We start from the raw sequence: 72,089 nt of genomic DNA, 5'->3' as shown, positions 1-72,089 counted from the left end.
GTAAAACTGAATATTCCACGATAAAAACTAGAAGCAAACACTCAGTGAAATTGCTTTGCTATGGGTGAATTCATCTTACTTAGTTGAACGTTTATTTTGATTCAGCAGGTTGGAAACTCTGCTTTTGGAGAATTTACAAAGGGACATTTCAAAGCCAATAGAGGCCTATAGTGAAAAACCAAATATTCCACGATAAAAACTACAAATGAACTCTCAGTGAAAATGCTTTGTGATCTGGGAATTCAACTTACAAAGTTAAACTTATTTTTCTATTCAGCTGGTTGGAAACGCTGTTTGTAGAATCTACAAAAGGACATTTCAGAGCCCATTGAGGCGTGTAGTGAAAAACTGAATATCTTGCAATAAAAACTAGGAGCAATCTGTCAGTAAAAATTATTTGTGATGTGTGGATTCATCTTACAGAGTTAAACCTTTGTTTTGGTTCAGCAGGTTGGAAACTCTTTTTGTAGAACCTACAAAGGGACATTTCAGAGCTTATTGAGGCCTATAGTGAGAAACTGAATATCCCATGATAAAAGACTAGAAGCAATCTCTTAGTGAAAATGCTTTGCGATATGTCTATTCAAATCACAGAGTTAAATGTTAGTTTTGATTTAGCTATTTTTGTAGTATCCACAAAGGGACATTTAAGTGCCCTTTGAGACCTATAGTGAAAAACAGAAAATCCCATGATAAAAACTAGAAACAGGCTCTTAGGGAAAATGCTTTCTGATGTGTAGATTCATCTAAGAGAGTTAAATCTTTGTTTTGATTCAGCAGGTTGGAAACATCTATTTTTAGAATCTACAAACGGACATTTCAAAGCCCATTGAGGCCAATAGTAAAATTCCTACTATCCTGTGATAAAAACTAGAAACAAGGTATCAGTGAAAATACTTTGTGATGTGAAGATTTATCTCAAAAAGTTTAACCTTTGTTTTGATTGAGCAAGTTGTAAATACTGTTTTTGTAGAACCTATGATGGGATATTTCAAAGCCCATTTATTCCTATGTGGAAAAAATGAATATCCCACCATAAAAACTAGAAACAAGCTGTCAGTCAAAATGTGCTGCTATTTGTAGATTTATCTCACAAAGGTAAACATTTGTTGTTATTCAGCAGGTAGCAAATACTCATTTTGTAGAATCCATGAAGGGACATTTTGGATCCCTTTGAGGCTTATAGTGAAAAACAGAATAACTAGCAATAAAAACTAGATACAAGCTCTCAGTGAAAATGTTTTGCAATGCATGGATTCATCTCACAGAGATAAATCCTTGTTTTGATTCAGCAGGTTGGAAACACTCTTTTTGTAGAATCTACTGGGAAACATTTTGGAGCCCATTGAGAACTATAGTGAAAAACAGAATATCCCTCAGAGAAAACTATAAACAAGTTATCAATGAAAATGCTTTGCAATGGGTGGATTCGTCTCACTGAGTAAAATCTTTTCTTGATTCAGCAGTTTGGAAACACTCTTTTTTTAGAATCTATGAAGGGACAATTCAGAGCTCATTGAGGTCTATGGTGAAAAAACAAATATCATACGATGAAAACTAGAAACAAGAGCTCAGTGAAAATGCTTTGTGATGTGTGGATTCATCTCACCAATTTAAACCTTTGTTTTGATTCTGCACATTGGAAACACACTTTTTGTAGAATATACAATGAGACATTTCAGAGTCCATTGATGCCTGTTGTGAAAAACAAAATATCCAGGGGTAAAAACTGGAAACAAGCTATCAGCTAAAATGCTTTGTAATAAGTGGATTCATTTCACAGAGGTAAAGCTTCGTTTTGATTCACCAGGATGCAAACACTCTTTTTTGTAATATCTAAGAAAGGTAATTTCGGAGCCAATTGGCCTACATTGAAAAGCCGAATATCCCAAGATAAAACTAGAAACAAGCTATCTTTGAAAATGCTTTGCAATGTGTAAATTCATCTCACAGAGTTTAACCTTTGTTTTCGATTCAGCATGTTGTGAACACAATTTTTGTAGAATCTATGAGGGGACATTTCAGTACCTATTGAAGCCTAGACTAAAAGACAAAATATGTTGCAATAAAAACTAGAAACAAGCTCTCAGTGAAAAGGTTACGTGATATGTGGATTAATCTAACAGCGTTTAACCTTTTTTTGATTCAGCAGGTTGGAAACACTTTTTTTGTAGAATCTACAAAGGGATATTTTGGAGCCCATTGATGCGTATTGCAAAAAAACAACTGTCCCTTGATGAAAACTAGAAGCAAGTTTTTAGGAAAATGCGTTGTGATATGTGGATTCACCTAACAGACTTAAATCTCTGATTTGATTCAGCTAATTGGAAACACTCATTTTGAGTCATCTACATAGGGGCATCTCTGAGCCCATTGAGGTCTATACTGTAAACCCGAATATCCCACGATAAAAACTAGAAACAAGATCTCAGTGAAAATGCTTTTCAATGTGTAGATGCATCTCAGTGAGTTAAATCTTTGTTTGAATTCAGCAGGTTGGAAACACTCTTTGTAGAATCTATGAAGAGACATTGTGGAGCTCCTTGATGTCTAAAGTGAAAAACGGAATATTCCACAATAAAAACTAGAAACAAGCTCTCAGTGAAAATGCTTTGTGATGTGTGGATTCATCTCACAGAGTTAAACCTTTATTTTGATGAGGCAGCTTGGAAGAACTCTTTTTGTAGAATCTATGAAGGGACACTTTGGAGCCCATTGAGGTCTATAGTGAAAATCCAAATATTCCATGACAAAAGCTAGAAACAAGCTATATCTTAAAATGCTTTGTGACATATGGATTCATCTCACAGAGCTAAACTTTTGTTTTGATTCAGCACGTTTTAAACACTTGTTTTGTAGAATCTATGAAGGGACATTTCAGAGCCCACTGAGGCCTAATAGTGAAAAGCAGAATATACCGTGATAAAAAATAGAATCAAGCTATCTGTGAAAATGCTTTGCAATATGTGGAATCCTCTGACAGAGTTAAACTTTTGTCTTGATTTATCAGGTTGTATACAGTCTTTTTGCAATATCTATGAGGGGACATTTCAAAGCCCATTGAGGTCTATAGTGAAAACCCAAATATTCCATGATAAAAACTAGAACGATGCTCTAAGTGAATGTGCTATATGACGTGTGGATTCATCTTACAGAGTTAAACCTTCATTTTGATTCAGCAGGTTGGAAACACTCTTTTTGTAAAATCTACAAGGGGACATTTTGGAGCACATTGAGGCCTACAGTGAAAAACTGAACATCTTGCATTAAAAAGTAGAAAAAAGCTCTCAGTGAAAATACATTATAATGTGTGTATTCATCTCACAGAGTTAAATCTTTCTTTTGATTCATCAGGTTGAAAACACTATTTTTTGTAGAAATTATGAAGGGACATTTCAAAGCCCACTGAGGCTTACTGTGAAAAACTGAATATCTGTGATAAAAACTAGAAGGAAGCTCTCAGTGAAAATGCTTTGTGATGTGTGGATTCATCTAACAGATTTAAACCTTTGATTTTACTCAGCAGTTTGGAAACACTCTTCTTATAAAATCTATGAAGGGCCATTTCAGAGCCCACTGATGCCTGTATTGAAAAACAGAATATCCCATGAGAAAAACTAGGAACAAGCACTCAGTGAAAAGGCTGTGCAATGTGTGGATACATCTCACAGAGTTAAACATTTCTTTTGATTCAGCAGGTTGGAAACTCTGTTTTTGTAGATCTACAAGAGGACATTTCAGAGTCCATTGAGGCCTATTGTGATAAATCAAATATCCCATCATAAAAATTAGAAACAAAGTATCAGTGAAAATGCTTTGCTATGGTTGGATTCATCCAACAGAGTTAAACCTTTTTTTGATTCAGCAGGTTGGACACACATTTTTGGAGAATCTAGAAAGGAACATTTCAGAGACCATTGAGGCCTATAGTATGCAGCTTAACATCCCACAATAAAAACTAGAAAAAAGCTTTCTGTGAAAATGCTTTGAAATGTGTGGATTCATCTCACAGAGTTAAAACTTCGTTTTAATTTAGCAGGTTGTAAACACTATTTTTGTAGGAATTACAAGTGGACATGTCAGAGCCCATTGAGGCCTATAGTGAAAAAACTGAATATCTCATGATGAAAACTAGAAACAAGCTGGCCAGGCATGGTGGCTCATGCCTGTAATCCCAGCACTTTGGGAGGCTGAGGTGGGTGGATCACGAGGTCAGGAGATTGAGATCATCCTGGCTAACACAGTGAAACCCCATCTCTACTGAAAATACAAAAAAAATTATCTGGGCGTAGTGGTGGGTGCCTGTAGTCTCAGCTACTCGGGAGGCTGAGGAAGGAGAATGGCGTGAACCCTGGAGGCCAGGCTTGCAGTGAGCTGAGATGGCACCACTGCACTCCAGCCTGGGCAACTGAGCAAGACTCTGTCTCCAAAAACAAACAAACTAGAAACAAGCTAACTATGAAAATGCTTTGCAATGTGTGGATTAATCTAATTGAGTCAATCTTTTGACTTGATTCAGCAGTTTGAGAACACTCTTTTTCAAAATGTATGAGGGGTCATTTTGGAGCCCATTGAGGACTATAGTAAAAAACAGAATGCCCCACGATTAAAAACTAGAAACAAGCCTGAAGTGAAAATGCTATATGACGTGTGGATTCATATCACAGATTTAAACCTTTGTTTTGATACAGCATGTTAGAAACACTCTTTTTGTAGAATGTACAAGGGGAATATTTCAGAGCCCATTGAGGCCTATTGTGATAAACCAAATATTTCATGATAAAAATTAGAAGCAAGGTATCAGTAAAAATGCTTCACAATGGTTGGGTTTATCCAACAGAGATAAACTTTTCTTTTGATTCAACCGGTTGGAAACACTTTTATTGTAGTATCTAGGAGGAAATATTTCACAGACGATTGAGGCCTACAGTAAAAAACTGAATATAACATGATAAAAACTACAAACGAGCTATGTGTAATAATGCTTTTCAATGTGTAGATTCATCTAATAGAGTTAATCCTTGATTTGATTCAGCAGGTTTTAAACTCTCTTTCTGTAGAATTTAAAAGGGATCATTTTGGAGCCCTTTGAGGCCAATAGTGAATATCCCATGATAAAAAATAAGAAACAAGCTCTCTGTGAAAGTGCTATGTGATATGTCATTCATCTCAAGAGTTAAACCACTGTTTTGCTTCAGCAGGTTGGAAACACTTCTTTTGGAGAATCTGCAAGGGGACATTTCACGGCCCATTGAGACCAAATGTGCTAAACTGAATATTCCATGATAAAAATTAGAAACAAGATATCAATGAAAATGCTTTGCAATGTTTGGATTCATCTAACAGAGTTATATATTTTTTTTTCATTTGGCAGGTTGGAAACACTTTTTTTGTAGAATGTAGGAGGGAATATTCAAGAACCATATAGACCTATAATGAACAACAAAATATCCCATCATAAAAACAAGAAAAAAGCTCTCAGTGAAAATGTTATGTGTGGTGTGAATTCATCTCACAGGGTTAAACCTTGGTTTTGTTTCTGAAGGTTGGAAACACTCTCTTTGCAGAATCTTAGATGTGACATTTTAGAGCCCATTGAGGCCTATAATGAAAAAACAAACATCCTGTGATTAAAAACTGGACAGAAGATCTCAGTGAAAATGCTTTGCAATGCATGGATTCATCTCAATGAGTTAAAATTTTGTTTTTGATTCAGTAGATTTGAAGCATTCTTTCTGTACAATCTACAAAGAAATCTTTCTGAGCCCATTGAGGCCTATTGTGAAAAACAAAATACCTTGAGATAAAAACTACAAACAAGCTCTGATTGAAAGTTCTTTCCATGTGTGCATTCATCTCACAAAGTTAAATGTTTGTTCTCATTCAGCAGGTTGGAAACTCTCTTTTTGCAGAATCTATGAGATGACATTTTGAAGCCCATTGAGGCCTATAGTGAAAACTTGAATATCCTGTGATAAAAATGAGAAACAAACTCTCAGTGTAAATGCTATGGGATGTGCAGATTGATCTCACAGTGTTAAAGCATGGTTTTGATTCAGCAAGTTCAAAACACTTTTTTTGTAGTATCTACAAAGGGACTTTCCAGAGCCCATTAATGCTTATTGTGAAAAAACAAGAATTCTGTGATAAAACCTAGAAACAAGCTCTCAGTGAAAATGTTTTGTGAGTGTGGATTCATCTAACAGAGTTAAACATTTATTTTGATTCAGTCAGTTGAAAACACTTTTTTTGTACCATCTATGAGGGGAGATTTTGGAGACCATTGAGCCTATATTGAAAAACAGAATATCCCACGATAAAAAATAGAAACAAGCTATCTGTGAAAATGCTTTGCAATGTGTGAATTCATTAACAGAGTTAAAACTTTGGTTTGATTCAGTAGGTTAGAAACACTCTATTTGTAGAACCCATGAGGGGATATTTCAGAGCCCATTGGTGCCTACAGTGCAAACCTAAATATCTCACAATAAAAAGTAGAAAGAAGCTCTCAGTGAAAATGCATTCTGATGTGTGGATTCACATCAGTGAGATAAACCTTTGTTTTGATTAAGCAAACACGCTTTTGGTTGGAAACATGCTTTTTTTAGAATCTACAAAGGGACATTGTAGAGTTAATGGAGGACTATAGTGAAAAACTGAATATCCTGTTTTTAAAAACTAGAAAAGGGCTATATGTGAAAATGATTTGTGATTTGTGATTTGTGGATTCATCTAACAGAGTTTAACTTTTGTTTTGATTCAGCAAGTTGGAAACCTTTTATGGACTCAATGAGGGAACATTTCAGATCCCATTTAGGCCTATACTGAAAACCCAAATATCCCATGATAAAAACTAGAAACAACCTATCTGTGAAAATATTTGTGAGGTTTGGATTCATCTCAGTGAGTGAAACATTTGTATTGATGCAGCCAGTTGGAAAAAATGCTTTTGGTAGAATCTAAGAAGGGACACTGTAAGGCCCATTGAGGCCTATATTGAAAAACAGAATATCCCATGATAAGAACTAAAAACAAGCTATCAGTGAAAATGCTTTGTGATGTGTGGATTCATCTCACAGAAATAAACCCTTGTTTTGATTCAGCAAGTTGGAAACAATCTTTTTGTAGAATCTACATAGGGACACTCTAGAGCCCATCGAGGCCTATAGTGAAACACCAAATATCTTGTGATAGAAACTATGAAAAATCTCTCAGTGAAATGGTTTGCAATATGTGGATTCATCTCACAGAGTTCAACCTTTGTTCTGCTTCCAAAGGTTGACAATACATTTTTTTTTTAGAATCTACAATCGGACATTTCAGAGCTTATTGCAGCCTATAGTGAAAAAACAAATATCCCACGATAAAAACTTGAAACAAGTTATCTGTGAAAATTATTTGTGGTGTGTGGATTCATCTCACAGATTTAAACCATTGTTTTGATTTAGCATGTTGGAAACATTCTTTTTTGTAGAATCTACAAGGGGACATTTTGCAGCCCATTGAGATCTACAGTGAAAACCTAAATATCCCACAATAACTACAAACAAGCTGTCTGTGAAAATTCATTGTGATGTGTGGCTTCATCTCAGTGAGTTAAACCTTTGAATTGATTCAGCAGTTTGGAAACACTCTTTTTGTAGAATCTATGAAAAGACATTTCAGAGACCATTGAGGCCTATTGTGAAAAACCAAATATCCTGTGATAACTGGTCACAAGCTATCAGTGAAAATGCTTTGTGATGTTTGGATTCTTCTTATAGAGTTAAACCTTCTTTTTGATTTTGCAGGTTGGAAACACTTTTTTTTGTAGAATCTATGAGGAGACATTTCAAAGACAATTGAGCACTAAAGAAAAAACTGAATATCCCGTGATACAAACTAGAAACAGGCTTTCAGTGAAAATGCTTTGCAATGTGTGGATTCATCTCACTGAGTTAAACATTGATTTTGATTCAGGAGATTGGAAACACTCTTTTTGTAGAATCTATGAGGGGCATTGCAGAGCCCATTGAGTCCTATAGTGAAAAACAGAATATCTTGCAATAAAAACTGGAAAAAAGATTTCAGTGAAAATAGTTTGTGATTTGTAGATTCATCTCAATGAGTTAAAACTCAGCTTTTGATTCAGCAAGTAGGAATAACTTTTTGTAGAATCTACAAAGAAACCTTTATGAGCCCACTGTGGCCTATTTTGAAAACCAAATATCCCATGCTAAAAACTAGAAACAAGCAATCTGTGAAAATGCTATGCCATATTGGACTCAGGTCAAAGAGCTAAATTTTGTTTTGATTTAGCAGGTTAGAAACACTCTTTTTTTTTGGAACCTATGAGAGGACATTTCAGAGCACATTGAGGCCTTTTGTGGAACACCAAATGCCCCATGATAAAACCAGAAAGAAGTTATCAGTGAAAATGCTTTGCAATGTTTGGATTCATCTTACAGAGTTAAAACTTTATTTTGATTCAGCAGGTTGGAAAATCTTTTCTTGTAGAATCTACAAGGGGATGTTTGGAGGCCACTGAGGCTTATGGTAAAGAAAGGAATATCCCATGATAAAAACTAGACACAAGCCATCAGTGAAAATGCTTTGTGATATGTGGATTCCTCTCACAGAGCCAAACCTCTGTTTTGATTTAGCAGGATGTCATCACTCTTTTTGTAGAATCTATGAGGGGACACTTCAGAACCCATTTAGGCCTATAAAGAAGAACCAAATAACCTGAGATAAAAACTAGAAACAAGCTCTCCATGAAAATGCTTTGTGATCTGTGTATCATCTACAGATTTAAACTTTCATTTTCATTCATGAGGTTGGAAGCACTCTTTATATAGAATCTAAAAGAGGACATTTCAGAGTCCATTGATGGCTATAGTGAAAAACTGAATATTCTGCTATAAAAACTGGAAACAAGATCTCTGAGAAAATGCTTTGTTATGTGTGGGTTCATCTCAATGATTTAAAGCTTTGTTTCTGATTCAGCAGGTTGGAAGCACTCTTTTTGTAGATTCTATGAAGAAATATTTCAGAGCCATTGAGGCCTATTGTAAAAAAAACAAATATCCTGACATAAAAACTGGAAACATGCTCTCAGTGAAAATTCTTGATGTGTGCATTCATCTCACAAAGGTAAACCTTTGTTTTGATTCAGCAGGTTGGAAACACTTTTTGTAGAATCTAAGAATGGACATTTTGATGCCTATTGAGGCCTATAGTGAAAAACAGAATATCCTGTGATAAAAACTAGAAACAAGCTCTCAGTGGAAATGATTTGTGATGTGTGTATTCATCTAAAAGAGTTAAACCTTTGTTTTGATTCAGGAGGTTGGAAACTCTCTTTTTGCAGAAGCTAGAAGTGGACATTTTAAATCCCATTGAGGCCTATAGTGAAATCCAGAATATCTCGCAATAAAAACTAGAAACAAACTGTCAGTGTAAATGCTCTGTGATGTGTGGATTCATCTCAATAAGGTAAACCTTTGTTTTGATTCAGCAGGTTGGAAATGGAATTTTTTTTTATTATACTTTAAGTTTTAGGGTACATGTGCACAAGGTGCAGGTTTGTTACATATGTATCCATGTGCTATGTTGGTGTGCTGCACCCATTAACTCGTCATTTAGCATTAGGTATATCTCCTAATGCTATCCCTCCCCCCTCCCCCCACCCCTCAATAGTCCCTGGAGTATGATTTTCCCCTTCCTGTGTCTATGTGTTCTCATTGTTCAATTCCCACAGAAACGGAATTTTTGTAGAATCTATGAGGGGATATTTTGAGACCATTGAGGCTTGTAGTGAAAAACCAAGTATCTCATGATAAAAAATGTGCATTCATCTCACAGAGATTTACCTTGGTTTTGATTTAGCAGGTTGGAAACACTCTTTTCATACTCTACAAAAGAACATTTTGGAGCCCCTTGAGGTGTGTTTTGCAAACTAGAATATCATGTGATAAAAACTAGAAACAAGCTATCTGTGAGAACGCTTTGTGATGTGTAAATTCATCTCACAGATTTCAAGATTTCTTTTGATGCAGCATGTAACAAACACTTTTTGAAGAATCTACGAGGGGACATTTCATAATCCATTTGGGCCTATAGTGAAAAACTGAATGTCTCACAATGAAAACTAGAAAGAAGCAATCAGTGAAAATGCATCCTTATGTTTGGATTCATCTCACATTGATGGCTATAGTGAAAAACTGAATATTCTGCTATAAAAACTGGAAACAGTTTTTTTTTTCAGAGCCTATTGTGGTCTACTGTGAAAACTTGAATATCCCACAATAAAAATTAAAAACAAGCTATCTGTGAAAATGCTTTGTGATGTGTGGATTCATGTCACAAAGTTAAACCTTTGTTTTGATTCAGCAGGTGGGAAAAACTTATTTTTTGAATATACAAGCAACATTTTGGAGCCCAAAGTGGCCTATTGAGAAAAAGCAAATATTCTGTGATGAAAAATAGAAACAACAACTCAGTGAAAATCCATTGCAATGTGTGCATTTATCTCACAGAGTTAAACCTTTGTTTAGCTTCAGTAGGTTGGAAACCCTCTTTTTGTAAAATCTGCGGAGGGACAATTGGGCACCCATTGAGGCCTATAGTGAAAACCCAAATATCATCCAATATAAACTAGGAAGAAGCTACCTGTGAAACTGCTTTGCAATGTGACTATTCATCTCACAGAGTTAAACCTTTGTTTTGATTCAGCAAATTGGCAACACTGTTTCTGTAGAATCTATGAGGTGATATTTCAAAGACCATTGAGGCCCATAGTTAAAACAGAATATCCCATGATAAAAACTATAAACAAGCTCTCAGAGAAAATGCTTAGCATTGTGTGGTTCCATCTCAATATGTTTACCCTGTGTTTTGATTCAGAAGGTTAGAAACACTTGGAGAATCTACAAGAGAAAATTTCAGAAACCATTGAGGCCTATAGTAAAAAAAAAAAAAAATCTCATGATAAAAACTAGAAACAAGCTATCTGTGAAGATGCTTTGTGATTTGTGGATTCAACTACAGAGTTAAAGCTTTGTTTTGATTCAGCACGTTGGAAAGGCTCTTTTTGTGGAAGCTACAAGAGAATATTTCAGAGCCCATTGAGGCCTATAGTGAAATCCTAAATATCCTGCAATAAAAACAAGAAACACGCCATCAGCAAAAATGCTTTGTGATGTATGGATTAATCTCAGTGAGATAAACGTTTATTTTGATTCAGCAAGTTGGGAACATTCTTTTCTTAGGCTCTATGAAGGGACATTTTGAAGCACATTGAGGGCTATATGAAAAAACCAAATATCCTGCAATAAAAACTATAAAACAAGCAAATCAGTGAAAATACTTTGCAATGTGCAAATTCATCTTACAGAATTAAAATTTTGTTTCGATTCTGCAAGTTGGAAACAATTTTTTGTAGATTCTACAAAGGGACATTTCAGAGCCCATTAAGCCTTGTAGTGAAAAACTAAATATCCCATGATAAAAACTGAAAAAAAAGTTTTCAGTTAAAATGTTTTGCTATGTGTGGATCCATATCACAGAGTTATGCCTTTGTTTTGCTTCAGCACGTTGAAAACACTCTTTTATAGAATCTATGAAGGGACTTGGTGGAGCCCATAAATGTCTACAGTTAAAAACCTGAATATCCCGCAATAAAAACTAGAAACCAGCTCTCAGTAAAAACGCTTTCTGATGTGTGGATTCATCTCATAGAGTTAAACCTTTGTTTTGACAGTGCAAGTTGGAAATTCTTCTTTGGGAGAATCTATAAAGGGATATTTCAGTGTGCATTGAGGACTATAGTGAAAAACTGAATATCTTGAAATAAAAACTAGAAACAAGCACTTGGTAAAAATATTATGTGATGTGTACATTCATCTCACAGAGTTAAATCTTTGTTTGGTTTCAGCAGGTTGGAAACACTCTTTTTGAAGAATCTACAAAGGAACATTTTGAAGCCCATTGATGCCTAGAATGAAAAACCGAATATCCTGCGATAAAAACTAGAAACTGTCTCCCAGTGAAAATACTATGCAATGTGCAGATTAAACTCACAGAGTTAAACCTTTGTTTTGATTCAGTAGGTTGGAAACACTCTTTTTGTAGAATCTACGATGGGACATTTGAGAGCGCAAAGCTGCCTGGAGTGAAAAACTGAATATTCTGTGATAAAAACTAGAAAAAAGATGTCAGTGAAATTTCTTTGTGATGTGTGGATTCATCTCACATAATTAAATATTTGTTTTGATTCAGCAGGTTGGGAACTCTGTTTTTGTAGATTCTACAAAGAACTATTATGGAGTCCATTGATGCCTATATTGAAAAACCGAATATCCCAGAATAAAAAACAAGAAACAAGCTATCGGTGAAAATTCTTTGCAGTGTGTGTTCACCTAACAGAGTTAAAACTTTGTTTTGATTCAGAAAGTGGAAAACACTCTTTGTAAAATCTATGAAGAGACAATTTGGAGCCCCTTGAGGCCTATATTTAAAACACGAATATCCCACAATAAAAACTAGAAACAAGCTATCTGTAAAAATGCTTTGAGATACGTGGATTCATTTCAATCAGGTAAACCTTTGTTTTGGTTCTGCAGGTTGGAAAAACTTTTTTTATAGAATCTACAATAGGACATTTTGGAGCCCATAGTGCCTACAGAGAAAACATGACTATCCCATGATAAATACTGGATAAAAGTTATCAGTGACAATGCTTTGTGATGTGTGGATTCATCTCAGTGAGTTAAACTTTTATATTGATTCAGCAGGTTGGAAACACTCTTTTTGTAGAATCTATGAAAGGACACTTTGGAGCCCATTGAGGCCTGTACTGAAAAACCAAATATTCCATGATAAAAACTAGAAACAACCTGTCAGTGAAAATGCTTTGCAATGTGCAGATTCATCTCACAGAATTAAACCTTTGTTTTGGTTCAGCTGGTTGGAAAATAAAAGTGTTTTTGTAGAATCTACAAGGGGATATTTTGGAGTCGGTTGAGGCCTACAGTGAAAAACTGAATATCCCACAATAAAAACTAGAAACAAGCTCTCAGTGAAAACGCTGTGTGATGTGTGGCTTCAATTCACAGAGTTAAACGTTTGTTTTGATTCAGCATGTTGGAAACTCTGTTTTGTAGAATCTACCAGGAAACCTTTTGAAGGCCATTGAGGCCTGTATTGAAAAGCTGAATATCTCATGATAAAAACTAGAAACAAGCTATCATTGAAAATGTTTTGAGACATAAGAATTCCTCTCACAATGTAAAACCTTTGTTTTGATTCAGCAGGTTGGAAACACTCTTTTTTTCTGGAATCTACCAAGGGACTTATCAAAACCTATTGAGGCTCATAGTGAAAACCCTAATATCCCACTATAAAAACTAGAAACAAGCTCACAGGGTAAATGCATTGCAAGGTGTGGATTCAATTTATAGAGTTAAACTTTTGTTTAGATCCATCACGTTGGAAACACTCTGCAGAATCACCAAAGGAACATAATATAGAAAAACTGAATATCCAATGATAAAGACTAGAAACCATCTCTCAGTGAAAATGCTGTGCAATGTGTGGATTTAACTAACAGAGTTAAACATTTGTTTTGATTCAGCATGTTGGAAACTCTTTTTATAGGATCTACCAAATGACGTTTCAGAGTCCATTGAGTCCTATATTGAAAAGCTGAATATCTCCTGTAAAAACTAGAAAAAACTATCCATGAAAATGCTTTGCAACATATGGATCCTTCTCATGGTGTTAAACCTTTATTTTCATTCAGCAGGTTGCAAACACTGTTATAGAGTCTATGAGGAGCCATTTCAAAGCCCACTGAAGCCTATAGTAAAAACATGAATATCCCATGATAAAAACTAGGAACAAGCTCTCAGTGAAAATGCTTTCAATGTGTGGATTCATCTCACAGAGTTAAACCTTCGTTTTGACTCCGCATGCTGGAAATACTCTTTTTGTGGAATCTGCAAAAGGATATTTCAGTGCCCATTGAGGCCTATGGTGAAAAAACAAATATTCCACAATAATAACTAGAAACAAGCCCTTTGTGAACATGCTATGTGATATGTGGATTCATCTCACAAAGTTAAACCTTTGGTTTGATTCAGCATGTTAGAAACACTCCTTTTGTAGAATCTATGAATGGACATTTCATAGCCCGTAGGCCTGTAGTGAAAACCTGAATATTCTGTGATAAAAACTAGAAACAAGCTCTCAGTGAAAATGCTTTGCACTGTGTGGATTCCTCTCACAGAGATAAACCTTTGTTTTGATTCAGCAGATTAGAGTGTTTCTCTTTTTGCACAATTTACCAAGGAACATTTCTGAGGCTGGTGAGGCCTATAGTGAAAATCCAAATGCCATGCAATAAAAGCTAGAAATAAGCGATCAGCGAAAATGTTTTGTGATGTGTGAATTCATCTCACAGATTTAAACTTTTGTTTTGATTCTGCAGGTTGGAAACACTCTTTTTGTAGAATCTATGAGGGAACATTTTGACGCGCATTGAGGCCTGTAGTAAAAATCTGAATATCCCACCATAAAAACTAGAAACAGCTATCTGTGAAAATCATTTATGGTGTATGGATTCACCTAAAAGAATTACAGCTTTGTTTTGATTCAGCAGGTTGGAAATGCTATTTTTGTAATATCTAAAAGGGGACAATTTGGAGCCTATTGAGGTCTATATTGAAAACCTGAATATCCCGCCATACAAATTAGAAAAAAATCTACCTGTGAAAATGCATTGCGATGTGTGGATTCATCTCAGTGAGTTAAACCTTTGTTTTGATTCAGCTCGTTGGAAACATTCTTTTTGTATAATCTACGAAGAGACATTGTGGAGTCCATAGCAGCCTACAGTGAAAACCTGAATATCCCATGATAAACACCAGAAACAAGCTCCCAGTGAAATGCTTTGTGATGTGTGGATTCATCTCAGTGAGTTAAAACTTTGTATTGATTCAGCAGGTTGGATACACTCTTTTTGTAGAATCTAGGAGGGACATTTCACAGCCCATTGTTGCCTACCATGAAAATCTGAATACCCAATGATAAAACCTAGAAGCAATCTCTCAGTGAAATTGCTTTGCAATGTGTGGATTCATCTCACAGAGTTAAACATTTGTTTTCATTCAGCAAGTTGGAAACACTACATCTGTAGAATCTACAAGGGGACATTTTGAAGCCCATTGAGGACTATAGTAAAAACTAAGATATCCCATGATAAAAACTAGAAACTTGCTATTAGTGAAGATGCTACGCAATCTGTAGATCCATCTAACAGAGTTAAACACTTATTTTGTCTCAGCAGGTTGGAAACGTTCTTTTGTGGAATCTCCAAAGGGACATTTCGAAGCCCTTTGCTGCTTATTTTGAAAAACTGAGTATCTTGGCTGGGCGCAGTGGCTCATGCTTGTAATCCCAGCACTTTGGGAGGCCGAGGCAGGCAGATCACGAGGTCAGGAGATCGAGACCACGGTGAAACCCCGTCTCTACTAAAAATACAAAAAAAAATTAGCTGGGTGTGGTGGCGGGCACCTGTAGTCCCAGCAACTCGGAGAGGCTGAGGCAGGAGAATGGCGTGAACCTGGGAGGCGGAGCTTGCAGTGAGTCGAGATTGCGCCACTGCACTCCAGCCTGGGCGACAGAGCGAGACTCCATCTCAAAAAAAAAAAAAAAAGAAAAACTGAGTATCTCATGGAATAAACCAGAAACAATCTATCAGTGAAAATGCTTTTCAATGAGCAGATTCAACTCATGGAACTAAACCTTTGTTTTGATTTAGCAGGTTGGAAATACTCTTTTTTGTTGCATCTATGAAGAAACATTTTAGAGCCCACTGAGGCCTACAGTGCAAAACTGAATATCTTGTGATAAAAACTAGAAACAAGTTCTCAGTGAAAACACTGTGCAATATGTGGATTCATCACACCGAGTTAAATGTTTGTTTTGATTCAACATGTTGGAAACAATTCTTTTGTGGAATCAACCAGGGGACATTTTGGAATCCATTCAGGCCTATGTTGAAAGGCCAAATATCTCACAATAAAAACTAGAAACAAGCTATCACTGGTAATGCTTTGCAACATATGGATTTCTCTGACAGTATTAAGCCTTTGTTTTGATTCCACAGGTTGGAAACACTCTTTTTCTAGAATTTATGAATGGACATTTCAAAGTCAATTGATTCTAATAGTGAAAACCCTCACATATCATGATAAAAACTAGAAAGCAGATCTCTATGAAAATACTTTGCAATTTGTGGATTAGTCTCACAGAGTTAAACGTTTGTTTTGATTCAGCTGGTTGGAAACACTCTTTCTGTAGAATCTACAAGGAGACATTTCAGAGCCCTTTGAGGCCTGTAGTGAAAACCAGAATATCCCAAGATAAAAACTAGAAACATACTCTCAGTGAAAATTCTTTGTGATCTGTGGATTCATCTCCATGAGGTAAAACTTTGTATAGTTCCTGCAGGTTGGAAATACTCTTATTGTAAAATCTAAAAGGGGCATTTCAGAGGCCATTGAGACCTATACTAAAAAATTAAATATCCCATGATAAAAACTAGAATCAAGCTGTCAGTGAAAATGCTTTGTGATGTGCAGATTCATCTCACAGAATTAAATCTTTCTTTTGATTAAGCAGTTTGTAAACAATATTTTTGTAGAATCTATGAAAAGACATTTTGGAGCCCATTGAGGCCTACAGTGAAAAACTGAATATCTTACAATAAAAGCTAGAAACAACACTCTCAGTAAAAATGCTGTGTGATGTGTGGATTCATCTCACAAAGTTAAACTTTTGTTTTGATTCAGTGTGTTGAAAACAATTTTTTGAAAGATCTACCACGAGATATTTTGGAGTCCATTGAAGCCTATGTTGAAAAGCTGAATATCTCATGATAAAATCTAGAAACAAACTATCAGTGAAAATAATTTCTGACATATGGATTCCTCTCACAGTGGTAAACTTTGTTTTGATTCAGCAGGTTGAAAACACTCTTTTTGTAGAATCTACGAAGGGACATTTCCAAGCTTATTGAGGCTTCCAGTGAAAATAACAATATCCTGCAATAAAAACTAGAAATCAGCTCTCAGTGAAAATGGTTTGCAATATGTGAGGATTTATATCACAGAGTTTAATTTGTGTTTTGGTTTAGAAGGTTGGAAACGCTTTTTTTGTAGAGTCTATGAGAGGAAACTGAGACCAATGTGTCCTATGGTAAAAAATTGATTATCTTGTGATAAAAACTAGAAAAAAAGCTATCATCTGTGAAGATGCATTGTGATGTGTGGATTCATCTACAGAGTTAAAGCTTTTTTTTGGTTCAGCTGATTAGAAATACTCTTTTTGTAGAATCTATGAGGGTACATTTTAGAGCCCATTGAGGTCTATAGTGAAATGCTGAATAACCTGTGATAAAGACTAGAAACAAGCTGTCTATCAAAAGGTTTTGCAATATATGGATTCATCTCATTGAGTTAAACCTTTGTTTTGATTCAGCAGGTTGAAAACACTCTTTTTGTACAATCTATGAGAGGACATTTTGAAGCCCACTGAGGCCTATGGTGAACACCTCAATATCCAGCAATAAAGACAAGAAACAAGCTATCTGTGAAAATGCTTTGCAATGAGTGGATTCATCTCAGTGAGATAAACCTTTGTATTGATTCAGCACGTTGGAAACACTCTTTCTGTAGAATCTATGATGGGATATCTCGTAGCCCGTTAAGGCATACACTGAAAAACCGAATATCCCGTGATGAAAACTAGAAACAAGCAATAAGTGAAAATGCTATGCGAAGTGTAGATACATCTAACAGAGTTAAAACTTTATTTTGACTCAACAAGTTGGAAACACTCTTTTTGTAGTATCTACTAAGGGACATTTCAAAGCCCTTTGCTGCCTATTGTGAAAAACCAAGTAACCCACAATATAAAAATCAATCAGTGAAAATGCTTTGCAATGTGCAGATTCAACTAACAGAATTAAACCTTTGTTTTGATTCAGCAGGTTGGAAAGACTCTTTTTGTAGCATCTAGGAAGGAACATTTTGTAGCACATTGAGGCCTAGAGTGAAAAACTGAATATCTTATGATAAAAGCTAGAAACAAGCTCTCAGTGAAAATGCTTTGCAATGTGTGGATTCATTGCACAGAGTTAAACACTTATGTTGATTCAGCATGTTGGAAACCACTTTTCTGTAGAATCTAACAGGGGACATTTTGACATCCATTGAGGCCTACATTGAAAAGCTGAATATCTCACGATAAAAACTAGAAAGAAAAAGGCTATCACTGATAACGCTTTGTGACCTATGGATTCCTCTTACAGTGTTAAACCTTTGTTTTGATTCAGTAGGTGAGAAACACTCTATTTGTCGAATCTTCAAAGGGACATTTCAAAGGCTATTGATGCTTGTAGTAAAAACCCTAATATTGCATGATAAACACAAGAAACCAGCTCTCAGTGAAAATGCTTTGCAACGTGTGGGTTTATCCCACAGAGTTTACTTCTTCTTTTGATTCAGGATGTTGGAAATCCTTTTTTTTTTTTTTTTGTAGAATCTATGAGGGGAAATTTCAGAGACCAGTGAGGCCTATAGTAGAAAACCAAATATCCTGCAATAAAAGCTGGAAACATGCGATCTGTGAAGATACATCTTCACAGATTCATCTGTGGATTCATGTAAAGAGTAAAAGCTTTGTTTTGATTCAGCTGGTTGGAAACACTCTTGTTGTAGAATATATGAGCAGACATTTCAAAGCCCAGTGAGGCTTATAGTAAAAACAGGAATATCCTGCAAAAAAAAAGCAAAAAAAAATACAACTAGGAACAAGCTCTCAGTGACAATGCTTAGCGATTTGTGGATTCATCTAACAGTGTTTACCCTTTGTTTTGAATCAGAATGTTGGAAACACTTTGTTTGGAGAATCTATGAGGGAAAATTTTAGAGACCACTGAGGCCTATAGTGAAAAAAAGAATATCCCATGGTAAAAACAAAAACAAGCAACCCGTGAAGATTCTTCATGATCTGTGGATTCATCTACAGAGTTAAAACTTTCTTTTGATTCAGCAGGTTGGAAACACTCTTTTTGTATAATCCACAAGGGGACATTTCAGAGCCCATTGAGGCCTATAGTGAAATCCACAATATTCCACAATAAAAGCTAGAAACAAACTATCAGTAAAAATGCTTTGCAATATATGGATTCATCTCAGTGACTTATATCTATGTTTTTATTCAGCAGATTGGAAACTCCCTTTCTGTGGAATCTACAAGGGGACATTACAAGGCCCATTGAGGCCTACAGTGAATACCTGAATATCCTGAGATAAAAACAACAAATAACCTATCTGTGAAAATGCTTTGCAATTTGTGGATTCATCTCAGTGATTCAAAACTTGATTTTGATTCTGCAGGTTGAAAACGCTCTTTTTGTAGAATCTCTGAAGGGACATTTTGGAGCCCATTGAGGCCTATAGTGAAAAACCGAATATCCCCCAACGAAAAGTAGAAAGAAGTTATCTGTGAAGCCACATTGCAATGTGTAGATTCATCTCACAGAGTTAAATCTTTAGATTCAGCAGGTTGGAAACACTCATTTTGTAGAATCTGTGAAGGAACATTTTGAAGCCCACTGAGCACTGTGGTGAAAAGCTGAATATCCTGCTACAAAAAATTGAAAGAAGCATTTTGTGAAACCACTTTGTGATGTGTGGATTCTGCTCACAGAGTTAAACCATTCTTTGATTCGACTGGTTGGAAACACTCCTTTTGCAGAATCTGTGAAAGGGACATTTAGGAGGCCACTGAGGCCAATAGTGAAAAATTGAATATCTCGCAATATAAACTGAAAAGAAGCTATCTGTGAAACTGCTTTGTGATGTGTGGATTTACTTCACAGAGTAAAATCTTTTCTTTGATTTAGCAGGTTGGAAACACTCTTTTTGTAGAATCAGTGAGGGGACATTTTGGAGCCCACTGAGACCTATAGGAAAAAGCTGAATATTTCACAATAAAAACTTGAGGGAAGCAATCTCTGAAACTGCTTTGTGATGTGTAAATTTACCTCACAGAGTTAAAACTTCCTTCTGAATCAACAGGTTGGAAACCCTTTTTTTGTAGAATCTGTGAAAGGACATTCAGGAAACACTCTTCTTGTACAATCTACGAAGGGACATTTGGGCACCCATCGAGGCCTATAGTGAAAAACAGAATATCTCATGATAAGAATTTGAAAGAAGCTACCTGCGAAACTGCTTTATGATGTGTGGTTTCACTTCATAGAGTTAAAACATTCTTTTGATTCAGCAGGTTGAAAGCACATTTTTGGAGAATCTGCGAAGGGACATTTCAGTGCCAACTGAGTCCTATACTTAAAAACTGAACATCCCTTGATAAAAACTACAAAGAAATTATATGTGCAACTGTCTTGTGGTCTGTGGATTCAGCTCACAGAGATGAACTTTTCTTTTCATTCAGTATTTTAAAAACACTGTTGTTGTTTTTGTTTTCTTGACGGGGTATCGCTCTGTCACCCAGGCTGGAGTGCAGTGGTGCAATCTTGGCTCACTGCAAGCTCTGCCTCCCAGGTTCATGCCATTCTCCCACCTCAGCCTCCTGAGTAACTGGGACTACAGGCACCCACCACCATGCCCAGATAATTTTTTGTATTTTGTTAGTAGAGGCGGGGTTTCACTGTGTTAGCCAGGATGGTCTTGATCTCCTGACCTTGTGATCTGCCCACCTCAGCTTCCCAAAGTGCTGGGATTATAGGCGTGAGCCACCAAGCCTGGCCAAAAACAATTTTTTTTTTTCAGAATCAGCGAAGGGACATTTCAGAGCCCTCTGAGGCCTATAGTGAAAAAATGAATATCCCCAGACGAAAACTAGAAGGAAGCTATGTGCATAACAACTTTATGATGTGTGGCTTCACCAAAAGAGTTAAACTTTTCTTTTGATTCAGCAGGTTGGAAACTCTCTCATTGCAAAATCTGCAAAGGGACATTTAGGGGTCCCTGAGGACTATAGTTAAAAACCTAATATCTCAAATAAAATCTAGCAAGAATCTATCATTGAAACAGTTTGCAATGATGTGGATTCGACTCTCAGAGTTATACTTTTCTTTTGATCCAGCAGGTTGGAAATACTTTTGTTGTAGAATCTGCAAGGGACAGACATTTCACTGCCCACTGAGGCCTATAGATAAAAACCAAATATCCCGTGATAACAACTAGAAAGAAACTAACTGTGAAACAGCTATGTGATGTGTGAATTCAACTCACAGAGATAAACTTTTTCTCTCATTCAGCATTTTGGAAACTCTCTTTTTGCGGAATCTGCGAAGGGAAATTTCAGAGCTCACTGAGGCCTACAGTGAAAATCAAAATATCCCACTGTTAAAACTAGAAAAAATCTATCTCTGAAACTATTTTGTGATGTGTGGATTCATTTCACATAATTAAAACTTTCGTTTGATTCAGAGAATGAAAACACTCTTTTTGTTGAATCTGTGAAGAAACATTTTGGAGCCCTCTGAGGCCAATAGTGAAAAACTTAATATCCTGCAATAAAAAACAGAAATAAGATATCTGGGAAACTGCTTGGTCATGTGTAGATTCAGCTCACATGTTAAACTTATGCTTTGATTCAGCAGGTGGAAAACATTCTTGTCACAAAATCTGTGAAAGGATATTTACCAGCCCCCAGAGGCCTATATTAAAAATGCTAATATTTTGCAATAAGAACTATAAAGAAGCTATCTGTGAAACTGCTTTGTTATAGTGAATTCAGCTAACAAAGTTAAATATTTATTTTCATTCAGTAAAGATTCCAAACAATCTTTTTATGGAATCTCTGGAGAAACAGTTCAAAGCCCACTGAGGCCTATAGTGAAAAACCAATTAACCTGCCAAAAAACTAAAAAGAAGCTATCTGTGAAAACACTTTGCAACGTGTGCATTCATCTCACAGAGTTAAAACTGTCTTTTTATTCAGCATGTTGGAAACACTGTTTCTGTATAATCTGACAAAGGACATTTCAGAGCCCACTGAGGTCTACACTGAAAAACCGAATATTCAGCATGTTGGAAACACTTTTTTCGAAGAATCTGCAAAGAAATATTTCAGAGTCCACAGAGACCTGAGAGAAATATAGAATACCCCACAACAAAAACTAGAAAGAAGCTATCTGTGAAACTGCTTTGAGATGTGGATTCACCTCACAGAGTTAAATCTATCTTTTGATTAATCAGATGGGAAACACTCTTGTTGCAGAGACTGCAAAGAGACATTTTGAAGCCCACTGAGGCCTATAGTGATAATTTGAATATCTTGTGCTAAAAACTAGAAAGAAGCTGTCTGTGAAACTGCTTTTTGACGAGTGGTTTCACCTCACAGAGTTTAACAATTCTTTGGATTAAGCAGAAGGTATACACTTCTGTTTACAAAATCTGTGAAGGGACATTTTGGAGCCCACTGAGGCCTATAGTAGAAAACAGAATATACCTCCAGAAAAACTCAAAAGCGCTATCTGTGAAACTGGTTTGTGATGTGTGGATTCATCTCACAGAGTTAAAACTTTCTTTTGATTCAGCAGGTTGGAAACACTCTTTTTGTAGAATCTGTGAAGAGACATTTCAAAGCCAACTGAGGCCTATAGTGAAAAACCAAATATCTTGTGATAATAACTAGAAAGAGATTATCTGTGAAACTGCTTTGCATTTGTGGATTCAGCTCAGAGTTAGACCTTTCTTTTGATTCAGCAGGGTGGAAACACTCTTTTTGTAGAAACTGCGACATTTCTGTGTCCATTGAGCCTTATAGTTAAAAACTGAATATCCTGAGATAAAAAGTAGAAAGAAGCTATCCATGAAAATGCTTTATGATGTTGGAGTCCGCTCACAGAGTTAAAACTTTCTTCTGATGGACCTGGTTGGAAACACCCTTTTTTCAGAATCTGCAAAAAGACATTTTGAAGCACACAGTGGCCTGTAGGGACAACAAGAAATATCCTGCAATAACAACTACAAAGAAGCTATCTGTGAAACCGCTTGGTTATGTGTGATTCAGCTCACAGATTTAAACTTTCTTTTGATTCAGCAGGTTGAAAACACATTTGTTGCAGAATCTGAGAAGGGATATTTCGGTGTCCACTGAGGTCTGTAGCGAAAAAATGAACTTCCCATGATAAAAACCAGCAAGAACCTACCTGTGAAACTGCTTTGGATGTGTGTATTCAGCTCACAGAATTAAAACTTCCTTGTGATTCAGCAGGTTGAAAACACTGCTTTTGCAGAATATGCAAAGGGATATTTCAGAGCTCATAAATGTGTGTAGTTATAAAACTGAATATCATGATAAAAAAATAAAAATTAGCTGTCTGTTAAACTGCTTTGTAATTTGTGCATTCACCCCACAGAGTTAACACTTTCTTCTGATTCAGTATGTTGGAAACATTCTTTTTGTAGAATCTGCAAAAAGACATTTCTGAGCCCACTGAGGCCTATGGAGAAAAACCAAATATCCCATGATAAGCACATGAATGAACCTATCTGTGAAACTGCTTTGCAATGTGTGGATTCAGCTCACAAAGTTAAACCTTTCTTTTATATCAGCAGGTTGTAAACACATTTTTCTTTGCAGAATCTTTGAAGGGATATTTTAGAGTTTACTGAGACTTTAGTGAAAATCTGACTATCCTGTGGCAAAAACTAGAAAGAAGCTACCTGTGAAACTGCTTCATGATACATGAATTCACCTCACAGAATTAAACCTTTATTTTGATTCATCAGGTTGGAAACACTCTTCATGTAGAATCTGTGAAGGGACACTTGGGAGCCCATTGAAGCCTAGAGAGAAAAACAAAATATCCCTTGATAAAAACAAGAAAGAGGATATCTGTGAAACTTCTTGGCAATGTGTGGATTCATCTCATAGAGTTAAACATTTCTTTGATTCCAGCTAAACATTCTTTTTGTAGAAACTACAAAGGGACAGTTTGGAGACCACTGAGGCCTACAGTGAAAAATGGAATATCCCCAGATAAAAAGTAGAAAGAATCTATCTGTGAAACAGCTTTGTGATGTGGGGATTCATCTCACAGATTTAAAATTGTCTTTTGATTCAGCAGGTTGAAAAGACTCTTTTTGTAAAATTGGCAAAGAAACATTTGGTAGCCAAATGAGGCCTACAGGGAAAAATGGAATATCCCCGATAAAAACTTCAAAGGAGCTACTGTGAAACCACTGTGTGATGTTTGGATTCACCTCACTGAGTTAAACCTGTCTTTTGATTCAGCAGGTTGGAAACACTCTGTTTGTAGAATCTGGGAAGGGTAATTTGGGAGCCCATTGAGGACTATAGTTAAAAAAATAATATCTCCTGATATATGCTAGAAAGAAGCTATCTGTGAAACCACTTTGTGATGTGCGGATTCATCTCACAGATTTAAATCTTATTTTTTTTTGATTCAGCAGGTTGGAAACACTCTGTAGAATCTGTGAAGGGACACTTGAGAGACACTGAGGCCAACACTGAAAACCTGAATATCCCCTGATAAAAACTAGAAAGAAGCTATATGTGAAACCACATTTCAATGTGTAGATTTATCTCACAGAGTTAAACCTTCCTTTTGACTAAGCAGGTTGGAAACACTCTGGAGAATCTGTAAAGAGATATTTGGGAGCCCATTGAGGCCTATCATTCAAAACCAAATATCCCTCGATAAAAAGTAGAAAAAAAGCTGTCTGTGAAAATGATTTGTTGGGTGTGGATTCATCTCACTGAGTTAAACCTGTCTTTTGATTCTGCAAGTTTGAAACACTATTTTTGTAAAATCTGTGAAGTGATATTTTCTAGCCCATTGAGGTCTGTAGTAAAAAACAGAACATCTTCTGAAAAAATCCAGAAAAATGCTATCTTTGAAGCTGCTTTGTGATTTGTGGATCCATCTCAAAGAAGTAAACTGTTCTTTGATTCAGCAGGTTGGAAACACTCTTTTTATAGAATCTGAAAAGTGACATTTGTGGGTGCATTGAGGCCCATACTGAAAAATCGTATATCCCCTGATAAAAACTACAAAGAAGCTGTCTGTGAAACCTCTTTGCAATGTTTAGAATCATCTCACAGAGTTAAATGTTTCTTTTGGTTCAATAGGTTGGAAACACTGTGTTTGTAGAAACTGTGAAGAGACATGTGAAAGCCCACTGAAGCCTAAAATGCAAAACTGAGTACCCCTGATAAAAACTCAAAATAATCTATCTGGGAATCTGCTTTGCGATGTGTGGATCCATCTCTCAGAGGTAAACCAATCTTTTGATTCAGCAAGTTGGAAATACTTTTTTGTAAAATCTGCAAAGGGATATTTGGAAGTCAGTTGAGGTCAACAGTGAAAAACAGACTATCCCCCAATAAAACTAGATGGAATCTCCCTGTGAACAAGCTTTGTGAGATGTGCATTCATCTCACAGAGTTAAACCTTTCTTTGATTCAGGAGATTGGAAACAATCATTTTGTAGAATCTGCAAAGGGACATTGAGAGCCCATTCAGGCCTATGGTGAAAAACCGAATATTCCCAAATAAAAGCAAGAAAGAAGCTATCATCTGTGAAACTGCTTTGTGATGTGTGGATTCATCTCCCAGAATTAAACATTCTTTTGATTTAGCAGGTTGGAAACACAGTTTTTGTAGAATCTACAAAGGGACATTTGGGAGGCCATTGAAGACTATAGGGAAAAACTGAATATCCCATCATTAAAACTAGAAAGAAGCTATCTCTGGGAAACCACTTTGCAATGTGTGGATTCATTTTCCAGAGTTAAACATTTCTTTTGATTCAGCAGGATGGAAACACTCTGTTTGTGGAAACAGAATTGGCATTTAAAATCCCATTGAGGCCTGAAGTGAAAAACTGAATATACCCTAATAAAAACTAGAAAGAAGCTATGTGTAATACCACTTTGTGATGTGGGGATTCATCTCACAGAGTTAAACTTGTCTTTTGATTCAGCAGGTTGGAAACACTGTTTGTAGAATATGGGAGGAAACATTTGGGAGCCTTTTGAGGCCTATAATGAAAAACTGAATATACCCAGATAAACACTAGAGTGAAGCTACCTGTGAAACTGCTTTGCATTGTGTGGATTCATCTCACAGAGGTAAACCTTTCTTTTGATATAGCGGGTTGGAAACACTCTGTTTGTAGAATCTGTGAAGAGACATTTTGGATCACATTGAAGCCTATAGTAAAATAAAATATGCACTGATAAAAACAATAAAGAAGCTATCTCAGAAATTGCATGCAATGTGTGGATTCATCTCAGAGAGTTAAACCTTTATTTTAGTTCAGCAGGTTGGGAGTACTTTTTTTGTGGAATCTGAGAAGGGACATTTGGGAGCCCATTTAGTCCTACTGTGAAAAACTGAATATCCTTCGATGAAAACTTTAAAGAAGCTATCTGTGAAACTTTGTTGCAAAGTGTGGATTCATCTCAAAGAGTTAAACATTTCTTTGGATTCAGCAGGTTGGAAACACACTTTTTGTAGCATCTTTGAAGAAGCATTTGGGGGCCCCTTGAAACCTACAGTGAAAAATCGAATATCCCCTGATAAAAACTAGGAAGAAACTATCTGTGAAATTGCTTTTCAATATATTGATTCATCTCACAGAGTTAAAACTTTCTTTTGATTCAGCAGGTTGGAAACACTCTGTAGTATCTCTGAAGAGAGCTTTGGGAGCTGACTGGGGCCTGTAGTGTAATATCAAATATCCACCAGTAAAAACTAAAAAGAAGCTATCTGTGAAACAGGTAAATGATGTGTGGATTTATCTCACAGAGTTAAACCTGTCTTTTGATTCAGGAAGTTGGAAACACTCTTTTTGTTGAACCTGAGAAGAGGCATTTTGGAGACCTTTGAGGTCTACAGTGGAAAACCAAACATCCTCCAATAAAAACTAGAAAGAAACTATCTGTGAAACCGATTTCCAATGTGTGGATTCATGTGATAAAGTTAAACCTGACTTTTGATTCAGCAGGTTGGAAACACTTTTTTTATAGAATCTGTGAAGTGACATTTGAGAGCCCACTGGGGCCTATAATAAAAAACCATATATCTCCTGATATAAAAAAGAAAGAAACTATATGTGAAACCACTTTGCAAAGTGTGGATTCAACTCACAGAGTTAAATCTTTCTTTTGATTCATCAGGTTGAAAAAATTGTTTATGGAATCTGCAAATGGACTTTTGGGACAACATGGAGGACTATAGTGAATAACAAAATATTCCCCAATAAAATATAGAAAGAAGCTATTTCTGAAGCCATATTGTGGTGTGTGATTTTGTCTCACAGAGTTAAACCTTTCTTTTGATTCAGCAGTTTGGAAACACTCTGTTAGTAGAATCTGTGAAGTTATATTTGGGAGCCCATTGAGGGCTATAGTGAAAAATAAACTATACCCTGATAAAAACTAGAAGAAAGTACCTGTGAAACGGCATTGCATTGTGTGGATTCATCTCACAGACATAAAAATTTCTTTTGATTCAGCAGGTTGGAAACACTCTTTCATAAAATCTGTGAAAAGTCATTTGGAGCCCATTGAGGACTATAGTGGAAAACCATATATGTCTCAATGAAACTGGAAAGAAGCCGTCTGTGAAACCACTTTTGATGTGTGGATTCATCTCACAGATTTAAACCTGTCTTTTGATTAGGCAGGTTGGAAACACTCTATAGGATATCTGAAGAGATATTTTGGAGCCCATTGAGGCCTATAGTGAAATACTGAATATCCACTGATAAAAACTAAGAAGAAGCTACCTGTGAAACTACTTTGTGATGTGTAGATTCATCTCACAGAATTAAATCAGTCTTTTGATTCAGGATGTTGGAAACACTCTTTTTTTCAAATAGTATATATTTTATTAGTTTCTACTAATACATTCTCATATTACAAAGGCAATTTAATGGAAGAATCTTCCTTTTGATATTTGAATCATCTGAAATAACACAAACAGAACTATACATTCAGAGAAATCTCATTTGCATAACAAAAAGACAAGTTAAACAACAAAAAAATTTTTCCTTTCTCACAGGGGGACATTGAAGTGGAACTAATTCAGTTTTCATTTTAAAAGCCCCTGCAGACAAAAGTAGTTTAAAACCTATTTGAAATGAATAAAAAATTGGTTTACTGAACTACTTGTCTCCAGCACCATTTTCTGCCTTCTGTTGTTTGGATGCAGGTTATTCTTTGTCTGTTTCTTCTTTTGCTCTTTTCACAGGTCCAGTTGCACCATTTTCTTCATGTCCATCATCACTAGCAAATTTCGTTTTCTTGCCCTGAAACTGTACTTTTCCTTTACCAGACCAAGGCTGGGCAGCTTTATTACCCTTTCCTTTTCCTTTAAATCTGTGACCTTTTGACTTCCATTTGTTTAGGGTTTTTTGTTGGTCTTCTATTATTTTTTTCAGGGCTTCTTTTTCCACCTCTCCTTCTAGTGCTTCCCAAGTCACTTCTTTGTTCCTTAATTGCAGATTACCGTTATTTGCATCTTTGGTTTTACCCAATGCTTCCTTGGCTTTTTCTTTAAATAGAATAATACCCTCTTTTGCTCCTCTGATGAAGTCTATCCATTTTATTTCACCATGATTTGAGAAAAGTATGTGTAAATCTTCTCTACAGGTCTGGTCATCTAAATCACCTGAAAATTTCAGCAAGCATCCAATCTTTTCTTCTAGAGATTTCATTTCAGCATCTTCTTCTAACTTTTGTTTTGCTTCTTGCTCTGTTTAGCTCTTAATTTAGCTTCCACTTTATTTTGTTTTCTTTCTTCATTTTTTTGGCAAAGTAATTACCCTTGAAAAGTATTAGCAGGTCTGGGCCAGGCGCAGTGGCTCACACTTGTAATCCCAGCACTTTGGGAGGCCGAGGCAGGCGGATCATGAGGTCAGGAGATCAAGACCATGGTGAAACCCCGTCTCTACTAAAAATACAAAAAAAAATTAGCCAGGCACGGTGGCGGGCTCCTGTAGTCCCAGCTACTCGGAGAGGCTGAGGTGGGAGAATGGCGTGAACCCGGGAGGTGGAGCTTGCAGTGAGCCGAGATTGCACCACTGCACTCCAGCCTGGGTGACAGAGCGAGACTCTGTCTCAAAAAAAAAAAAAGAAAAGTATTAGCAGGTCTGTTTCTTTGTACTTCTGGCCAGGGGTCTGTACAAACTTCTTAGCAGATTCAATGCTATCAAACACAACAAAAATTGATCCCTTAAATGCTTTATGCAATGTTCTTCTCATCTGAATATTTAGTACTTGACCTTTATCTTCTAACCATTCTTTTATGCCATCAAAATTTGCATCAGTTGGGAAGCCTTTAATATAAGCAGGTCTGTTTTTTACATCATTTTTATATTCATCAGTCACTTCAGGTAGGGGTTTGCTTGGAGACCTTCTGATTTTAGTTTTATCTTCACTGATTTCCATGAGTTCTGCCTTGGATTTGCTCAGTGCTTCCACAATTACATTAAAGTCTGTTGTTAGATGGTTAAACCTCAATTTGATGACAGATTTTGGCCTCCAGGGCAGCCATCTTTTCATTATCACCATTTTCAGACATTGTGGGTATCTTTAAGGTTCCAGCCCACAGAGCCGCACCACAGGCTCACAAACAAGAACACCAATGACTCCACTTCCCAGTGCTGCTGGCCAGCCTAAAGCACTCCAAGAAGATGGGGACCATTGGAAACACTCTTTTTGTAGACTCTGAGAAGGGACATTTGGAAGACTTTTGAGGACTACAGGGAAAAACAGAATATCCCTGAATAAAAACTAGAAATAAGCTATCTGCGAAACTACTGTGCAATGTGTGCATTCAGCTGACAGAGTTAAACCTTTGTTTTGATGCATTAGGTTGGAAACACTCTGTTTATGGAATCTGTGAATGGACATTTGGGACACCACTGAGGCCTATAATGAATAACAAAATATTCCCCAATAAAATCAGGAAATAACATATTTGTGAAACTGCTTCACAGTGTGTGGCTCCACCTCACAGAGTTAAACCTTACTTTTGATTTAGTAGTTGGAAACACCTTGTTTGTAGAATATGGGATAAAACAATTTGGAGCCCATTGAGGCCTATAGTAAAAAACCGAATGATGTCCCCAAATAGTAACTAGAAAAAGCTATCTGTGAAACTGCTTTGTGATGTATGGATTCATCTCACAGAGTTAAATGTGTTTTTTGTTTCAGCAGGTTGGAAACTCTTTGTTAGTAGAATCTGCAAAGTTACATTCGGGAGCCCAATAAGGCCTATAGTGAAAAAGGGAATATCCCCCGATAAAAACTAGAAGAAAGTATCTGTGAAACTGCGTTGCATTGCCTGCATTCAGCTCACAGGGTTAAACCTTTCTTTTGATTCAGCAGGTTGGAAACACTCTGTTTGTAGAATCTCTGAAGAGAAATTTCGGAGCCCATGGAGGCCTATAGTAAAATTCCGAATACCTACCAATAAAAATTAAAAAGAAGCTATCTGTGAAACTGCTTTGTGATGTGTGGATTCATCTCACGGAGTTAAACCTGTCTTTTGATTCAGGATGTTGGAAACATTCTTTTTGTAGAATTTGAGAAGGGACATTTGGGAGACCTTTGAGGACCACAGTGAAAAACTGAATATCCCCCAATAAAAACTAGAAGGAAGCTATCTGTGAAACCACTTTGTGATGTTGGATTCATCTCATACAGTTGAACCTGTCTTTGTTTTCAAGAGGTTGGAAACAATCTGTTTGTGGAATCTGGGACAGGACATTTGGGAGCCCATTGAGGCCTATAGTGAAAATATGAATATCCCCTGATAAAAACTTTAAAGAAGGTACTTTTGAAATCACTTTTCAATCTGTGGATTGATCTCACAGAGTTAAAACTTTCTTTTGATTCAGCAGGTTGGAAACACTCTTTTTGTAGAATATGCAAAGGGACTTTTGGGAAGTCATTGAGGGCTACATTGAAAAACTGAATGTTTGTGAATAAAAACAAGAAAGAAGCTGTCTGTGAAACCACTTTGTGATGTGTGGATTCATCTCATGGAGTTAAATCTTTCTTTGATTCAGCAGTTTGGAATCACTCTGTTTGTAAAATATGCGAAGGGACATTTGGAAGCTCATTGAGGCCTACAGCAAAATACTGAATATCTTCCAATAAAAACCATTAAGAAGCTATCTGTGAAACCTCTTTGTGATGTGTGGCTTCATTTCACAGAGTTAAACCTTTTTTTGATTCATAAAATTGGAAGCACACTTTTTGTATAATATGAGAAGGGACATTAGGGAGCACATTTAGGCCTGCAATGAAAACCAAAATTTTCTGATAAAAACTAGAAAGACACAGTTTGTTAAAATGTTTTGTTAAGTGTGAATTCATGTCACAAAGCTAAATCTTTCTTTTGATTCAGCAAGTTGGAAACACTCTTTGTAGAATTTAAGAAGGGACATATGGGAGCCCATTGAGGCCAATAATGAAGAAAAAAATATCTGCAGATCAAAGCTAAAAAGAAGCTATATGTGAAAATGTTTTGTGTTGTGTGGATTCATCTCACAGAGTTAAACTTTTCTTGTGATTCAGCCAGTTGGAAACACCCTTTTTGTAGCATTTGCAAAAAAAAATTTGTGATCCCATATAGGGCCATAGTGAAAAACTGAATATTCCACAATTAAAACTAGAAAGAATCTATCTGTGAAACTGCTTTGAGATATGTGGGCTTATCTCACAGAGTTAGTCCTTTCTTTTGATTGAGCAGGTTGGAAACATTCAAATATAGAATATGCAAAGGGACTTTTGGGTTCCTATAGAGTCCTACAGTGAAAAACCGAATATACTCCAACCAAAACTAGAGAGAAGCTATCTGTGAAACTGCTTTGCAATGTGTGAATCCATCTCACACATATCAGCTTTTCCTTTGTCTCAGTAGGTTGGAAACACTGTTTGTAGCATCTCTGAAGGGACATTTGGGAACACAATAATGAGGCCTATAATAAAAAACTGTATATCTGCCAATAAAAGGTAGAAAGAAGCTATCTGTGAAACTGTTTGATTTCATCGCACAGAGTTAAACATTTTTCTGATTCAGCAGGATGGAAACCCTCTTATGTAGAATCTGTGAAGGGACATTAAGGAGCGCATTGAAACCTATTATGAAAAAAACAAATATCCCCATACAAAAACTGGAAAGAAGCTATCTGTGAAACAGGTTGGTGATGTATGTATTCATCTCACAGAGATAAACATTTCTTTTGATTCACCAGGTTGGAAAAATTCTTTCTGTAGAATCTGCAAAGGGACATTTGGGAGCCCATTGATGCCTATACTGAACAACTGAATATCCACCAATAAAAACTAGAAAGAAGCTATCTGGGAAGCCGCTTTGTGATGTGTGTATTGATCACACAGAGTTAAACATTTCTTTTAATTTAGCAGGATAGAAACCCTCTGTTAATAGAAACTTGGAAAGGATGTTTGGGATGTAGCTCAGGCCTATAGGAAACCCTTGAATATCCACTGATAAAAACTGGAAAGAATCTATTGGAAAAACTGCTTTGTGAAGAGTGGATTCATCTCACAGAATTAACCTTTCTTGTGATTCAGCAGGTTGGAAACACTCTTCTTGTAGAATCTGCAAAGGGACGTTTGGGAGACCATGGAGACCTACGGTGAAAAACCAAATATCTCCAGATAAAAACTAGAAAGAAGCGATCTGTGAACCTGCTTTCTTATTTATGGATTCATCTCACAGAGTTAAAACTTTCTATTGCTTCAGCATGTTGGAAACATTATTCGTGTAGAATTTGTGAATGGACATTTGGGAGCCAATTTAGGCCTATGGTGAAAGACAAAATATCCTCAGATTAAAAACTAGAAAGAAGCTATTTGTGAATCTGCTTTGTGACGTGTGGATTCATCTCAATGTGTTAAACTTTTCTTTCATTTGAGCAGTTTGGAAACACTCTTTTTGTAGAATCTGCAAAGGGACATTTGGGAGACCATTGAGGCTTATGGTGAATATCCCCAGAAAAAACTAGAAATAAGCTATCTGTAAAACTGCTTTGTGATGTGTGGATTCACCTTTCAGAGTTAAACCATTCTTTTGATTCATCAAGGTGGAAAAGCTCTTTGTAGAATCTGTGAAGGGACATGTGAAAATCCATTGAGGCCTACTGTGAAAAACTGATATCCCCAGGTAAAGAATAAGCTATCTGTGAAATTGCTTTGTGATGTGTGGATTCATCTCACAGAATTAAACCTTGGTTTTGATTCAGCAGGTTGGAAACACTCTTCTTGTAGTATCTGTGAGTGGACATTTGGGAGCTTATTGACGCTTACGGTGAAAAAAACATTCGCAGATAAAAACTGGAAAAAAGCTATCGGTGAAACTGCTTTCTGATGTGTGGATTCGTCTTGCTGTGTTAAATTTTCTTTTCTCTCAGCAGGTTGGAAACAGTCTTCTTGTAGAATCTGTGATGGGTTATTTCAAATCCCCATTGAGGCCTATGGTGGAAAACGGAATATACCCAGATAAAAACGAGAAAGAAGCTATATGTGAAACTGCTTTGTGATGTGTGGATTCACCCTTCAGAGTTAAAACATTCTTTTCATTCAGCAACTTGGAAACAGTAATTTTGTAGAATCTGTGAAGGGATATTTGGGAGCCCATTGAGGCCTACAGTGAAAAACAGAATATCCCCAGGTAAAACTAAGAAGCTATCTGTGAAACTGCTTTGTGATGTGTTGTATTAACCTCACAGAGTTAAACCTTTCTTTTGAATCATCAGGTTGGAAACCCCTACTGGTAGAATCTGTGAAGGGACAGTTGGGAGACCATCAAGGCTTATGGTGAAAAACCGAATATCCCCAGATAAAAACTAGAAAGAGCCATCTGTGAAACTACTTTGTGATGTGTGGATTCATCTCACAGAGTTAAACTATTATTTTGATTCTGCAGGTTGGAAACACTCCTCTTGTAAAATCTGTGAAGGAAAAATTTGGAGACCATTCATGCCTGTAAAGAAAAACTGAATACCCTAAAATGAAAAGTAGAAAGAATCTACCTGTGAAACTGCTTTGAAATGTGAGGATTCATCTCACAGAGTTAAACCATTCTTTTGCTTTAGGAGGTTGGAAACACTGTTTTTGTAGAATCTGCAAAGGGACATTTGGGATCATATTGAGGCCTAATCTGAAAAACTGAATATCCACAGATAAAAACTAAGAAGAAGCAATCCGCAAAACTGTTTTGTGATGTGTGGATTCACAACACCAGTTTTAAAACTTCCTCTGATTCAGCAGGTTGGAAACACTCTTCTTGTAGAATATGTGAAGCGACTTTTGGAAGCCCATTTAGGCCTATGATGAAACACAAAATATCCCCATATAAAAGCTAGAAGGAAGCTATCTGTGAAGCTGCTTTCTGATTTGTGGATTCATCTCAGGGAGTTAAAACTTTCTTTTGATTCAGCAGGTTGGAAACACTCTTCTTGTAGTAACTGCAAATGGACATTTTGGAGCCTACTGAGGATTAAGGTGAAAAACGGACTATCCTCAGATAAAAACTAGAAAAAAAGCTATCTGTAAAGCTTCTTTGTGATGTGTGTATTCGGCTCAATGTGTTAAACCTTTCTTTTGTTTTAGCAGGTTGGAAAAATTCTTCTTCTATAATCTGCGACGAGACATTTGGGAGCCTATTGAGGCCTGTGGTGAAAAACAGAATATCCCTAGATAAAAACTAGAAAGAACCTATCTGTGAGACTGCTTTGTGATGTGTAGATTCATCTCACAGAGTTAAACTGTTCTTTTGATCCAGCAGGTTGGAAACACTCTTCTTGTACAATCTGCGAATGGACATTTGAGAGCCCATTGAGGCCTATAGTGAAAAACCGAACATCCCAACATAAATACAAGAAAGAAGCTATCTGTGAAAGTGCTTTGTGATGTGTGGATTAATCTCAAAGAGGTAAAATATTCTTTTTATACACCAAGTTTAAAACACTCTTTGCCAATTGAGGCCTACTGTAAAAAACCGAATAGTCAGATAAAACATAGAAAGAAGCAATCCGTGAAACTGCTTTCTGATGTGTGCATTCACCTCTCAGAGTTAAATATTTCTTTTGATTCAGCAGGTTGGAAACACTCTTTTTGTACAAACTCCGAAGGTACAATTCATAGCCCATTAGGGCTATGGTGAAAAACAGATTATCCCCAGATAAAAACTAGAAAGAAGCCATCTGTGAAACTGCTTTGTGATGCGTGGCTTCATCTCAAAGAGTTAAACCTTTCTGTTGATCCATCAGGTTGGAAACACTCTTCTTGTAGAATCTGCAAAGAAACATTTGGGAGTCCATTGTGCTCTTTGGTGAAAACCAAATATCCAGAGATAAAAACTAGAAAGAAGCTATCTGTGAAACTGCTTTCTGATCTGTGGATTAATATCACAGAGTTAAACCTTTCTTTTGTTAGATCAGGTTGGAAACACTCCTCTTGTAGAATCTGTAAAGAAACATTTGGCAGACCATTGAGGCCTATGTTGAAAAAGAGATTATCCCCAGATAAAAACTAGAAAAAGGTATCTATGAACCTGCTTTGTTATGTGTGGATTCATCTCACAATGTTAAACCATTCTTTTAACTCAGTAGTTTGGAAACACTCTTTTTGTAAAATGTGTGAAGGGAAATTTGGGAGCCCATTGAGGCCTTTGGTGAATAACTGAATATCCCCAGACACAAACTAGGAAGAAGCAATCTGTGAAACCACTGTGTGATATGTGGATTCATCTGACAGATTTAAACCTTTTTTTTGATTCAGCAGGTTGAAAACACTCTGCTTGTAGAAGCTGTGAAGAAGCATTTGGAAGCTCATTGAGGCCTATTGTGAAAAATCCAATATACCTAGATAAAAAATAGAAAGAAGCTATCTGTGAAACTGCTTTCTGATGGGTGGATTCATCTCACAGAGTTAAAAGTTCTTTTGATTCAGCATGTTGGAAACACTTTTCTTGTAAAACCTGTGAAGATTCCCAAATATTCCCAGACAAAAGCTAGAAAGAAGCTATTTGTGAAATTGCTTTGTGATGTGTGGATTCATCTCAATATGTTAAACATTTCTTTCAGCAGGTTGGAAACACTCTTCTTGTGGAATGTGCAAAGGGACATTTGGGAGCCCATTGAGGCCTGTAATGAAAAACCAAATATCTACAGATAAAAACTAAAAAAAATCTCTCTGTGAAACTGCTTTCTCATGTTTGGATTGATCTCACAGAGTTAAGCCATTCTTTTGATACAGCAGGTTGGAAACACTTTTGGTGTAGTATATATGAATGTACATTTAGGAGACTATTGAGGCCTATGGTGATAAATCAAATAATCTCAGATAAAAATGAGTAAGAAGCTATCTGTGAAACTGTTTTGTGTTGTGTGCATTCATCTCACAGTGTTAAACCTTTCTTTTGTTTCATCAGGTTAGAAACACTGTTCTTGTAGAAACTTTGAAGGGAAATTTGGTCAACCATTGAGGCCTATGGTGAAAAAACAAATATCCCCAGATAAAAAGTAGAAAGAAACTATGGTGAAACTAACTGTGATGTGTGAATTCACATCACAGATTTAAAACTTTCTTTTGAATCAGCATGTTGGAAACATTTTTCTTGCAGAAAAAAAAGGAGAAAAATCCTATCTGTGAAACTGCTTTCTGATGTGTGGATTCATCTCACAGAGTTAAACCATTATTTTATTTCAGCATGTTGAAATACTATTCTTGTAGAACCTGTGAAGGGACATTTGGGAGACCATTGAGTCCTGAAATAAAAAACGAAATATCCCCAGATATAAACTTGTAAAAAGCTATCTGTGTAACTGCTTTGTGACGTGTGGATTCGTCTCACAGAGGTACAGCATTCTTTTGATTCAGCAGGTTTGAAAAACTTTTTGTAGAATCCGTGAGGGGACATTTGGGGGATAATTGGGGCATACTGTGGAAAACCGAATATCTCTCGAGAAAAGCTAAGAAGAAGCTATCTGTGAAACTGCTTTTTTGATCTGAGGATACGTCTCACAGAATTAAGCCTTTTTTTGTTATAGCAGGTTGAAAACACTCTTATAGATTCTGCGATAGGACATTTGGGAGCCTATGGAGTCCTACTGTGAAAAAAAATATATACTCAGATAAAAAGTAGATGGAAACTCTCTGTGAAACTGCTCTGTGACGTGTAAATTCATCTCACAGACTTAAACTTTTCTTTTAATTCAGCAGGTTGGAAACACTCTTCTTATAGAATCTGTGAAGTGACATTTGGGAGCCCCCGAGGCCTATGATTTAAAACTGAATATCACCAAATAAAAACTAATTAGAAGCTACCTGTGAAACTGCTTTCAGATGTGTAGGTTCATCTCACAGAGTTAAACTTTTTTTTCATTCAGCAGGGTGGAAACCCTGTTCCTGCAGTATCTGTAAATGGACATTTGGGAGCCTTTTGTGGCCTACGGTGAAAAATGAAACATCCCCAGATATAAACTAGAAAGAAGCTATCTCTGAAACTGCTTTGTGAAGTTTGAATTCATCTAACAGAGTTAAACCTTTCTTTTGATACATCAGGTTGGAAATACTCTCCGTGTAGAATCTGTGAAAGGACATTTGGGAGCCCATTAATGCCTACTATGAAAAACTGATTATTCCCAGATAAAAAAGAGAAAGAAACTATCTGTGAAAGTGCTTTGTGATATGTGGATTCATCTCAGTGTTAAACGTTTATTTTGTTTCACCAGGATGGAAACGCTCTTCTTGTAGAATCTGGGAAGGGACATTTGGGAGCCCATTGATGCCTACTCTGCAAAACTAAGAATCACCAGATAAAAACTAAAAAGAAGTTATCTGTGATACTGCTTTTGAAGTGTAGATAGTGTAGATTCACCTCACAGAGTTAAATATTTCTTTTGATTCAGGAGGTTGAAAACACCCTTCTTGTAGAATATGCGATGACAAATATAGGAGCCCATTGAGACCTATGGTGAAAAAACAAACGTCCCCAGATAAAAACTAGAAAGAAGCTCTCTGTGAAACTGCTTTGTTATAGGTGGATTCATCTCACATGATAAACGTTTCTTTTATTTCAGCAGGTTGGAAACACTCTTGTTGTAGGATACGCAAAGGGACATTTGGGAACCCATTAAGGCCTATGGTGAAAAGCCAAATATCCCCAGATAAAAACTAGAAAGAAGCTATCTATGAAACTGTTTTGTGTTGTGTAGATTCATCTCACAGAATTAAACATTTCTTTTGATTCAGCAGGTAGGAGACACTCTTTTTGTAGAATCTGCAAAGGGACATTTGGGAGCTCTTTGAGGCCTACTATGAAAATACTGAATATCCCCAGATAAAAACTAGGAAGAAGCTATCTGTGAAACTGCTTTGTGATTCGTGGATTCATCTCAAAGAGATAAGCCATTCTTTTGATTCAGCAGGTTGGAAACACTGTTTTTGTAGAATCTGCAAAGGGAAATTTGGGAGCCCATTGAAGTCAACTGTGAAAAACCAAATATCTCCAGTTAAAAACTGAGAAGAAGCTTTCAGTGTAAGTGCTTTTTGATGTCTGGATTTATCTCACAGAGGTAAACTTTTCTTTTGGTTCACCAGATTGGAAGTACTCTTCTTGTAGAATCTACAAAGGGGCATTTGGGAGCCTATTAGTGTCTGTGGTGAAAAATCAAATATCCTTAGATAACAACTAGAAAGAAGCATCTATGAAATTTCTTTGTGATATGTGGATTCATCTTAATGTGTTAAACCTTTCTGTGGTTTTAGAAAATTGGAAAAACTTTTCTTAAAGAATCTGCAAAGGGATATTTGGGATCCCACTGAGGCCTAGGCTGAAAAACTGAAAATCCCCAGATAAAAACTAGAAAGAATCTATCTGTGAGATTGCTTTGTTATGTATGGATTCATCTCACAGAGTTAAAAGATTCTTTTGATGTGGCAGTTTGGAAACACTGTTTTTGTACTATCTGCAAAAGGACATTTGGCAACCCATTGACGCCTATTGTGAAAAACCGAATATCCCCAGATAAAAACTAAGAAGATGCTACCTGTGAACCTGCTTTTGAAGTATGGATTCATCAAACAGAGTTGAATCTTTTTTTATGATTCAGCAGGTTGGAAACACTCTTTTTGTAGAAACTGTGAAAGGACATTTGGGATCCCATTGAAGCCTACTATGAAAAACAGATTATCCCCAGGTAAATACCAGAAAGAAGCTATCTGTGAAACTGCTTAGTGATATGTGGGTTCATCTCACACAGTTGAAACTCAATTTTTATTCAGCAGGTTGGGAACACACTTGTAGCAACTGAAATTGGACATTTGGGAGCCTATGGTGGCCTATGGTGAAAAACTGAATGTCTTTAGATAAAAACTAGAAAGAAGCTATCTGTGAAACTGCTGTGTGATGTGTGGATTCATATCACAGTGTCAAACCTTTGATTTTTTTTCAGCTGGTTAGAAACACACTTCTTATAGAATCTGTGAAGGGATATTTGGGAGCCCATTGATGCCTATGGTGAAAAACAGATTATCCCCAGATAAAAAAATACAAACAAGCTATCTGTAAATCTGTTTTCTCATGTGCGGATTCATCTCAAAGAGTTAAACTTTTCTTTTGATTCAGCAGGTTGGAAATATTCTTCTTATAGTATCTGCAAATAGATATTTGGGAGCTTATTGAGGCCTATGATGAAATACCAAATATCCTCAGATAAAAACTAGAATGAAGCTATCCAGGAAACTGCTGTGTGATGCGTGGATTTATCTCCATGTGTTAAATCTTTCTTTTATTTCAGTAGGTTAGAAACACATTTCTTGTAGTATCTGTGAAAGGGCATTTGGGAGCCCATTGAGGCCTACGGTGAAAAACCATATATCCCCAGATAAAAAATAAAAAGGTGCTGTCTGTGAAACTGCTTTCAAATTGTGGATTCATCTCACAGAGTTAAACCTTTTTTGTGATTCAGCAGGATGGAAACACTCTTTTTGTAGAATCTGTGAATGAATATTTGGGAGCCCATTGAGGCCTGTGGTGAAAATCTGAATATCCCCAGATAAAGAAAAGAAAGAAGCTGTCTGTGAAACTACTTTCTGATGTGTGGATTCATGACACAGAGATAAACATTTCTTTTCATTCAGTAGGTTATAAACACTCTTCTTGTAGTATCTGCAAAAGGACATTTTGGAGCCTATTCAGGCCTAAGGTGAAAAACAAAGTATCTTCAGTTAAAAACTAGAAAGAAGCTATTTGTGAAACTGCTTTGTGATTTGTGGATTCATCTCAATGTGTTAAACCTTTCTTTTGTTTCCGCAGGTTGGTTACACTCTTCTTGTAGAATAAGCTAAGGGACATTTGGAAGCCCATAAAGTCCTATGGTGAATAACTGAATATTCCCAAATAAAAACCAGAAAGAAGCTATCAGTGAGACTGCTTTGTGATGTGTGGATTCATTTCAATGTGTTAAACCTTTCTTTGGATTCAGCAAATTGGGAAAACTTTTCTTTTTGAATCTGTGAAGGGATATTTTGGATCCCATTGAGGCCTAGGTTGTAAAACAGAATATCCCCAGATAAAAACTAGAAAGAAGCTATCTGTGAGATTGCTGTGTTATGTGTGGATTCACCTCACAGTGTTAAACTATACTTTTTATTCAGCAGGTTGGAAACACTCTTTTTGCAGAATCTGCAAAGGGGCATTTGGGAGCCCATTGAGGCTTAATGTGAAAAAAATAATATCCCCAGATAAAAACTAAAAAGATGCTATATGTGAAACTGCTTTTGAAATGTGGATTCATCACACAGAGTTAAACCTTTTTTATTATTCAGCAGGTTGGAAACACTCTTTTTGTAGAAACTGCAAAAGGACATTTGGGATCCCATTGAAACCTGCTATGAAAAGGAGAATATCCCCAGATAAATACTAGAAGGGATCTATCTGTAAAACTGATTTGTGATATGTGAATTCAAATCACATAGTTTAAACTTTCTTTTTATTAAACAGGTTGGAAACACTCTTCTTTTTTTTTTTTTTTGAGATGGTGTCTCGCTCTGTCACCCAGGCTGGAGTGCAGTGGTGCAATCTCGGCTCACTGCAAGCTCCGCCTCCTGGGTTCACACCATCCTACTGCCTCAGCCTCTCTGAGTAGCTGGGACTACAGGCACCCACCACCACGCCCGGCTAATTTTTTTTTTGTATTTTTAGTAGAGACGGGGTTTCACCATGGTCTCGATCTCCTGACGTCGTGATGCACTCGCCTCAGCCTCCCAAAGTGCTGGGGCTACAAGCATGAGCCACTGTGCCTGGCCAGAAACTCTCTTCTTGTAGTAATTGCAATTGGACATTTGGGAGCCTATTGTGGCATAGAGTGAAAAACTGAATATCTTCAGAAAAAAACTAGAAATAAGTTATCTGTGAAACTGCTTTTTGATATGTGAATTCACCTCACAGGGTTAAACATTTTATTTTTTTCAGCTGGTTGGAAACACATTTCTTGTAGAATCTGTGAAGGGATATTTGGGAGCCCATTGAGGCCTATTGTGAAAAACAGATTATCTGTAGATAAAAATACAAACAAGCTATCTGTGAATCTGCTTTCTGATGTGTGGATTTATCTCAGAGAGATAAAACCTTCCTTTGATTCAGCAAGTTGGAAACATGCTATCTGTAGTGTCTGTGAAGGGCTATTTTGGAGCCCATTGAGGCCTACGGTGAAAAATCGAAAATCCCTAGATTAAAACTAGAAAGAATCTATCTGTGAAACTTCTTTCAGATGTATGGATTCATCTCACACAGTTAAATCTTTCTTTTGATTCAGCAGTTTGGAAACATTCTTCTTATAATATCTGCAAATAGACATTTTAGAGCCTATTGAGGCCTATGGGGAAAAACTGAATATCCTCAGATAGAAACTAGAAAGAAGCTATCTATGAAACTTCTTTGTGATGTGTGGATTCATCTCACAGAGTTAAATCTTTCTTTTGATTCAGCAGGTTGGAAAAATTCTTCTTGAGGTATCTCCAAATCGACATTAGGGAGCCAATTGAGCCTTCTGGTGCAAATGCAAATATCCTCAGAAAAAGGCTAGACAGAAGCTATCTATGAAACCATTTTGTGATGTGTGGATTCATCTCAATGTGTTAAACCTGTCTTTTGTTTCAGTAGGTTGGAAACACTCTTCTTGTAGTATCTGTGAGGGGACTTTTGGGAGCCCATTGAGGTCTAACATGAAAAACGGAGTGTCCTCAGATAAAAACTAGAAAGAAGCTACATGTGAGACTGTTTTGTGATGTGTGGATTTATCTAACACAGTTAAACAATTCTTTTGATTCAGCAAATTGGAAACACTCTTCCTGTAGGATCTGTGAAGGGATATTTGAAAGCCCATTAAGGTTTATGGTGAAAAATCAAAGATTCCCAGATAAAAACTAGAAAGAAGCTATCTGTGAAAAGGATTTTTGATGTATGGATTCATCTCACAGGGTTAAACATCTGGTTGTATTCAGCAGGTTGGAAATACTCTTCTTGTAGAATCTGTGATGGGACATTTGGGAGCCCACTGAGGCTTCTGGTGAAAAACCGAATATTCACTGATAAAAAGTAGAAAGAAGGTATCTGTGAAACTGCTTTGTGATGTGTGAATTTCTTTCATAAAGCAATTTTTTTTTATTCAACATGTTGGAAACACCTTTTTGTAGAAACTGCAAAGGCACATATGGGAGCCCATTGAGGCCCTTGGTGAAAAACTGATTATCCCATGATAAAAACTAGAAAGAAGCTATCTGTGAACAGGCTTTCTGATGTGTGGATTCATCTCACAGAGTTGAACCTTTCTTTTGATTCAGCAGGTTAAACAGCCTCTTCTTGTAGAATCTGTGACAGGACGTTTGAGAGCTCATTGAAGCCTATGGTGAAAAACAAAATATTCCCAAATAAAAACTAAAAAGAAGCAATCTGTGAAACTGCTTTGTAATGTGAGGATTCATCTAACACAGTTAAATTTTTATTTTGATTCAGTATATTGGAAACACTCTTCTTGTGGAATCTGCAAATGGGCATTTGAAAGCTCATTGAGGCCTATGGTGAAAAACCAAATATCCCTGGAAAAAAACTAGAAAGAAGCCATCTGTGAATCTGCTTTCTGATGTGTGGATTCTTCTCAGAGTTAAAGCTTTCTTTTCATTCAGCAGGTTGGAAACACTCTTCTTGCAGAGTCTGCATGAGGACTTTTGGGAGCCCATTGAGGCCTGTGGTGAAAAACCAAATATCCCCAGAAAAAAACTAGAAAGAAGCTCTCTGTGAAACTCATTTCCAATGTGTGGATTCATCTAACCCAGTGAAAACTTTCTTTTGATTCAGCAGGTTGTGGAAGTCAGTGTGGCGATTCCTCAGGGATCTACAAATAGAAATACCATTTGACCCAGCCATCCCATTACTGGGTATATACCCAAAGGACTATAAATCATGCTGCTATAAAGACACATGCACACGTATGTTTATTGCGGCATTATTTGCAATGTCAAAGAGTTGGAACCAACCGAAATTTCCAACAATGATAGACTGGATTAAGAAAATGTGGCACATATTCACCATGGAATACTATGCAGCCATAAAAAAGGATGAGTTCATGTGCTTTGTAGGGAAATGGATGAAGCTGGAAACCATCATTCTCAGTAAACTATCGCAAGGACAACAAACCAAACACCACATGTTCTCACTCATAGGTGGGAACTGAACAATGACAACTCATAGACACAGGAAGGGGAACATCACACTCTGGGGACGGTTGTGGGGTGGGGGGAGGGGGGAGGGACAACATTAGGAGATATACCTAATGCTAAATGACGAGTTAATGGGTGCAGCAAAACAACGTGGCACATGGATACACATGTAACAAACCTGCACATTGTGCACATGTACCCTAAATCCTAAAGTATAATTAAAAAAAAAAGAAATATTAAAAAGCCCATTGAAGCCGATGGTGAAAAACAAATTATCCCAGATAAAAACAAGAAGAAAGCTCTCTGTGAAACTGCTTTTTGATGTGTGGATTCATCTCACAGAGTTCAACATTCTTTTGATTCAGCACATTGGAGAAACTCTTTTTATAGAATCTACAAAGAGATATTTGGGAGCCCATTGAAGCCTATGGTGAAAAACTGACTATTCCCTGATAAAAAGTAGAAAGAAATGATCTGTGAAACTGCTTTGTTATGTGTGAATTCATCTCATAGAGGTAAACCTTTCTTTTTACTCAGCAGTTTGTAAACACTCTTTTTGTAGAATGTTTGACATGACATTCTGCAGCCCATTGAAGCCTCCGGTGAAAAACTGTATGTCCCCAGATAAAAACTAGAAAGAAGGTATCTGTGAAACTGCTTTGTGATGTCTGGATTCATCTAACAGAGTTTATCATTTCTTTTGATTCAGCATGTTGGATACATTATTTTTGTAGTATCTGAGAAGGAACATTTGAGAGACAATTGAGGCCTATGGTGAAAAATGGAATATTTCCAGAAAAATAAAAGAAGGAAGCTATCTGTGAAACTAATATGTCATGTGTAGATTCATCTCACAGGGCTAAACCATTTTTTTGTTCAGAAGTTTAAAAACACACTCTCTTTAAAATCTGTGAATAAACAGTCAGAGACCATTGAGTCTTATATTTCAAAACCAAATATCCCCAGAAAAACACTACAAAGAATCTGTCTGTGAAACTGCTTTGTGATGTGTGGATTCATCTCACAGAGTTAAATCTTTCTTTTGATTCAGAAGGATACAAACACTCCTTTTGTAGAATCTGCAAAAAGACATTCAAGAGCCCAATGGAGCCTATGGTGCCTATGGTGCAAAACAGAATATCTCCAGATGAAAACTAGAATGAAGCTACTGGTGAAACTGCTTTGTAATGTGTGGATTCATCTCACAGAGTTAATTTTTTCTTTTGATTCAGCAGCTTGGAAACACTCTTTTTCTAGTATCTGCTAATGGACATTCAGGCATCCATTGGAACCTATGGTAAAAAATGAAGGGGGCCCAGCCCCTCCACACCTGTGTGTATTTTTCCTCAGGTGGGATGAGAGACTGAGTAAAGAAATAAGACATAGAGAAAAAGTATAGAGAAAGAACAGCGGGCCCAGGGGATTGGCACTCAGCATATGGAGGAGCCACACTGGAACTGGACTCTGAGTTCCCTCGGTATTTATTGATTACTGTTTTTACTGTCTTAGCAAGGGGAATGCAGCAGGAGAACAGGGTGATAGTGGGGAGAAGGTTAGCAAGAAAACATGTGACTAAAGGAATCTGTGTCAGAAATAAATTCAAGGGAAGGTAATATGCCTGGATGTGCACGTAGGCCAGATTTATGTTTCTCTCCACCCAAACATCTCAGTGTACTAAAGGATAACAGCAGCATTGCCAGGCGTGGCTTCCACAGTGCACTGTGCCCCTGGTTAATCAAGAATGGAGAACGGTGATGACATTTACCAAGCACACTGCCTGTAAACATATTGTTAACAAGGCATAACCTGCATAGTCTTAGATTCCTTAAATCTTGATTCCATACAACTCATGTTTCTGTGAGCACAAGGTTGGGGCTAAAGTTACAGATTAACAGCATCTCAAGGCAAAACAATTGTTCAGGGTACAGATCAAAATGGAATTTCTTTATTATTATTATTATTATTATACTATAAGTTTTAGGGTACATGTGCACAATGTGCAGGTTTGTTACATATGTATCCATGTGCCATGTTAGTGTGCTGCACACATTAACTCGTCATTTAGCATTAGGTGTACCTCCTAATGCTGTCCCTCCCACCTTCCCCCACCCCACAACAGTCCCCAGAGTGTGATGTTCCCCTTCCTGTGTCCATGTGTCCTCATTGTTCAATTCCCACCTATGAGTGACAACATGTGGTGTTTGGTTTGTTGTCCTTGCAATAGTTTACTGAGAATGATGGTTTCCAGTTTCATCCATGTCCCTACAAAGGACATGAACTCATCATTTTTTATGTCTGTATAGTATTCCACGGTGTATATGTGCGACATTTTCTTAATCCATTCTATCCTTGTTGGACATTTGGGTTGGTTCCAAGTCTTTGCTATTGTGAATAGTGCCTCAATAAATATACGTGTTCATGTGTCTGTATAGCAGCATGATTTATAGTCCTTTGGGTATATACCCAGTAATGGGATGGCTGGGTCAAATGGTATTTCTAGTTCTAGATACCTGAGGAATCGTCACACTGACATCCACAATGGTTGAACTAGTTTACAGTCCCACCAACAGTGTAAAAGTGTTCCTATTTCTCCACATCCTCTACAGCACCTGTTGTTTCCTGATTTTTTAATGATTGCCATTCTAACTGGTGTGCAATGGTATCTCATTGTGGTTTTTATTTGCATTTCTCTGATGGCCAGTGACGATGAGCATTTTTGCATGTGTCTTTTGGCTGCATAAATGTCTCAATGAAATAAAAGAGGATACAAACAAATGGAAGAACATTCCATGCTCATAGGTTGGAAGAATCAATATCGTGAAAATGGCCATACTGCCCAAGATAATTTATAGATTCAATGCCGTCCCCATCAAACTACCAATGACTTTGTTCACAGAATTGGAAAAAACTACTTTAAAGTTCATATGGAACCAAAAAAGAGCCTGCATTGCCAAGTCAATCCTAAGCCAAAAGAACAAAGCTGGAGGCATCATGCTACCTGACTTCAAACTATTCTACAAGGCTAAGGTAACCAAAACCGCATGGTACTGATACCAAAACAGAGACATAGATCAGTGGAAGAGAACAGAGCCCTCAGAAATAATGCTACATATCTACAGCTATCTGATCTTTGACAAACCTGACAAAAACAAGCAATGGGATAAGGATTCCCTATTTAATAAATGGTGCTGGGAAAACTGGCTAGCCATATGTAGAAAGCTGAAACTGGATCCCTTCATTACACCTTATACAAAAATTAATTCAAGATGGATTAAAGACTTACATTTTAGACCTAAAACCATGAAAACCCTAGAAGAAAACGTAGGCAATACCATTCAGGACATAGGCATGGGCAAGGACTTCATGTCTAAAACACCAAAAGCAATGGCAACAAAAGCCAAAATTAACAAATGGGATCTAATTAAACTAAAGTGCTTCTGCACAGCAAAAGAAACTACCATCAGAGTGAACAGGTAACCTAGAAAATGGGAGAAAATTTTCAAAACCTACTCATCTGACAAAGGACTAACATCCAGAATCTACAATGAACTCAAACAAATTTACAAGAAAAAAAACAACCCCATCAAAAAGTGGGCAAAGGACATGAGCAGACACTTCTCAAAATGGAGTTTCTTATGTCTTCCTTTTCTACATAGACACAGAAACAGTTTGATCTCTCTTTCTTTTCTGTACATATCCCCCTTTTCTTTTTGACAAAACCACCATCGTCATTATGGCTCATTCTCATTTGCTGTCTCTTTGGAGCTGCTGGATACACCTGTAGACTAACAACATACAGAACAGGCACACAAGGTTTAATACAAAATTTACAATAGTGGAACTCATGAGGGTTTTAACCCAAGTAACAGGGTTAAGATTTGTGAGGTCATCAGCAGATTTTACGATTGTCTCAGTTTCTGGCACCAAAATTACATGGGCTTTTGATGCCTCAAAAATTTGTTCTTTTAATTTTGAAATATATAAAGTAAGATTATCTTTTCTTTTTTTGTAGAAGGCGTCTAACCATGTCCCAGTGATGCTCAGACTTATTATAGACTCAGGGTGTAATACAAAAATCTGATGTATTCCAGTCACATTGTAACTGAAAAAGATATTTCAAGCTCATGATTCTATCTCCCATCCAAATGACAGTTAGTTTAAGATCATTAATTTGGTTTGCTAATTTTTGATCTATTTGGGTCTGAGTGTTTTACAATTTTGAGGATTTTTTTTGCCAATTCCTTACATATTTTGGAGCTTGAATAGAGGAGTTTAAGCAATTCCAGCAGCCGCAGCACTAGCTATGACTTCAATAAGACCCATAATCAGTAAAGTAAAAATGAATCTTTTGGATTTAATTAGAATTTCTTTGAACACTTCTGTTAAAATATAGATTGATGGCGAAGCCTCTCATGGTTGATCCATGATCACAGGGTTCCACACGCTCTCTCTTGCCTTTACTAGCAGAATACGGTGTTGCCAATGAAAAGTCAAATAAATACAAGTGAGCAATCTACGATTTTTACAGGTTATAGTTTGGGAATCTGGTTTAATAACTATGTTTCTTACAACTAGCATATAAGGGGCTTTTGCACAACTTTGTAAAGGAACTGTCAGATTGGAATTTAGGTTGATAGTATAATATGGCTTACAATCTCTTGTTTCTATAGCTTGATTTTTAGACCAAATTCTAATGTGCTGTTAGGCCACCATAAGCTTTTATAATTCTGGCTGTTTAGTACCAGTAACAGGACTAACTTTGGTAGAGGTGATGAAATTTCCTTTTCACCCCATTTCCGTGGATAGAGTGATTCTAACCTTGTATGAACTTGGTCCAGCCTTTCAGTTAAATTACTATTATAGGCTGGATTAATGGGCCAGATGGATGGGACCTTTGAACATGAGTGAGTCTGGCCCATACAGTTACAATATAATTGGCCTTGAGGGGCCTAGTCTATAATAGTTTTAAATTTATTGTTTTGTAATACCACCACAGTATTAGCCACACATTTTTTTCAAATTAAGACTTCTGGGCGTTTTGATTGTTTGGGAATTTTCTTGGGGCAAGGCTTTACCTTAGGCCTAAATTTTAATGATCTTTGATAAGAAGAGTCCTGTAAATTATCTGTGGCTCGAGTGACATTCTACTTATCATGTGATAAGTAAATCTACTGGTGACACTGACAGGAGGTACTTTTACCAACCAATTTTGGGTTGTAGGCATTAAACATCCTGGTGACTTCCCGAGGTAAATAGGAGGATAATGATACCCAATGGAAATATTTATCATCGTTCCTTCTTTCTTAGGTTGGGCAGGGCAACGATCATCTGTGGAGCCTGGTACCCATGCACTATTGTTAACATGTACTTTAATAGGATTATCCATCCATGTAACTGCCCCAATTAAGGGTTGGAAAGGAATATAGGCCCAGTAAGTATAATTAGCTGCAGGTGCTCCTGTAGACATGTGGAGACTTAGCACCATTGATACAATCATCAAAGCTGCAAGCAGCATATTCTCTGGAGTTTGCACTAACATTGCGTTCTTTAGGCTTTTTTCAGCTAACTGTGTCAGCTCCTTTAATTGTGCCCAAGTCGGCGGCTCTGTTTTTTGGTGGATGACAACTTCTGTATGTTGTAGGTACCTAAACTGGAAGCTGTTTTTTTTTGGGGGGGGAAATACACGAAAAACCTCTCCCTCACGTTATCACCTTTCTTATTTCCCATGTTTTATTTTTGTTGTCTTTCCACCAAATCAGTTTTCCTTCAGGTAGACTCTTCTTTTTACTAGTGAAATGTAGTTCTGCAGAAGTAGTGGTCTGATTTCTATAAATGTTTAAGAAATGTAAAGTATAGAGTGATAGATTAAGTTGCATGTGGGGAGTGTTATACTCTTTACTGTCTTTGTTTGTTCGTTTGTTTAACCAATTTGGCTCTGAGTGTTTTATTAGTTCTTTTAATTATGGCCTGTCCTTGGGAATTATATGGGATTCTTGTTGTATGTGTAATTTTCCACTGATTTAAGAATTATTGAAATGTTTTACTACAGTATCCTGGCCAATTATCCATTTTAATTTTTTTTGGACCTCCCATGACATCAAAACAAGATAAAAATATCAACTACATATCACCAGATGAAAACTAGAAAGAAGCTATCTGTGAAACTGCTTGGTGATGTGTGGATTAATCTCTCAGAGTTGAAATATTATTTTGATTCAGCAGGTTAGAAACACTGTTTTTGCAGTATCTGTGAAGGGACACTTCAGAGCCCATTGTGGCCTATAGACAGAAATGAAATATCCCCAGATAAAAATTAGAAATAAACTTATTTGTGATGTGAGGAATCATCTCACAGAGTGAAGACTTTCATTTGATTCAGCTGATTGGAAACACTCTTTCTGTAGACCCTGGGAAGAGATCTTTGGGAGCCCATTGGGGCACATGGGAAAAAACAGATCATCCCGACGTAAAAACTAAAAAGAAGGTATCTGTGAGGCTGCCTTTTGATGTGTGGATTCATCTCACAGAGTTAAAACTCTCTTTTGATTCACCAGATTGGGAACACGCTTTTCATAGAATCTGGGATGGGGCTTTTGAGAGCCCATTGAGGACTACAGGGAAAGCTGAACATCCCAAGATAAAAAGTAGAAAGAAGCTGTCTTTGAAACTGCTTGGTGATGTGTGGATTAATCTCATAGAGTTAAACCTTTGTATTGATATAGCAGGTTGGACTCACTGTATTTGTAGACTTTGTGAAGGAAAATTTGGGACCCCATTGAAGCCTATGAAAAAAAATGAATATTCCCTGACAAAAACTAGAAATAAGTTATCTGTGAAACTGCTTTGTGACGTGTGGATTCATCTCACAGTGTTAAAACTTTCTTTTGATTCAGCAGGTTGGAAGTACTTTCTTTTTGAGGAATCTGCAGGGGACATTTCGAACCTCGTATACACCTATGGGGAAAACTCAAGTATCCCCCCAAAAAAGCAGAAAGAAGCAATCTGTGAAACCACTTTGTGATGTGTCAATTCATCTCACAGAAGCAAACCTTTCTTTTCATTCAGCAGGTTGGAAAAACTCTTTTTGTAGAATCAGTGAAGGGACATTTTGGAGTCCATCGAGGCATATGGAGAAAAACCAAGTATCCTCAGATAAAAACTAGAAAAAACCTATTTGTTAAATTGCTTGTTGATGTGTGGATTCCTCTCACAAAGTGAAACCTTTCTTTTGATTCAGTGGGTAAGAACACTATTTTTGCAGAGTCTGCAAATTGACAATTTGGAGCCTATTTTTGCCTATAAGGAAAAACTGAATATCCTGAGTTAAAAACTAGAAAGAGGCTATCTGTGAAACTGCTTGGGGAAGTGTGAATTCAAATCACAGAGCTATACCTTTCTGTTTATTCAGCATGTTGGAAACACACTTTTGGTAGCATCTCCAAAGGGACATTTGGGAGCTCATTAAGGCCTATGGGGGAAAAGCAAATATCACCAGATAAAAACTAGGAAGAAGCCATCTGTTAAACTGCTTGATGATGTGTGGATTTATCTCACAGAGTTAAACCTTTATTTTGATGCTGCCAGTTGGAACGCTCTTTTTAAAGAGTCTGGAAAAGGATATTTGGGAGTTGATTTAGGCCTATGGGGAAGAACTGAATATCCTCAAATAAAAATTAAAAAGAAGGTATCTATGAAACAGCTTTGTGATGTGTGGATTCAGTTCACAGAGTTAAACCTTTCTTTTGATTCAGCAGGTTGGAAACACTGTAGAATCTGTGAAGGGATATTTTGGGGCATATTATGGCCTATGGGGTAAAACTGAACATCACCACATAAAAACTAGAAAGAAGGTATCTGTGAAACTACTTTGTGATGTGGGCATGTATCTCCCAGAGTTAAACCCTTCTTTTGATTAAGCAGGTTGGAAACTGTCTTTTTGTAGGATGTGCAAAGACACATTTAAGAGCCCATGGAGGCCTAAGGGAAAAACAGAATATCCTCAGATAAAAACTAGAAAAAATCTATCTGTGAAACTGCTTTGTGATGTGTCAATTCATCTCACAGAGTTAATTCTTCCTCTTGATTCAGGAGCTTGCAAACACTTTGTTTGTAGAATCTGCAAAGGGACATTTTGAAGCCCGTTGATGCCTATAGGGAAAAAACAAATATCCCCAGATAAAAACTAGAAAGAAGATATCTGTGAAACTGCTTTGTGATGTGCAGATTTATTGCACAGAGTTATACCTTTATTTTGCTGCAGCAGGTTGGAGTCCTTTGTTTGTAGAATACGTGAAAAGACATTTGGAGCCCATTTAGGCCTATGGGGAAAAACGGAATATCCTGATTAAAACTAGGAAAAAAGCTATTTGTAAAAGTATTTTGTGATGTCTGGATTTATTCCACAGAGATAAACTTTTCATTTGATTCAGCTTGTTGGAAACACTCTTTTTGTAGAATCTGTGAAGGGACATTTGGGAGCCCATTGAGGCCTACAGGGAGGAGCTAAATATTTCCAGGTAAAAACTAGAAAGAAGCTATCTGTGAAACAGCTTGGTCATGTCTGGATTCCACTCATAGATTTTAACCTTTCCTTTGATTTAGCAGGTTGGAAATACCAGTTTTGTAGAATCTGCAAAGGTATATATGGAGCCCACTGACACTTATGGAAAAAAAACTAATGTCACTAGATAAAAATTAGAAAGAAGCTATCTGTGAAACTCTTTGGTGATGTGTGGATTCATCTCATGGAGTTAAACCTTTCTTATGATTCAGCAGGTTGGAAACAGTCTTTTTGTAGAATCTGTCAAAAGAGATTTTGGAGCCAATTGAGGCCTGTGGGAATAAAGCGAATATTCCCAGATAAAAACCAGAAATAAGCTACCCTTGAAAGTGCTTTGTGATATGTGGATTTATCTCACAGAGTTAAAAGTTTATTTTGATTCAGCAGGCTGGAAACACACTTTTTGTAGAATTTGTGAAGGGAATTTTTGAAGACTTTTGAGGACTATGGGGAAAAATCGAATATCCCCATATAAAAAGTAGAAAGAAGCAATCTGTGGAACTATTTGGCGATGTGTGGATTCATCTCACAGAGTTAAAACTTTCCTTTGATACAGCGTGTCGAAAAGACTCTTTTTGTAGAATCTGCAAAGGGACTTTTGGGAGCCCATGAGGCCTATAGGGAAAGACGGAATATACCCAGATAAATACAAGAAAGAAGCTAACTGTGAAACTGCATTTGCATGGTGACATGTCAATTTATCTCAAAGTGTTTAACCTTTCTTTTGATTCAGCTGATTGGAAACACCCTTTTTGTAGAATCTGCAAGAAGACATTTGGAAATCCATTGAGTCTATGGGGAAAAAATATATTCCCAGTAAAAAAAACAGAAAGAAGCTATCAGTGAAGTTGTTTGGTGATATAGGGATCTATCTCACAGAGATATACCTTTCTTTTGATTCATCAGTTTGGAAACACTCTTTTTGGAGAATCTGTGAAGGGACATTTTGGAGCCCACTGAAGCCTACGGGGAATAAATGAATATCTCCAGATAAAAACTACAAAGAAAATACCTGTGAAACTGCTTTATGAAGTGTTTATTCATCTCACAGAGTTTAACTTTTCTTTTGATTCAGCAAGTTAGAAACACTATTTTTGAAGAATGTGCAAAGGGATGTTTGGGAGCCCATTGAGACCTAGGACGAAAAACCAAGAATTTCCAGATACAAACCAGAAAGAAACTATCTGTGAATCTGCCTTGTGATATACAGATTCATCTCACAGAATTAAAACTTTCTTTTGATTCAGCAGGTTGGAAACCCTCTTCTTGTAGAATCTGCAAAGCGACATTAGGGAACCATTTGAGGCCCGTGGGGAAAAACTGAATACCCTAACATAAAAACTAGAAAGAAGCTATCTGTGAAACTGCTTTGTGATGTGTGGATTCATCTTACAGAGTTACAACTTTCTTTTGATTCAGAAGGTTGGAAACACTCTTTTTGTAAAATCTATGAAGGGACATTTGGAGCCCGGTGAGGCTTATGGAAAAAACTGAATATACCCAGATAGAAAGTAGAAAAAACTATCTGTAAATGGCTTAATTATGTGTGGATTCATCTCACAGGGTTAAACTTTTCTTTTGATTCAGCAGGTTGGAAATACTCTTTTTGTAGAATCTGGGAAGGGACATTTTGAAGCCCATTGAGGCCTGCAGGAATAAACAGAATATCCCTAGAAAAAAAACTAGAAAGAACCTATCTGTGAAACTGCTTTGAGAATAGTAAATTCATCTCAAGGAGTTCATACTTTTTTTTTTGATTCAGCAGGTTAAAAACACTCTTTTTGTAGGATCTGCAAAGAAACATTTGGGAGCCCACTGAGGCCTATGGGGAAAAGCTTAATATTCTCTGAAAAAAACTAGAAAGAAGCTATCTTTGAAACTGCTTGGGGATGTGTGGATTCATCTCACAGAGTTAAAACTTTCTTTTGATTCAGCACGTAGGAAACTCTTTTTGTAGAATATGTGAGGAAATATTTGGAAGCCCATTGAGGCCTGTGGGGAAAAAATGAATATCCCTAGATAAAAACTAGAAAGATCTATCTGTGAAACTACTTTGTGATGTGTGGATTCGTCTCACAAAGGTAAGCCATTATTTTGATTCAGCATTTTGGAAACAGTCTTTTTGTAGAATCTGTGATGGGAGTTTTCAGATCCTATTGAGGCATATGGGGAAAAACCAAATATACCAAAAAAAAAAAAAAAGCTGGAAAGAAACTATCTGTGAAACTGCTTTGTGATGTGTGGATTCATCTGACAGAAATAACCTTCTTTTTAATTCAGCAGGTTGGAAACACTGTTTTTCTGCAGTCCGTGAAAGGACATTTGGGAGTCCATTGAGGCACTGGGGGAAAAACGGAAAATCCCAAGATACAAACTAAAAGGGAGTTATCTTTGAAACTGCTTGGTGATGTGTGTATTCATCTTAAAGAGTTAAACCTTTTTTTGTTTGTTTCAGCACGTTTAAAACACGTTTTTTTGTACAATCTGCAAAGGTATATTTGGGAGTTTTTTGAGGCCTATGGGGAAAAACCCAATATCTTCAGATAAAAACTAGAAAGAAGACAACGGTGAAACTCCTTGGGAAGTGTGGATTAATCTCAGAGAATTAAACATTTCCTTTGATTCCACACGTTGCAACACTCTTTTTGTTGAAACTGTGAAGGGACGTTTGGGAGCAAATTCAGGCATATTAGGAAAACAGAATATATCCAGATAAAAACTATAATGAAGCTACTTTTTAAACTGCTTTATGATGCGTGGATTCATCTCACAGAATTAAACCTGTCTTTTTATTCAGCAGCTTGGAAACACTCTTCTTCTACAATCTGTGAAGGGTCTTTTGACAGCCCATGGAAACCTATGGGTAAAAACAGGCTATCCCCCCAAAAAATTGGAATAAATACTGGAAAGAAGCTATCTGTGAAACTGCTTTGTGATGTGTGGATTCATCTCACAGAATTAAACGTTTTTTAATTCTGCAGTTTGGATATACTCTTTTGTAGAATCTGCTAAGAAACATTTCGGAGCCCATTAGGGCCTATGGGGAAAAATGGAATATCCCCAAATGAAAACCAGAAAGAAGCTATCTGTGAAACTGCTTTGGATTTGCAGATTTTTCTCACAGAGTCAAACCTTTTTTTTTTTTTTTTTGATTCAGCAGCTTGGAAAGACTCATTTTATAGAATCTGTGAAGGGACATTTGAGAGCCCATTTAGGCCTAAAAGGAAAAAACTGAATACCTTCACATAAAAAGTAGAAAGAAGCTATCTGGGAAAGTGCTTTGGATGTGTGTGTTCATCTACACATAATTAATCCCTTTTTTTATTCAACAGGCTGGAAATAATCTTTGTTAGAATTGGCAACAGGACATTTAGGAGAACATTGAGGCTTATGGGAAAAATCCGAATATCCACAGGTTAAAAAATAAAAGAAAGTAGCTGAAAAGCTGCTTGGGGATATGTGGATTAAACTTGCAGAGTTAAACCCTTCTTTGGTTCAGCAGGTCGGAAACACACTTTTTGTAGAATCTGCAAAGGGACATTTTGGAGCATTTAGAAACATAAAGAGAAAAACTGAATATCCCCAGATGAAAACTAGAAAGAAACTATCTGTAAAACTGCCTAATAATGTGTTTATTCAATGCACAGAGTTAAACTTTTATTTTAATTCAGCAGGTTGGAAACACCCCTTTAAAAATCTGCAAAGGGACATTGGGGAGCCCATTGAGGCCTGTGGGGAAAAGCCGAATACCTACAGATAAAAACTAGAAAGAAGCTATCTGTGAAACTGCTTGGTGATGTGTGGATTCATCTCATAGAGTCAAACCTTTCCTTTGATTCAGCAGGTTGGAAACACTCTTTTTGTAGAACACATGAATGGACTCTTTGGAGCCCATTGAGGCATATAGGGAAAAAATGAATATTCCCAGATAAACACTAGAAATAAGCTATCTGTGAAAATGCTTTGTGATGTCTTGATTCATCTCAAAGAGTTACACACTTCTTGATTCAGCAGATTGGAAACAATCTTCTTGTAGAACCTGCGAAGTGATATTTGGGAGCCCATTGATACCTATGGAGAAAAAAGGAATGTCCCCAGTGAAAACTAGAATGAAACTATCTGTGAAACTGCTTTGTGATGTGTGGATTCATTTCACAGAGTAAAAACTTTCTTTTAATTCCACAGGTTAAAAACACTCTTTTTATAGTATCTGTAAAGGGACAATTGGGAGCCCATTGTGGTATATGGGGATAAACAAAGCACCCCCAGATAAAAAAATAGAAGCTATTTGTGAAACTGCTTTTTGATGTGTAGATTCAACACACAAAGTTAAAACTTTATTTTTGTTCAGCAGGTCGAAACACTCTTTTTGTAAAATCTGTGAAGGGACATTTGGGAGCCCTTTGAGGCCTATGGGGGAAAAACAGAATATCCACAGATACAAACTAGAAAGAAGCTAACTGTGAAACTGCATTGTGATGTGTCGGTTCATGTCACAGAGTTAAACCTTTCTTTTGATTCAACATGTTGGAAGCACTCTTTTAGTAGAATCTGCAAGGGGACTTTCGGGAGCCCATTGTGGCCTATGGGGAAAATCAGAATATCCCCAGTTGAAAACTAGAAAGTAACTGTCTGTGACACTGCTTTGTTTAGTGTCAATTCATCTCAGAGAGTTTAAACTTTCTGGATTCAGCAGGTTGGAAATACTCTTTTTGTAGAATCTGTGAAGGGAGGTTTTTTTTTAGGTCACAATAAGTGTTTTATTACATATTGTCAGCACATTTGTCTTCATAAAAACAGACCCTTAAAATATAATTTTAATAAGTTTTTATGGAGGAAGAGCTCCATGAAGGCAAAAGTACCTGTGACCCACAAATTTATAATGTAGGACTATTACTATCTAGTGACTTATGCCACTTCTTGATTGGAAATCCTCATTTATTAATTCCTCTATTTTATGCCACATGTTTCTAATCATTTTCAAATAACTTTTATGGGATGCAAACTGTTTTCAGAAAGAGAAAAAAGTTATGAGGAAAATATCTTGAGGGATGCTTTTTAAAATGATCTTTTTTCAATAACTTTAGAAGTACAAGGTTTTTTTGTTATGTGGATGAATTGTATACTAGTGAAATCTGGGATTTTAGTGTACCCATCACCCAAGTAGTGTAGGTTGTATTCCAACAGGTAGTTTTTCATGCCTCACCCCCTCTTTCTTTTTTTTATTATTATACTTTAAGTTTTAGGGTACATGTGCACAATGGGCAGGTTTGTTACATATGTATCCATGTGCCATGTTGGTTTGCTGCACCCATTAACTCGTCATTTAGCATTAAGTATATCTCTAAATGCTGTAGGTCCCCCCTCCCCCAACCCCACAACAGTCCCCGGAGTGTGATGTTCCCCTTCCTGTGTCCATGTGTTCTCATTGTTCAATTCCCACCTAGGAGTGAGAACATGCGGTGTTTGGTTTTTGTCCTTGTGATAGTTTACTGAGAATGATGGTTTCCAGTTTCATCCATGTCCCTACAAAGGACATGAACTCATCATTTTTTACGGTTGCATAGTATTCCATGGTGCATATGTGCAACATTTTCTTAATCCAGTCTATCATTGTTGGACATTTGGGTTGGTTCCAAGTCTTTGCTATTGTGAATAGTGCCACAACAAACATACGTGTGCATGTGTCTTTACAGCAGCATGATTTATAGTCCTTTGGGTATATACCCAGTAATGGGATGGCTGGGTCAAATGGTATTTCTAGTTCTAGATCCCTGAGGAATCGCCACACTGACTTCCACAATGGTTGAACTAGTTTACAGTCCCACCAACAGTGTAAAAGTGTTCCTATTTCTCCACATCCTCTCCAGCACCTGTTGTTTCCTGACTTTTTAATGATCACCTTCTAACTGGTGTGAGATGGTATCTCAGTGTGATTTTGATTTGCATTTCTTTGATGGCCAGTGATGATGAGCCTTTTTTCATGTGTCTTTTGGCTGCACAAATGACTTCTTTGAGAAGTCATGTCCTTCACCCACTTTTTGATGGGGTTGTTTGTTTTTTTCTTGTAAATTTTTTGAGTTCATTGTGGATTCTGGATATTAGCCCCTTGTCAGATGAGTAGGTTGCAAAAATTTTCTCCCATTTTGTAGGTTGCCTGCTCACTCTGACGGAAATTTCTTTTGCTGTGCAGAAGCTCCTTAGTTTAATTAGATCCCATTTTTCTATTTTGGCTTTTGTTGCCATTGCTTTTGGTGTTTTAGATATGAAGTCCTTGCCATGCCTATGTCCTGAATGGTAATGCCTAGGTTTCTTCTAGGGTTTTTATGGTTTTAGGTCTAACATGTAAGTCTTTAATCCATCTTGAATTAATTTTTGTATAAGGTGTAAGGAAGGGATCCAGTTTCAGCTTTCTACATATGGCTAGCCAGTTTTCCCAGCACAACCACTGTGAGTGTGTTTCATGACAACCAGTCTACGGTCTCAACAGTAAGGTCTCTTATTACGCTTTTTTCTGACTTTCCCCTTTTCTGCAGGTTTGTTGACTGGTATTATCCCAGGGCAAATCTGGGACAATCGTAGTCTAAACACAAGGCTTACCTTTTCACTATTAAACTTCTTTTAAAACAGGGTGGAATTAAGGCTGATTCTCATACTTTAATTCTCTTATTGCAGACTATAGAAAAACATTGTCCCTGGCTTCCATGTAAAGGTTCTATGGACCTTTTGGATTGGGTCCACTTTGGTGCTATGCTCTGCCAACTTATGAAAGATGGGGTTTTTCTTCCTGTTTCTGTTTGGACTGATTGGGCTGTTATTTGTTCTGCTTTACTTCCTTTTCAGTCTGGTGATCCTTTACAACTGCCACAACTTAATGCAGATGGTGAGCCACTTCCTTTACCTCATGTTCCTGATCCCCTCTGAGTCCTCCTTCTGATGATGAGCAATAATTCATTCTTTTCTTGCTTTCTCCCCCTGAGGAGAAACCTGGAGATAATCCCCTCCCACCACCTCCTGTGTCTGAATCTATATATGCTAACAATTCTCCTTCTAAGCCGCTGCCCTCTATACCAGAAGAGGACTTGTGGCATTCACCTGAGTGGTCTGTTTCTTGATCTTCTCATCCTTTTGGACCACTCTCCTCTGCTAAGCCTACTGTTCCTTTCAACGCTCCTGGACCCCTTCTTTCAGAGGCTTGGAATACCGTGTCCCCCCAGTCCACGTCCTGACACACTTGCTCTCCTCGTCTCTTTTCCTCTGCCTCATCTAGAACTATCCATACCTCAATTCAAGAGGCGATGGTTAGAGCTAGGGCTTCTGGTGGCTTGGACGCCTGGCAATTTACCATAGCCGTGGAACCTAAGACTGAAGGCACTGGTGAAGGCACTAAAGGAACTTCTAAAGGTAGAAAATATTAGGAAACTTTTTCTTTACAATTACTTAAATATTTTAAAGCAGCTTGTGATCAATATGGACCAAACTCTCTCTACCTTATTACTGTTTTACCTTCTCTTACCACTGAAAAACAACTTGTCCCTATTGATTGGAATCTGTTAGCTCATGCTCCTCTTACTCCTTCCTAAATTTTGCAGTTTAAAACTTAGTGATCAGAGGAGGCCATGATGCAAGCATCCATTAATTCTGAGAATAGGGAGGAAGGTTCTTATGATGTGCCTATGGGAACTGGTGATGTGTGTAATACTCCTACATAGAAATTGTAATATATTCCACATATACTGACTCAAGTTACAAAAGTATGCCTTTAGGCTTCGGAGACTATTCAAGATACAGGTAAAGTTCCTTTATCCTTTACTGCTATTAAACAAGGTCCCTCTGAACTGTATCCTGATTTTGTGGCATGATTAACAGATGCTGCTGAAAAGGCTATTTCTGATACTAGAGCCAGAGATGTAGTCATTAGACTTATGGCTTTTGAAAATGCTAATATTGAGTGCCAGGCTGCCATCTGACCTTTACGTCATAAAATTGAAAATATTCCTGATGATGCCATAATTCCTTCTTATATCCTTGCTTGTGATGGATTGGGTCTGAAACTCATAAAGCTGTATTATGGCACAAGCTATGACTTCTTCTCTAAAAGCAGCCACTGTTATTCCTAATGTTCCTCCCACAGGGGTGCCTAATACTTTCCCTGGTATTTGCTACAAATGTGGTGGAGTAGGACGCTTTAAAAAATCCTCTCCTTTACTTAATTTGAATTCTCCACAAGCCACTACTCAAACTCAAAATATACAAAAGGCCCCTGCTACTGTGTGTCCATGATGCAAAAAGGGTAAACATTGGATGAAATCTTGTCACTCTAACTTTGATATCAGTGACAACCCACTTCCACCTTTAAACGTGGCTAATAACACAGTTAATTCCATCCTGTTTCAGGGAAATTGGGGGAGGGGCTGGCCTCGGTCCCTGATCCCAATCGGGGCCTCAGTGTTTTGATTCACCCTTCCAGTTACAACCTCTATAGCTGCACCCTCTATGCCACAGACCCAGATGCATACTATACTACAAACACTGCCTCAAATTCAATATCCAATACCCAATACAAGCCAAACTCTTCTCTTGTCCCAATACAATGCTTGTCCACCTCCACCACAGGAAGGGGCTCAATAGACTTGTGTAGTGCCCTTCCTTTGTCCTTACTCCCTGGGGAACAGCTTGTCTTAGCTTTCACTTGAGTTAAAGGACAATTACCTAAAGATCACATTGGTTTAATTTTAGGCAGAGCATCACTAGCTTTAAAAGCTGTTACCATGCATACAGGTCTAATACATGTTGACACCACTGATGAAATTTGCCTAGTAATCTCCACTAAATCTCCTATTTTTTATTGAATCAGGAGAGTGTATTGCTCAATTACTTCTCCCAGGACTGTTTCCAGCTGTAGGGACAACCGCTCGAAGAGGAGCAATAGGAAATACTTCTAAACAAGGCAAAGCCGCTTATTGGGCTGATGCTATTTCATCACATCCACCTACATGTATTATAAAAATTTCAGGAAAAAAGTTTGAAGGTCTAGTCTATACTGGAGCTGATGTTTCTATCATTGCTGCTAACCAGTGGCTATCATCATGGCCTAAACAGTCTTTTTCCACTAATTTAGTGGGAGATAGGACATCTTCTAATGCATATCAAAGTTCTTTAATACTTCCTTGTGCTGGTCCTGATGATCAAGTTGGCACTATCCAGCCCTTCATTATTTCAATTCCCATTAATTTATGGGGATGGGATTTGTTACAATAATGGGGGGGCTGAATTATCGATCCCTTTATCAAATTACAGTGAAGCTAGTAAAAATGTGATGCATAAAATGAATTTTATTTCTGAAAGAGGATTAGGAGTTAAAGGGGAGGGTAATAACAGAGCCTGTAGACCTCCACCCTAAAACTTGACAAAACCAGACTTGGATACCTTTTTTAGGAGTGGTCACTGCTGAGCCTCCCCCACGAATTCCTTTATAGTGGATGTGTGACTCACTTGTTTGGGTAGAGCAGTGGCTGCTGTCCAAAGACAAGTTGGAAGATTTAATTGAAACTGTTAATGATTTACTAAAATCAAAATAATTGAGTCCTCTTTGTCTCCATGGAATTCTCTGGTGTTTGTTGCATAAAAAACGTCAGGGAGACGGAGAATTGTAAGAGATTTAAGAGCTACTAATGCAGTTATTTAACCCATGGGAGCACTGCAACCTGGCACGCCCTCCCCCTCCATGATTCCTAAGGAATGGCGTCTAATTATTATTGACTTCAAGGACTGCTTTTTCCACATTGTCCTAGAAAAATCAGGTTGTGAAAAGTTTGCTTTTACTGTAGCTTCTATAAATAACTCAGCTCCTGCAGCTAGGTTCCAGGGGAAAATCTTACCTCAAGGAATGATTAACAGTCCTAGTATTTGTGAGTTTTTGTGGGCACCGTAACACAACCCATCTGACAGGCCTTCCAAGATAATTCCATTCTTCATTGTATGGATACTGATTGCTGCTCCTACTAAAAAAAAATAATTCGTTTTTTTACTTCTTTAAAAGCAGCAATTGCTAATGCAGGACTCTACATTTCTCCTGACAAAATTCAACAAGTTACCCCATATCTTTACTTAGGAAAGCAAATCGAATTTCCTCTATTAAGTCTCAAAAAATACAACTTCATACAGATGATATAAAAACTTCAAATGATTTTCAAAAATTACTCGGTGACATCAATTATCTTAGACTAACGTTAGAAATTCATACCTATGCTCTTTCCAACATATTAGCTACCTTGTCAGGAGATCCAGATCTAAATAGCCATTGCGTTCTTTCTGAAATGGCTAAATAAGAGGTGGCTTTTGTAGAACAAATGGTGAGAGAGGCACAGGTCCAAACCAATCTTTTGGTTTCCATACAGATGTTCTATGGATCTGTATGGAACAGGTCCAAACCAACCTTTTGGACCTGTATGGCACAGGTCCAAACCAACTTTTTCATTTCCATACAGATCCAAACCAACTTTTACAATTTTTAGTTTTGCCTACTCTTCACTCTACAACAGGACTTATAGCACAAAATGATTCCTTAATTGAATGGGTTTTTCTCCCAAATTCTGCGTCTAAAACTCTTTCAATATATCTTTATCAAATTTCTACATTAATTGGATTAGGACGACAACATATTGTTAAAATTTCTGGTCTTGATCCTAATGTTATTGTGGTCCCTCTCTCAAAAATATAAAGTAAAAAATGGCTTTTCTTCTTCCCTATGTTGGCAAACTAATTTGGCTGATTTCATTGGCACAATAGACTATCACTTACCCAAGTCAAAATTCTTCCGGTTTTTAAGAAATACTTTTTGGATTCTGCCAAAATTATTCATCTTTCTCCATTAGAGGGAGATTTACACTGTTCACTGAGGGATATACTAATGGAAAGGCTGGATATGTAGGGCCAAAAGATAAAGTCATTTCTACTCCTTACACCTCTGCTCAGAAGGCTGAATTATTTGCTGTTATTACGGCATTGCAAGATTTCGATCAGCCTCTTAACATTGTATCTGACTCAGCTTATGTTGTTCATGCTACCAAAGCCATAGAAACTGCTACTATAAAAATGCTGCCGACACCAATCTCTCCTCTCTGTTTTCTTCATTACAACAAGTGGTCATAAATAGAAATCATCCCTTTTTCATTGCTCATATCTCTTCTCATACCAATTTGCCTGGACCCTTATCCGATGGCAATAAAAAATAGATGTTCTTGTTTCCCTAACCTTCACAGATGCCACACAGTTCAATCAGCTTATTCATACCAATGTGTCAGGCCTTAAATATAAATATTCTCTTAGTTGAAAACAGGCAAAATATATCACCCAACATTGCTCTCAGTGTCAGGTTGTTGCTCTACCTACACAATCTCCCGGTGTTAATCCTTGTGGTCTTTCTCCTAATGTAATCTGGCAAATGGATGTTACTCATGTTCCTTCTTTTGGGAAATTAGCTTATGGTCATGTGTCAGTAGACACCTTTTCAAACTTCATCTGGGCTACTTGCAAACCAGAGAAGCTACTTCTCATGTTAAAAGACATTTGTTGTCTTGTTTTGCAGTTATGGGAGTTCCAAGAGAAATAAAAACATACAGTGGCCCTGCATATTGCAGCAAGGCTTTCAAAATTTTTCTTGATCAATGGGATATTAAACCTATTACTGGAATTCCCTATAATCCACAAGGTCAAGTCATTGTAGAAAGGAGCAACTTGCAATTAAATTTGGCATTACTAACGTTAAATTTTCTTAATATCTCTAAATCCAGTTCTGTCACTGCTGCTGAAAAACATTTCTCTGCTAACCGCTCTAACGTAAACCAAGGGTGGAAAGTATGGTGGAAAGATATCCAATCCAATAAAAGGTCAAAGGGCACTATTCTTATGTGGGGAAGAGGCTATGATTGTGTCTCCCCAGGTGAACATCAATCTCCCCTTTGGATCCCCACTAGACACTTGAAATTGTGCCATGAAAATGTACATGATCAAAAGACATGAATGACTACTGAAAAGATGCTGCAACAGGAGTCAGCTGAGACCCTCAGTCAACAAAATGGTGAGGACAACCACTCGCCTACAACAGGCAATTCACACAGCCATCCCAAACAATTCATCCCCAGCAATTCAGGTTCGACTCAACCTCTGCCTTCTCCTGATGACAGTCCTTCTCCTGCCTCCAGTCACTCCACAGACTGTTAAGAACTATACTCATTGGGCCTATGTTCCTTCCCCCCCAACAGAACTATGACATGGATGGATGCTCCTATTGAAGTTTATGTTAGTAATAGTATTTGTATGCCTGGTTCCATAGATGATGGTTGTCCCACTAAACCTGCCAAAGAAGGTATCCCATTCAATATTACTCTACGTTTTAAATACCCACCTCTATGTTTAGGACCAACAGAAGGATGTCTCCCATTAGATACTCAGACCTGGGCAGTTACATTACCATCTGGTCATTCTGTTCCTCCTTTAGGACATTTAGTATCAGGACTCTCTCTAAAACCTTTAAGACAATACAAAATAGGAATTGCTGATTATATCCATACTTCAAAATTCAAACCTGTAAGACCTGGATGCCCTCTTAATTTGTCTTCCCACACTGAAAAGCTAATATGGAACAATTGCATCAGTCCTGAAGGAACAGTTTTAACTCTTCTGGCTATACTGTTACAGATTGGACCCTGAAAGGACATCTTACTAATGATTGTTCACAAGGTCAAAGAGACTCTCAATATTTTCTTTATTATATCACATATCGAGAAGATAGTGACAATTCTCCCATATTATATAGTAGGTTTAACGCTTTCTTTCCTTTTAAGTGGAAAGGGGCAGGAATTGCCCCCCCCCAAACCCAGAATTATCATTCCCCATTTAGGACCTGAACATTCAGAATTATGGAGATTGACTATTGCCACGACAGGCATGAGAGTTTGGGCCAGAGAAACTGTTTTAAGTAAATCTACCACATCACCTTGACAACTTAGAAAACAAATTGATTCATACTATTATTCACATACAGCAAAAAACATAATAATGTCTGTTGTTAAAAGGTCAATTCAAAAATGGGATAATGAGGACTATGAATCTCAATATCCCCTGTTTATAATGCACATTTTTCACCCCCTAGGCAGCCTGCTCCCCCTACAGCACATCCCCAAAGAACAACATCTCAAAACATTTTTACTGTGTGCATGGAATCTAACAACACAGTACCTCATAAAAGCTGCACTAAGCCCCCATATATGTTTTGTTGGTAGGAAAGTGCATAATAGTTTAGAGACTAATATTATCACCTGTACTAATTGTTATTTGTATACTTGTGTTGATTTGTCCTTTAATCAACATCATAGTGTTCTTATTGTTAGAACTAGAGAAGGCATATGGCTCCCAGTAGTCTTACCTCGACCTTGGGAATCTTCTCCATCTATTCATGTTATTAACAATATTTTACAAAAAATTTAAAACGAAATGGTGCTTTATTTTCACTCTAATTGCAGTAATTATGGGTCGAATTGCAGTCACAGCAACTGCAGCCATGGCTGGGGTTTCATTACATCAATCTATCCAAACTCTTCACTTTGTGGACAAATGGCAAAAAATTCTACCCAAATGTGGAATTCTCAATCAGGTATTGATCAAAAGTTGGCCAACCAAATGAATGATTTAAGACAAACTATAATATGGATGGGAGATAGAATTATGAGTTTAGAACATAGGCTACAAATGCAATGTGATTGGAATACTTCTGATTTTTGTATAACACCTTTTCAATACAATGTGTCTGCTCATAATTGGGAATCTGTGAAACGCTATTTAAAAGGAAGTGGAGATAATTTAAGTTGAGATATTAGTAAATTGAAGAACAAATTTTTGAGGCCTCTCAAGCACATCTAAAGGCCTTGCCAGATGCTGAAGTATTAGATGGTATTTCTGAAGGATTAACTAACCTGAATATTTTTCAATGGGTAAAATCCTTAGGAGGTTATACTATTGTAAATTTTGTTCTATGCATATTCTGTGCTATTGGTTTATTGATTATGTGTAAGATTGAAAAAAACATCCTTCAATCTAACCATGATCACCATCAAACAATGATTGCTATGGTTCATTTAAATCAGAGCAGAGGGGGAGATGTAGGGAGACGCCATGAAACTGTTGCTGCAGAATACAGGAATGAAACATTCTTAATCATTGTAAATAAAATATTGAATACAGGATTGTTGGAAAGACAATACGGGGTTGGACTGCCAGAATGAGCCAACAGTGAGTGATGTGCTTCCCACTGCAGAAAGCCTATAAATGGACATGCAGCTCAGGAGGTTTCACATCACCAAAATTCCTATCACAGTAAAGCAGATGTTCATAGCTCTGGGAATGGAATGTAACCCTTGAGAAGAGCCTAAAATGGAAGGGTGAGTGGTGCCTGTTCTCATGGATAAGATAGACCTAAAATGCCCTTATCTTGCCACAGCCCTTCTAGGACTCTTTGGGGTTAAAGCCTACTCCCTTCTGAGAATTTGTGATCTAACCGGTTGTCTAGTTTCAAGTCCTGTTTCTATTGATTGCCTGCAACCAGTTTCTGCTGTAGCTGCTGCTGCTGACTAGTATCTTGCTAAACATAGGTTATGGGTAGATGTTGTTCCTACTTTATGGCTCTGTTAAACTGGTGACACACACACTATATTGTAAAAGTTTATCTGTTGTAAATCTATATTTTGGATGACAAGGAGTTACTTCATCCCCATGTGATCAACTCACCCCACAATCATACGACCCCAAACCCCTCACTGTTTCACCCCTTCTCTCACTAAACCTGATAATAAATGCTGGTATGTCCAGTGAATTGGTGGCATCACAGGCCAGAAGGTGGTGACACACTTAGACCCAGTGTTCTCACTCTTTTGTGTGTATCGCTTGTTTCTCAACCTGCCAATCCACCTTGGGACAAAGAGAGAGCCCCGTTGTATTGTGGACAAAGTATTCCAAGTTAAAAACTAGAAAGAAGCTATCTGTGAAACTGCTTGGTGATTTGCGGATTTATCTCACAGAGGTAAACTCTTCTCTCGATTCATCAGGTTAGAAATATTCTTTTTTTAAAATCTGCAAAGGGACATTTGAGAGACTATTGAAGCCTATGGGGAAAAACTGAATACCTCTAGATAAAAACTAGAAAGATGCTATCTGTGAAACTGCTTTGCAATGTGTCAATTCGTTGCAAAGAGTTACAAATTTTTTGATTAAGCAGGTTAGAAACACTCTTTTTATAGAACCTACAAAGAGACATTTGGGAGCCAATTGAGGCATTCAGGGAAAAACTGAATATCTTAGATAAAAACTAGAAAGAAGCTATCTGTGAAACTGCTTTGTGAAGTGTTGATTCATCTCAAAGAGTTTAACTTTTCTTTTGATTCAGCAGGGAGGAAACACACTTTTTTTTTTTTTTTTTTTTTTTTTTGAGACGGAGTCTCGCTCTGTCGCCCAGGCTGGAGTGCAGTGGCGCAATCTCGGCTCACTGCAAGCTCCGCCTCCCGGGTTCACGCCATTCTCCTGCCTCAGCCTCTCCGAGTAGCTGGGACTACAGGCGCCCGCCACCATGCCCGGCTAATTTTTTGTATTTTTAGTAGAGACGGGGTTTCACCGTGGTCTCGATCTCCTGACCTCGTGATCCGCCCGCCTCAGCCTCCCAAAGTGCTGGGATTACAGAAACACACTTTTTGTAGAATACGAGAAGAGATTTTTTGGAGCCCATTAAATTTTATGGGGACAAAGTGAATACCCCAGATAAAAACTAGAACAAAGCTATCTGTGAAACTGCTCTTTGATGTGTGTATTCAACTCATAAAGTTAAACCTTCTTTTTCATTCAGCAGGTTAGAAACACTCTTTTTGCAGATTCTGTGAAGGGGCATTTGGGAGCCCATTTCAGACTATGGGGAAAACAAAATATCCACAGACACCAACTAGAAAGAAGCTAACTGTGATATTGCTTTGTGATGTGTGGATTCATCTCACAGATTTAAACCTTTCTTTTGATTCAGCATGTTGGAAACAGTCTTTTAGTAGAATCTGCCAAGAGACTTTTTAGAGCCCATTGATAATTATGTGGAAAAGAAAAATAACCCTGGATAGAAACTAGAGAGAAGTTATCTGTGAAACTGCTTTGTGAAGTGTTGATTCATCTCAGAAAATTTAACCTTTCTTTTGATTCATCAGGTTGGAAACATTCTTTTTGTAGAATCTGCAAAGAGGCATTTCAAAGCCCATTGATGCATATGGGAAAAAAACAAAATCCCAAGATAAAAACTAGAAAGAAACTGTGTGTGAAACTACTTTGTGATGGGTGGAGTCATCTCACAGAGTTATACCTTCTTTTTGATTCAGCAGGTTGGAAACACTCATTATGTAGAACCTGCAAAGCGTAATTTCAGAGCTAATTGAGGCATTTGGGGAAAAACTGAATATTTCCAGATAAAAACTGAAGAGAACCTATATGTGAAACTGCTTGGTGATCTGTGGATTCATCTCACCAAATTAAAAATTTATTTTGATTCTGCAGGTTGGAAGCACGCTTTTTGTAGAATCTGTGAAGGAACATTTTGGAGACCACTGAGGCCTATGGGAAAAAAACGAATATCCCCAGATAAAAACTAGAAAGAAGATATCTGAGAAACTGCTTAGTGATGTGTTTATTCATCTCAGAGCTAAAACTTTCTTTTGATTCAGTGGGTTGGAAACACTCTTTTTGTAGAATCTGTGAAGGGACATTTGGGTGCTGATTGAGGCCCATGGAAAAATCGAATATTCCCAGATAAAAATTCAAAAGAAGCCATCTATGAAACTGCTTTGTGATGTGTGGATTCATGTCACAGAGTTAAAACTTACTTTTAATTGAGCAGTTTAGAAACATTTATTTTGCAGAACTGGTGAAGTGAATTTTTGCAGCCCATTGTGGCCTGGGGGAAAATCGAATTTCCATGTATAAAAACTAGAAAAAAACTATCTATGAATATATTTGGTGATGTGTGGACACATCTCACAGAGTTAAACCTTTGTTTTCTTTCAGTAGGTTGGAAACACTCTTTTTGTAGAATCTGCAAAAGGATATCAGGAAGCCCATTGAGGTCTATGGGGAAAGACAACATATCCCCAGATAAAAACTAGAAAGAAGCCATATGTGAAAGTGCTTTGTTATGTTTCCCTTGATCTCACATACTTACAGCTTTCTATTGATTCAACAGGTTGTAAACATTTTTTGTAGAATCTGCCAAGGACATTTTGGGGCCCACTGAAGCCTATGGAGAAAAACTGAATATCCTCAGATAAAAACTAGAAGCAAACTATCTGTGAAATTGGTTTATGATAACTGTATTCATCTCATAGAGTTAAAGCTTTCTTTTGATTCAACAGGTCAGGAGAACTCCTTTTGTGCTATCTGTGAAGGGACATTTAAGAGCCCATTGAGGTCTAGGAGGAAAAACTGAATAAACTCAAAGAAAATCTAGAAATAAGCTGTTTTTGGTAGAATCTGTGAAGGGACTTTAGGAAGCCCATTAAGGCCTATGGGAGAAAAACAAATATCACCTGATAAAAAGTAGAAAGAAGCTATCTGGGAAAATGCTTTGCTGTGTGTGGATTCATTTCACAGAGTTAAACTGTTCTTTTAATTCAGCAATTTGGAAACACTCTTTTTGTAGAATCTGTGAAGACATTTGGTAGAACACTGAGGCCTATGAGAAAAAACTGAATATCCTTGGATAAAAATTAAAAAGAAAGTATCTGTGGAACTGCTTTGTGATGTGTGGATTCATGTCACAAAGTGAAGCTTTTCTTCGATTCAGCAGTATGGGAATTCTCTTTTTGTAGAATCTGTGAAGGGACATTTCAGACACCATTGAGACCTATGGGAAAAAAACAGAATATCACCAGATAAAAAAAATAGAAAGAAGCTGTCTGTGAAAATGTTTGGCGATGTATGAATTCATCTTTCAGAGTGAAACCTTTCTTTTGATTCAGCATGTTGGAAGTACTTTCCTTGTAGAATCTGCGAAGGGATATTTGGGAGTCCGTTGTGTCCTATCAGGAAACATTAAGTATGCCTGATAAAAACTAGAATGAAGCCATTTGTGAAACTGCTTTGTAATGTGTGGATTAATCTCACAGAGTTAAACAATTCTTTTCTTTCAGCCAGTTGGAAGCACTCTTTTTGTAGAATCTGTGGAGAAACATTTGGTAGCCCATTGAGGCCTATGGGGAAAAGCAGAATATCCCCAGATAAAAACTAGAAAGAAGCTATCTGTGAAACTGCTTGGTGATTTGTGGATTCATCTCATAGAGTTAAAGCTTTCTTTGGATTCAGCAGACTGGAAACACTCTTTTCTAGAATCTGCAAAGGGACATTTTGGAGCCCATGGACTCCTATGGAGAAAAACTAAATATCCCCAGATAAAAACTTGAAAGAAGCTGTCTCTGAAACTGCTTTGTGATGTGTGGATTCATCTTACAGATTTAAAACATTTTTTTCATTCAGCACGTCAGGAACACTCTTTTTGTAGAACCTGTGAAATAACACTGGGGAGCCCATTGAGGACTCTGGGGGAAGACAAAATATCCCCAGAAAAAAACTAGAAAGAAGTTATATGTGAAACTGCTTTGTTATCTTTCAATTAATTTCACAGAGTTACACCTTTCTATTGATTCAGCATGTTGTAAACACTCTTTTTTTTTTGTTGAATCTGCCAAAGGACATTTTGGAGCCCATTGAGGCTATGGGGAAAAACAGGATATCCTCAGATAAAAACTACAAAGGAGCTATCTGTGAAAATGCTTGTGATGCGTGGATTCACCTCACAGAGGTACACCTTTGTTTTGATACAGCAGTTTGAAAACATTCTTTTTGCAGAATCTCTGAAGAGAAATTGGGAGCTTATTGAGGTTTATGGGGAAAAAACGAATATTCCCAGATAAAAACCAGAAAGAAACTATCTGTGAAACTGCTTTGTTATATGTTGATTCATGCAAAAGAGTTTAAACTATTTTTTTTTTTTGCTTCAGCAGGTTGGAAACATGGTTTTTGTAGAATCTGCAAAGGGACATTTAAAAGCCCATTGAGGCCTAAGGAGAAAAACAAAATATGCCCAGATAAAAACAAGACAGAAGGTATCTGTGAAACTGATTTGTTATGTGTGCATTCACCTCACAAAGATAAACCTTTCTTTTGATTCAGAAGGTTGGAAATATTCTTTATGTAAAATCTGTGAAGGGACATTTGGGAGCCCATTGAGGCCTGTGGGGAAAACAGAACATCCACAGATAAAAACCAGAAAGAAGCTAACTGTGAAGCTCCTTTTGGATGTGTGGATTCATGTCACAGAGTTAAACTTTTATTTTTGTTCAGCAAGTTGGAGACACTCTTTTTGTAGAATCTGCGAAGGAATATTTGGGAGACCATTGAGGCTTATGGAGAAAAACCGAGTATAGTCAGATAAAAAATAGAAAGAAGCTATGTGTGAAACCGCTTTGTGATGGGTGCATTCATATCACTGAGTTTAAATTTTCCTTTGATTCAACAGGGTGGACGCACTCTTTTTGTAGAATATGCAAAGGTACTCTTCAGAGGCCATTGAGGCCTAGGGGGAAAAATCAAATATTCCCAGATAAAAACTAGAATGAAGCTATCAATGAAACTG

General features: G+C 37.1%; 2 pseudogenes; both read right to left on the bottom strand.

The window, feature by feature from the left end:
• Positions 1–28,125: 28,125 nt before the first annotated feature.
• Positions 28,126–29,663, bottom strand: LOC129475527 (lupus La protein-like; annotated as a pseudogene).
• A 17,800-nt stretch (positions 29,664–47,463) lies between these two features.
• Positions 47,464–50,420, bottom strand: LOC129475326 (endogenous retrovirus group K member 7 Env polyprotein-like; annotated as a pseudogene).
• Positions 50,421–72,089: the final 21,669 nt, after the last annotated feature.

This window comes from Symphalangus syndactylus, chromosome X (genome assembly GCF_028878055.3).
Source record: "Symphalangus syndactylus isolate Jambi chromosome X, NHGRI_mSymSyn1-v2.1_pri, whole genome shotgun sequence".
NCBI classification, from domain to species: Eukaryota; Metazoa; Chordata; class Mammalia; order Primates; family Hylobatidae; genus Symphalangus; species Symphalangus syndactylus.
The sequence above is the reverse complement of the archived record's forward strand: the minus strand, read 5'-3'. Positions and strand labels throughout refer to the sequence as shown.